This window comes from Musa acuminata, chromosome BXJ1-11 (assembly GCF_036884655.1).
Source record: "Musa acuminata AAA Group cultivar baxijiao chromosome BXJ1-11, Cavendish_Baxijiao_AAA, whole genome shotgun sequence".
In the NCBI taxonomy this organism is placed as follows: domain Eukaryota; kingdom Viridiplantae; phylum Streptophyta; class Magnoliopsida; order Zingiberales; family Musaceae; genus Musa; species Musa acuminata.
Window position 1 is genome coordinate 17,665,297 of NC_088337.1, and position 72,089 is coordinate 17,737,385.

The following is a 72,089-nucleotide window of genomic DNA, read 5'->3' on the forward strand; positions in this document are numbered from 1 at the left end:
CTTTCGTACCAAGCTCTAGGAGCTTGTTTCAAGCCATAGAGGGCCTTGGTCAATTTGAATACATGATTAGGAAGAAGAGAATTTTTAAATCCGGGAGGTTGTTCGACAAATACTTCTTCGGAAAGAAAACCATTCAAGAAGGCACTTTTAACATCCATTTGAAATAGTTTAAAATTATTACTACTAGCATAAGCAAGGAGCATCCTTATGGCTTCTAATCGAGCCACGGAGCGAAGGTTTCTTCGTAATCGATACCTTCTTCTTGGTTGAAACCTTTGGCCACTAATCTAGCCTTGTTTCTAACCACGATACCATTTTCGTCTTGCTTGTTTCTAAAGACCCACTTAGTACCTATGACTAAGTGGTCACTTGGTATAGGAACAAGCTTCCATACCTCATTCCTCTCAAATTTGTTCAATTCTTCTTGCATTGCAATGACCCAAAAATCATCTTTTAAGGCTTCGTCAATGCATTTAGGTTAAATTTGAGAAAGGAAAGCGGCGTTAGCACAGAAATTTTTGAAAGAAGAACGAGTTTGAACCCCTTTTGATGTATCTCCTATAATTTGCTCTTTTGGATGAGCATCTACATACTTCCATTCTTTTGTTAAAGAAATTTCGGAAGAAGATGCATTCAAATGGCTATTTTGAGGAGAGGGTTCATTTAAATTCAAATTATCAAAACCAAGATCATCATCAAAATCATTTTTCTTCAAATCGGAAATTTCATTAAAAACTACATGAATAGACTCTTCTATTACTAAGGTTCTTTTATTAAAAATCCGAAAAGCCTTAGAAACGGAAGAGTAGCCAAGAAAGATGCCTTCATCGGATTTAGCATCAAATTTACCTAAGGCATCCTTTTCATTTAAAATAAAGCATTTACAACCAAAAACTTTAAAATAAGAAATATTTTGTTTTTTGTTATTCCATAATTCATAGGGAGTTTTTGATAGAGATTGTCTTATTAGAACCCTATTCATGATGTAGCAAGCCGTATTTACGGCTTCGACCCAAAAATATTTGGGTAAACTATGTTCATTTAACATAGTTCTTGCCATTTCTTGTAGGTTTCTAAGAGTAACCAAGAAAGATGCCTTCATCAGATTTAGCATCAAATTTACCTAAGGCATCCTTTTTATTTAAAATAAAGCATTTACAACCAAAAACTTTAAAATAGGAGATGTTTGGTTTTTTGTTATTCCATAATTCATAGGGAGTTTTGGATAAGGATGGTCTTATTAGGACTCTATTCATGATGTAGCAAGCCGTATTTACGGCTTCGGTCCAAAAGTACTTAGGTAAACTATGTTCATTCAACATAGTTCTTGCCATTTCTTGTAGGTTTCTATTTTTCCTTTCAACTACTCCATTTTGTTGAGGATTTCTTGGAGTTGAGAAGTTGTGATTGTACCCATTACTTTCGCAAAAATTTTGAAAGTCACGGTTTTGGAATTCACCACCGTGATCACTCTGAATTGATGAAATCATGAAGCCTTTTTCGTTTTGAGTGAGTTTACAAAATTTAGAGAAACACTTGAAGCAATCACTTTTGTGAGCTAAGAAATAGGTCCAAGTGTATCTAGAGTAGTCATCCACAATCACAAAAGCATATTTGCTTCCACCTAGACTTGTTGTATCAATTGGTCCAAATAAGTCCAAATGGATCAATTGTAATGGTCTAGTGGTGCTAATTTGATTTTTTGGTTTGAAGCTTGTTTTTATTTGTTTGCCTAGTTGACATGCATCGCATACTTTGTCCTTAATAAACTTTATATTTGGAATTCCTCGTACTAATTCTTGAGATGAGATCTTAGATATTATTTTCTTGCTTGCATGACCTAATCTCCTATGCCAAAGCCAAGCATCATCATTTACGGCGGAGAAACACATTTCATTACTTAGTTCATCAAGATTGATGGTATAGACATTATTTTGTTTTAAAGCAATCATAGTCATGTTATGATTTGGTTTTTCAATAATGCATATATTTGATTCAAATCTAACGATGTAACCTTTATCGCATAGTTGACTAATACTCAACAGATTATGTTTCAATCCATCAACTAGTAAGACATCATCAATGGAAAAATTAAATTTGTTACCAATAGTTCCCTTGCCAATGATTTTGCCCTTGTTGTTGTCTCCGAAGGTAACGTACCCTTCTTCTTTGCTAGTGAGCATAGAGAAATGAGATGGATCTCCAGTCATATGTCTTGAGCATCCACTATCGAGATACCATCTCTTGCTCCTAGCTTGTGGGTTTGTCTACAAAAGAGGATGATTTTTAGGTACCCATTTGATTTTGGGTGCCTCAAAAATTGACCCACTAACTTTGTTATTTATTATTGAATTCTTTATAGTTCCTTTAGGAACCCATATTAATTTTTGTGAACTAATTTTCCTAAATAGGCATTTGTAGGCAATATGTCCGGATTTGCAACAAAAGTTGCATTTCATATAAGAGGAAACATGTAATGTAGGTCCTTTTATGAAAGTGGTAGGATTTTGATGTAATCCTTTTACAAATCCAATTCCATTTCTATTTGCGATGTGACCCTTGTGTGCAAGGATTATATCTAATCCTTTGCTACCAACCTTAAACTTGTTTAAGGTTTCCTTAAGAAGCAAATTTTTATTTTTTATTGCTTCTAAGTGCTCACACTTAGAGCATGGAGGAGTAAGACTATCAAACTTATCTTGTAGCAAAGCATGCTCTTTCTTTAAGATACTTAACTTCTTGCTAACAGTTCTACATTCATCAAATAATTCATGAAAAGCGATAGATAGTTCTTCAAAAGATAAATCTTCATTAAATAAATCACATACCTCTTCTCCTAACGCCATTAGCGCGTAATGAGCAACTTGCTCGGTGTTGGACTCCTCTTCTTCGGATGCGCTTGAATCATCCCACGTTGCCTTGAACGCCTTCTTCTTTGATGTTCTCTTTTTGGCTTGAGGACAATCGTTCTTATAGTGTCCCGGTTTTTTGCATTCATAGCAAATCACTTGGTCCTTCTTTTGTTCAAATTTATTTTTTGTATTATTTTTAAATTTGTTCTTTCTTAAATATTTTTTAAATTTTTGAGTCAAAAGTGCAATGTCATTGTCACTGTCCTCATCACTTGATGTTCCTTTCAAGTGGTCTTCTTGTGATTTGAGTGTCATATCCTTCCTGTTCTTTGGAAGGGGGTTCTCGAGCTCGTCATAAGCTTGACATGTCATTTCGTAGGTCATTAGAGACCCAATGAGTTCTTCAAGAGGGAATACTTTAAGGTCTTTGGCCTCTTGAATGGCCGTAACTTTTGGATCCCAACTTTTAGGGAGGGATCTTAAGATTTTAGTTGCTAGTTCAAAGTTAGTAAAATCTTTACCAAGAGCTTTGAGTCCATTGATGACATCCGTAAACCGGGTGTACATGTCTCCGATGGACTCACTTGGTTTCATTCGGAAAAGTTCGTAAGAGTGCACAAGGATGTTGATTTTGGACTCTTTCACTCGGCTAGTGCCTTCATGAGTGACCTCAAGAGTTCTCCAAATATCAAAAGCCGAATCACACATTGAAACACGATTAAATTCGTTTTTGTCTAATGCACAAAACAAGGCATTCATAGCCTTTGCATTTAAAGCAAAAACCTTCTTCTCCGATTCATTCCATTCGCTCATCGGAAGAGAAGATTTTTGAAATCCATTCTCAACCAAAGCTCAAAGTCCATAGAAATGAGGAAGATCCTCATGCGAGTCTTCCAATATGTGTAATCCGACCCATTAAACAAAGGTGGTCGTGCAATAGAGTGGCCCTCTTGCATGCCGGAGTAAGCCATCTCTCTTGGGTATTAAACCAAATATGAGAGATAACCTCGCTCTGATACCACTTGTTAGGATCGGAGCGGCACTAAGAGGGGGGGGGTGAATTAGTGCAGCGGATTAAAACTTCGATTTTAACAAAATCTTTCGTACGATAAGAACGGAACTTGAAAAGTTTAACTTGAAAGCGTATTCTTAAAGTTGCGCAGCAAGGGTAATAAGGAACTAAAGCAGTAAGAAGATTTGCAGTAATGTAAATGACAATAATAAAATGCAAACCAGAGATTACGCCGATTTTTAGAGTGGTTCGGTCAAATGACCTACTCCACTTGCAATGCCCCTCTTCGATGAGGCTCCCACCTTCCACTAGCAAATCTCTTGAAATGGAAGGGTAAACACCCCTCTTACAACCTTTTACAAGCAGTTCAACCTCTTACAAATTTTCAATAAGAAAGAAGGAGGAGAACTCTCTAGCAAATTGAAAACAAGACTTGCTAAGACTTTCTAAGACTTTTCTCTCAATCAAAATGCTTCTCAAAAGTTGTAACCTCAGCTGAGATTTGAGGGGTATTTATAGGCCTCAAGAGGATTCAAATTTTGGGCTCCAAAATTTGAATTCTCTTAGGGTTCCCGGTGCTGGAGGTGCCACCGCCCAGCCAGGCGGTGCCACCGCCCAACGCTCGGGTGCTGGACGGTGCAACCGCCCAGCCAAGGAGGTGTCACCGCCCAGCACTCGGGTGCTGGGCGGTGCCACCGCTTGGCTCTCCAATTCATTTGTTTGGCTTAATTTTAGCCCAAACCAAATCTGACTTTGGGCCCAGTTGGCCCCTAACCAGGATATAGGATTATCTCTTAATCCTAATCCTAATTACAGGTGAACTACATAACACAAAAAAAACATCCTAAGCAAGTTTTTTAACCGCGAATGTTGAGTCTTGTTCCGGCGAGCTTTCCGACGAACTTCTTCCGACGGACTCCCTGCAAGCTCCCAATCTTTGTGATGACTTTAACGAGTAGCCGAGCCTTCTCGGTGATCTCCGCGAGCCTCCAATGATTTCTTCGGCGAACTTCCGACACGTTCCCGATTTCTTCTCGGTTGGTTCCGGCAGCATCTCCGATGATTCTTCGGTCTCTTAAACGTCCATCGAGCTCGACTCCGGTATCCTTGCTTTATGTTTTCTGGTTATCGTAGTTAATCCTGCACACTTAACTCAATAATATGGATTAGATCAATTAACCCACCAATTGATTATATCATCAAAATCCGAGATTCAACATCCTTGAGTGGTGAATCTTTTGCTTTCAGTTCTGTATCCTTGTTTATTGTCATTAGGGTGGTGATCTTTCTGTATCCCTTTTGATTTTAAACTTGGTGGTGAGCTATTTTTTGTTTTACCGAAGTTTCTTCAAGAGTTTGTTCATTGCCTTCTATGATATTTTCTATCTGTACAACTATTCTATTGGTGTTCTTTTGAAATCCATTCTGCATTTTTACCCTCCCCGATATCAGTTTGGTATCAGAGCTAAAGGCTAGAGATCATGGCAAGGCGGAATGGAAAAGATGTAATTGGTGAAGGTAGCAACCACGAAGATGACGCTGAGTCGTTGAGGCTGCAGCTACGAAAATTGCTGCGTAGCCTACAAGAAAAAAATGAGATAATCGACGAACTTCAAAATAGACATAACCAACATGAAAATGAAGCTCGAGAGTTTACTTCTAATGATGATACACCTCTTCCAAGGGAGTCGAGTAGATGTCGGAGAAGAAATGAAGCCCGAGATGAGTGGCAGAATAAATATAACCCCAGATTAGATATTCCAGAATTTGAAGGTAAAATAGATGTTGATGACTTTATCGATTGTCTTAACACAGTAGAAAGAATTTTTGATTTTCATGAACCACCAGAACAAAAGAAGGTCAAACTTGTGGCACTCAAACTCAGGCGGAATGTATCTTTTTGGTGGAAAAATCTAAAGAAACAAAGAGAACGTGAGGGGAAGAGTAAGATCGTTACATGGGAGAAAATGAAAAGGGAGCTAAAGAGAAAATATTTACCTCATAATTATAGGCAAGAGATCTTTCTCAAAATACATGATTTCAAGCAAAAAGATCTTAGTGTGGAGGAGTATACTGCAGAATTTGATAATTTGATGTTAAAAGGAGAACTGGTGGAACCGGAAGAGCAAACAATTGCAAGATACTTGGGAGGTCTGAAGTATGAGATTGCTAAAGTTGTTCAGCTACAGCCATATTGGTCTTTAAATGATGTGAGCAAGCTGGCATTAAAAGTTGAAAAGTAACAGAAGTTTGAAAAGAGTTTTCGGTATAGCTCAAAAGAAGGCTACACAAAAGGAGGAAGTTCCAAGCCTACTGTCCAAAGCAAGGTGATATCGAAGGTGCAAGAAAAGGGTGAAGAATCTACTGGCAGCAAAAAAACACCTAATTCTTCTACCCCAACTGGCCAAAAATGCTTCAAATGTCATGGTTTTGGGTATATTGCTTCGGATTGTCTAAATAGGAGGATTGTAACTTTGGTTGAAGATCATACTGATGGAGGAGAAGATGAAGTTGACGACGAACCAAAATACGATGATGATGAAGAAGAGATTACTTATGCTGATCATGATTTGTCTATTGTATTACAACGTAGTTTACAAGTGTCATATGTGGCCGACGATGAAAGTTGGGTGAGAAAAAATTTGTTTCACACTAAATGCACTTCTCTTGGCAAAGTGTGCTTGATGATCATCGACAGCGCTAGCTTTGAGAATGTGGTATCTTTGGAGATGGTGCAGAAGCTAAAGTTGGATACCATCCCTCATCCACATCCATACCAGTTATGTTGGCTGCAAAAAGGAAATGACATCAATGTAACTAAAAGATGTTTAGTTTCATTTCCTATTGGCAAGTATTATAAAGATGAAGTATGGTGTGATGTTGCTCCTATGGATGCTTGTCATTTGCTATTGGGAAGACCTTGACATTATGATAGAAGGGTGTTGTATGATGGCTACAAACATACTAATTCTTTTAAGGTGAATGAAAAGAAGATTATTTTAGCTCCATTACAACCATCCCAAATCAGTGCACCAAAAAAGAAAGTTAGTGCTTTTTATGTCCTATGGTGAATGCAAAGATGAATTAGACAAGGGTGGTCATGTTATGGCTCTACTAGTAGTAGAAGAAAATGAACAACACAAGGAGACACCAGAAATCATGAAAAAAATCTTGGAAGAGTTTAAAGATGTTATACCAAAAGAGATTCCACATGGCCTTCCACCCTTGAGAGATATCCAACATCACATTGATCTTATTCCGAGGGCTGTTCTACCTAATAAGGCAGCATACAGAATGAGTCCCAAGGAGCATGAAGAACTTCAAAGGCAAGTTGATGAATTGGTGAAAAAAGGGTTAATCCGAGAGAGCATGAGTCCTTGTGCGGTTCCAGCCTTGTTAGTGCCTAAGAATGATGGTTCTTGGAGAATGTGCGTGGACAGTCGCACCATCAACAAAATCACAGTGGACTATTGCTTTCCTATTCCAAAGTTAGATGATTTAATTGATCAATTGTGTGGTGCTTATATTTTCTCAAAAATTGATTTGAGGAGTGGCTATCACCAAATAAGAATGAGGCCCGGAGATGAGTGGAAAACAGCATTTAAAACTAGAGAAGGCTTATATGAATGGTTGGTTATGCCATTTGGGCTATCTAATGCTCCTAGCACCTTCATGAGATTTATGAATCACATACTTAAGCCATGCATTGGAATATTTGTTGTAGTTTATTTTGACGATATATTGGTGTACAGCAAGAGCGAAGAGGAGCATATGAATCATCTAAAAGAGATCTTTCTTATTTTAAGGCATCAAAAACTTTATGCTAATCTAAAGAAGTGTAATTTCTTTACTTCTGGTGTGGTGTTTCTGGGGTATGTTGTTTCAAAAGATGGAATCATGATGGATCAAAGTAAAGTAGAGGCTATTCTCAGTTGGCCAACACCTGCTTCGTTGCATGATGTGAGGAGTTTCCATGGCTTAACTTCGTTTTACAAAAGATTTATCAAGGGTTTCAGCTCTATTGTCGCTCCAATCACCGAATGTCTGAAATGTGATAAATTCAAATGGACTAGTGAGGCTAACGATGCTTTTGAGCTTTTGAAAAGAAAGGTTACTGAAGCTCCTATCTTAGTCTACCAAATTTTGATAATGTGTTTAAAGTTGAATGTGATACATCTAATGTGGGAATTTGTGCTGTTTTGAGTCAAGACGGAAGGCCCATTGCATTTTTTAGTGAAAAGCTGAATGATACGAGAAATAAATACTCTACTTATGATAAAGAGTTTTATGCGATTTATCGAGCTTTGTCTCGTTGGAGTCAATATCTTCTTGCCAAGCCATTTGTTCTATATTCTGATCATGAGGCATTAAAGTTCATTAATCACCAGCACAAGCTAAACAAGAGGCATGCAGTTTTTACAATCTTACAACTTTACAATCAAGCACAAATCTGGTGTTCAAAATGTAGTTGCTGACGCATTGAGCAGAAAGCATTCTTTATTATCAGCAATGGAAGTCAAAGTGGTTGGATTTGAAACATTCAAATATCCATATGAGAATGATGTGGATTTGGCTCGATATGGTAGAATTGTAAATCAGGTTCCTTTCAACAATTTTTTATCTTTGATGATTTGGCTCCATCTTGTTCTTTGAGACAAGTAATTCTAGCTGAAGCTCATGGTGGTGTTTTGGGAGGACATTTTGTTGAATCTCGGATTTTGATGATGAAGTCAATTGTCATTTGTTGTCTAATCTATGTGTTGAGATAAGTGTGCAGGATTAACTACGATGAAAGTTAGACAAGCAGCAGGAGTTGCGCCGGAGTCAAGTTCATGATCACGTTGGGAGTTCGAGAGTTCGACGGAAGTTCGGACGGTCGTCGGAGGTTCTGCGAGAACAGATCCGAGAAGTCCAGAAGCTTGCCAAGCGAAGCTCGTCGGAACTCGCCAAGTGGATCGTCGCAAAGTCCAGGAGTTTGCCGGAAGTCCGCAGGAGCATCACCGAGGGTTCATCGGATGATCGACGGAAGTTCGCCGGAAACTCGCCGGAAGAAGCGATTGACGCACCGAAGCAAAGCTGCAGAAATTGTCTTAGATCTAATCGTAGTTAGCACGTTGATTAAGTTGGAAAATGGGAGGTGATCCCATTAGCTTAATCTTGGGGCAATTGGGCCCCTGAAAGACTGAAATTGGGCCGAATAGAGCTAACCATTCGGACCTTGATTGCACCAGGAGGTGCAACCGCCTAGGCCAAGAGGTGGCACCGCCTGGGCTAAGCCTCCCAGCGAGACTGGGCGGTGCAACCTCCCCAGCCAGGAGGTGGCACCGCCTGAGCTCAGTCTTCGAGCTAGACTGGGCGGTGCAACCTCCCTGACAGAGAGGTGGCACCGCTTGAGCTCAGTCTTCGAGCAAGACTGAGCGGTGCAACCTCCCCGACAGAGAGGTGGCACCGCTTGAGCTCGGTCTTCGAGCTCTGGCAGAAAGGTGCAACCACCTCAGTCAAGAGGTGGCACCGCCTGGGCTCAGTCTTCGAGCTCTGCCAAGCGGTGCAACCTCTCCAGTCAGGAGGTGCAACCGCCTGATCCCGAAATTCCGGGATTTGATCGTTTTGAGCTCCAAATTTGAATTGGGTTGGGGCCTATAAATACCCCACCCATTCAGCACTGAAAAGATATAGACCTACACCGAATTCTTGATCTTTTCTGTGATTCTAAGAGCTCAAATTTGTGTAAAGTCCTAAAGTTCTCCTCTTTCTGTTCTTCAAGTCTTGAGTTGTAAAGAGAGGAGAGAAAGGTCCTGTAAGGGTTGTCTCCCGAGCCCATCAAAAGGAGTGAATCCGTAAAAGGGCAGTTGGCCTTCGCCTATTGAAGGAAGGCCTCTAGTTGATGTCGGTGACCTCGTCGGTGGAGGAAGCCAAAAGTGGAGTAGGTCAAGACTGACCGAACCACTCTAAATCTCTGGTTTGCGTTTATTTTGAGCACTTATCATTACTGCAAACCTCCTACATAGCTACTGCTCTCTGTGCCTTTACGAACAAGTTTCTAAGTGCTGATCTTTCCGAATCTGCATTCAAACGTAAATCGGTGTTTTCATACGTTACAGTTTACGTTTACGTTTTGATTCTGCAAAACTGTCTTCTGTGCTTTTACGAACGAAGTTTCTAAGTTCAGATCCCTTTAAAACTACGTTTAGACGTAAAACTGTGTTTTTGACGTAAACTGCGCAAACTGTGTTTAAACGTAAAACTGTGTTTTAGACGTAAACTACTTTTAAACGTAAAACTACGTTTAGACGTAAAACTGCGTTTAGACGCAAACTGCGTTTAGACGTAAAACTACGTTTAGACGTAAAACTACGTTTAGACGCAAACTGCGTTTAGACGTAAAACTACGTTTAGACGTAAAACTATGTTTAGACGTAAAACTGCGTTTAGACGCAAACTGCACTGCGCTTAGATGCAATCTGATCTTAGACGCAAACTGCGCTTAGACGCAATCTGCATTTAGACGCAAACTGCATTCAGACGCAAACTGCGCTTAGACGCAAACTGTGTTTAGACATAAACTGCACTTAATCATAAGTATTCTTAGAATCGGCTTTTGCATCAATATAGTTTTTATCAGACGAACACAGCTTTCGTTTTTAATCGCTGAAAGATTTTCGCTGCACTAATTCACCCCCTCCCTCTTAGTGCTCTCGATCCTAACACATTTCGGTAGGGACAAGACTCTAGCTCTTGTTCAATCAAATTTCTACTGGCCTAAAATGTTCAGAGATGTGGATAGACATGTGAAGCAATGCCGATTGTGTCATTTGGCAAAAACAAGAAGTCAAAATTCTGGTTTGTACACTCCATTGCCAGTGCCAAATGCTCCATGGGAGGATGTGAGTCTTGATTTCGTTTTGGGACTACCAAGAACTCAAAGGAAGAAGGATTCTATCATGGTTGTTGTTGACAGATTTTCAAAAATGTCTCACTTTGTTCCATGCAATAAATCAAATGATGCATCTCATATTGTTGATTTATATTTTGAGATTGTTAAATTGCATGGTATTCCAAGAACTATGGTGTCTGATCGAGATTCAAAATTTGTTAGTCATTTTTGGAGAACTCTTTGGAGGAAGCTGGGTACTTCTTTGAATTTCAGCAGCTCGTATCATCCACAAACCGATGGACAAACTAAGGTAACAAACCGAAGCTTGGGAAATTTGCTTAGAAGCTATGTTGGCAAGAATATTAAGCAATGGGATGTCATTCTTCCACAAATTGAGTTTGCCTACAATCGTTCTATGCATCATAATATTGGTGAGAGTCCTTTTGAGGTAATTTTTTGTGCTAATCCTGCTGGTCCTTTGGACTTAATCCCACATTCTACAACAAAACAATTTAATGGAGATGCTGATGAAAGAGCTAAGCAGATAAAGAAGCTACATGAGGGTGTGAAAGCAACCATTGAGAAACAAAATGAGAGGTACATGCAAGCTGCTAACAAACACAAAAAAACTTATGGAGTTTAATGCAGGTGATTTAGTTTGGATTCATCTAAGGAAGGAGAGGTTTCCGCCGGAAAAATTTGTAAAACTGAAACCTAAGGCTGATGGTCCATTTAAGGTGCTTAAGAGAATTGACAAAAATGCTTATGAGATTGAGCTACCTAAAGATTACGGAATATCCCCAACATTTAATGTGACTGATTTAAGTCCTTTTTATAATCATGATGACGAAACAAACAAGAACTTGAGGACAAGTCTTTTTCAACCAGGGGAGATTGACACGGGAGTATCTAATTTGCTACAATCTGCTCATATGGACCACACTGATAATATGATATTTTTTTCAGCCAACAATATTGCTACATAATCTTCAACTCAGCCTACTCAGATAAGACAGCTCATCAGCATATTCCTTGCACAAAGGAATACATTAATGGAGTTGGTTGACAACTGTAAAGCTGTATCATGGTGCTTTTCTTCATGGCTAAGGAATACATTAATGGAGTTGGTTGACAGCTGTAAAGCACTTAATTTCAAAATTTCCTATGCATGAAGGGTTGTTTCATGCACTAGTATTTATTTTGAGGTTTAGGGCTTAGAAAAGACTTTAGAAAACTGATGATATTGGCAGAAGCTCTCTTAGAGTGCTCTTTTGAACTCTGTATCTCTTGGATATGTCCTTGAGTGGTGAGTCTTTTGCTTTCAGTTCTATATCCTTGTTTATTGTCATTAGGATTGTGATCTTTTTGTATCCCTTTTGATTTTAAACTTGGTGGTGAGCTATTTTTCGTTTTACCAAAGTTTCTTCAAGGGTTCGTTCATTGCCTTCTGTGATATTTTCTATCTGTACAACTATTCTATTGGTGTTCTTTCGAAATTCATTTTGCATTTTTACCCTCCCCGGTATCATTCACAGTCCTGCTGCTTGTTGATTTTGTAGGTTCAAAACCTCATAATAATGCATTCATATGCCATCAAGTCTGAACAAACGAAAGAATGCCTATGCTTTATTAATTTTCTGGCCAAGAAACAAAAGAATGCAATCAATCACATCCCCAATACAAAGTCTTTATGATTGATTGCACAACAATAGCCAGCATATAAAGAGGCGTGATGAAATATGGAAAGAAACAACAGTAACATATATCATCGTCATCCTTCTTGGTAGATAAAACATATAGCACTGCATACCATACAGGAAATCATTGAATAAGTGTGGTACCAAGTTCCAGCATAAGAGTGAAAAATAACAGCACTCCACGAACTCAATTAAAGAGAGATTCTCTTAATCAAGTGCTTCTATCTCTTGGATGACTTGGGCTTTGTCTCCTTCAAACTGTTCGTCTTCTGCAGAAAATTGATCCAAGAAAGAGTGAATCCATAAAATATGTCAAAAAGAGTACTGATCCTATGTTGGCACTCACACAAAGAAGCTAAGTAAACACGAGTCGACAACAAGGAATACAAGTTTTATCGATACAAACTTGATATTCTGAACAAAAAACATGACATAAGATATCACAAGCATGTGCTATGAAGTAATCAGACAACTAGGATATGTTAATCCAGCGTACCTTTGTCTAATTTGAGATCTTGGAGTAGACGAAGAAGTTTTCTTTTGTTTGTAGTCAAAATGCTTGTTATCTCAGGTGGCTTATTTTGATTAGCAACAAATAACTGAAATTTTTATACACCCAAAAAAGGAAAAATAGTCAAATCTAAGAAGATTAGGTGACGAAGAACAGAGAGCGATGGAAATAAGTAATACCTTAAATACATGAAATGCTTCTATCTGAATATTCTTACTTGATTCCTGACATAAGAGGACAATATGGATATTTAGAATACCAATACTTTTGGGTCAAGACCTCAGCAGCTAATGAACTTATAAGTGCTACACAAAACAAACTCACCAACCATAATACCATCTACTTGGTAATATCTTATCAACTATTATGGAATCACCAATTGTTCTACAATAATAACAATTATGAGTGTTTTAATACATATAGAAAAATCAAGGAATTTCTGTTTAGACAAAATAAGAGCTCCACAGTGTAGCTCAAATGAGTTATCACTAATAGAGACCAATGCCAGCAGATATATTCATCAAGTAATGGAGATTTCACCGCGAACAAGTGACATCTGAAAATTTAAGACACTATGATGATGCTTCTTCAAGTTACTGGGTAACAATGATAAATATGAGAATTTGCAGAGGGAATTGTCCAAGTAAAAATCACCGGAAATGATATAAAGGGAGTCATATCAATCTTGTTGAGAAAGGTTCAAGTTAAACATACCCTGAGGAGATTCATTAGAATCATAAGATTGTCTTTTGAGCTAACATAGCGCACCATAACTGCAGAATTTGACCGGTCCAGTAATATGTCACCTAAAAGCTGAGGAAAAGAGGATGTTGGCAACCGTTTCAACAGATAGATAGCTGAAGATACTTCAAGCAATAACTGAATCTAATCAGCAAAAGATCGGGGCATTTCACAGGCTTTCAAGATATCAAATAGAACCACTGAACATGAATGTGTAGAAGATCTCTAAGAAAAAATAAGTTGAAGGCCAAATATCAGAATGTTCCAAAAGAGTTATGTTACTCTAGAAAGAAACATGATCTGGTAACGGACTGTAATTACCTTGATAGCTTGCCTTCTTGTGATGTAATTGGGAGATGATAACAGCCTTGAGTTAAATTCTGCGAAAAACTGGAACGATAAATAGTTAAAAAAATTGCTATCAACACATCCCACATATTGCACTGGAACCTTACAGGACTAGCCATGGGGAAAATAATTTTTTCTTTCACAGTTCTAATATTGAAAGAATCTAATCAAAGAGATAAAAAATGAAGTAAATCAACCAATGGAGTTATGTGTTGGTGAAGCATTCATCTCTCATGCCCTTATACTAAAATGCAAGGATTCAAATATCGTAGTGTACCGAAGTTTCGACATTCGCTTGATACGGTACGATATTGTATACCAAGCGATATACCGTTCGGTATATATATATATATATATATATATATAATTCGGCGACGTCGTAGAAAAACGAGGCGACATCACCTATATATAAGATTTTTTTTACTTTTATATATATATATATATATATATATATATATATATATATAAGTGAAAAAAATCTTACATATATATATATATATATATATTTATTTATTTATTTATATTTATTTATTTATTTATATATATAAATAAAAAAATTTCAGCAACATTGCCGAGGCGACGCGACGTTGCCTTTTTCGGCAACGTTGCCGAGGCGATGCGGCGTCGCCTTTTTCGGCAACGTTGCCGAGGCAACGCAACGTCGCCTTTTCCCACCTAGGGAGAAAGAGACGACGTCGCATATTTATATAATATATATATTATAATATATATTATAATATATATTATATATATAATACCGCTCGGTAGTGGGCGGTCCATGTACTGGTCTGTTGATGGACCGGTACGTACCGCCCGATACGGGCAGTATTATTCGAAATTATAATCCTTACTCAAATGTACAATATTCCTACCAACATGTTTTTTTCCAATTTAACATCTGCCATTAGGATTTAATAAGAGGCTTTTATTTAAAAGCTATTTTCCTCTATTTAGAAAAGTTGAACATGTTTCCACTATCCAATGAGTCTCCACTAGTAAGGTTGCATTTTTTGTAACTCCATGTTTCCTTGCACGTCTTGAATAAACTAGTTATAGGCAAGTGTAGGTGAGGAGCTAAGAAATGAGAAATGACTACTCTGGCTCTAACTACAAGATAGAAGTGAAAGAACCAAAGTGAACTTTTGGAAATATTGATTTTCATAAAGAAAAAAGGAAAAAAGAGATGGTCTTTAAGGCCTTCGGGATGAAATTTCCGAGTAACAAATGCAAATGAAATCAAGTTCTGGGCAATATTGTCAACATGCTTGGTCAAGTACATAATACCACTAAATAAAAATTTTCGAACTTCATTAAAAGAAAATATATCAGCATCCAGATCTAAGCTATTTTAACAATGCAGGAAATCCAGAACAGATGGTATTTGGTGCCAACAACATAGCAAAATTACATCAAAACAACGGTAGTTGATCAATACATCAAGGCCAGAATATCATTTCATGCACATAGATTTATGAGCATTTTGCAAAATTACTAGTGAAGATTCAAAACCAAAATAAATATGAAACCTAATACAGTTCAGAAGATACAATGACACATATTTTCACATTACTGGGATACAAGTTGAGTTAAATTGTATATTGTTGATTTCCACTGCCCATTGTTCAGTGACTTATATAACCCATTCAAAAGATGTTTAAATTACAAGTTGGTTACAAGCATCAAGTAATTCTATCAACAGAAGAAATTCTAACCATAAATTCAGAATAGATCGAGAATAAGTGAATTATTTAAAAACTTCAATAGTTTGACCACTACGAGAATAACATTAAAACTAAAACTCACTAGATTAAAACTCCAATCATTTCAGGATATAATTTGGATCTAGCTACCTGATGCTTTCACACCTTACCCATAATAAGAAAAATGAGGAAAAAAGCCTCCAGACCCAGAAGAAAGAGATCAATTACCCATTCATAATTTTTAGAAAGATATTCCGCAACAGTTGATTTATGCCTTGTCATGAGCTCCTGTATTGCAACAACATAAGCATTACCAGTTTGCAGATTAAATTTAAAGCAAATAGGCAGATAACCAGCATCACAAATAATATCTTGCATTTAACAACTCAAGAAATGAAATGAGATATTTCCTAAGTACAATAGGTAAATCGGTTTTCAGTATATCCATGAAAATATGGAAAAGAAAATTCAGATGAGATCTCCACTATACTGTTGTCGGAATTAAATATGTCCTATATTTCTAATCTAGTTTAGTCGAACACTCCTCAAATTCTATTACTAATGAGATCTCCAATATTTGTTTAGGAGTAGAATGAAAGCACAAAAACGGACAAGTGAAGAGGTCCAAACTCTAGTAATGAAAAATTAAAAAACTCACTAGAAGAAACTAATTAAAGAAAAAAAATTTATTATGGCAAGATATCTAACTAAAGGTTAAGCCATGGCAATGACCTTTGATGAATCCAGTGATTGATGTACCACCCGAAATGGTATGAAATGGGCAACATGTACCTATCCACCCAATGACTGGTATGTGTACCGCTTCGTTTTGAGCAGAACGTATAAAACAGGGGGGTGTACTGAGATGTATGCCCCCTATATCAAACGATATGGTCAAAACCTGACCGTTACCAACTCGAATCAATCGGTAACAGTTGGATTTCGATTGGTACCAATTCATCTTGGGTCAAATCAGCTTCCAACAGTCAAATCAGCCTCCTCTCCCTGCTTTCACTCACTCTCAGACTCACTCTAACTTGATTAGACTCGCTAATTAGTGACACGGGAGTATCTAATTTGTTACAATCTGCTCATATGGACCTTGCTGATGCTATGGTATTTTTTTCAGCCAACAATGTTACCTCATAGTCTTCAACTCAGCACACTCAAATATGACAGCTCATCAACATATTCTCTGCATAAAGTTAAAGCTGTTTCAATGTGCTTTTCTTCATTACCAAGGAATGCATTAAAGGAGTTGGTTAGTAGTTGTAAAACACTTAATTTCGAAATTCCCTATGCATGAAGGGTTGTTTCATGCACTAGTATTTATTTTGGTGTTTAGGACTTAGAAAGAACTTTAGAAAACTGATGATATTTTGACAGAAGTGTTAGGATCGGAGCGGCACTAAGAGGGGGGGGGGTGAATTAGTGCAGCGGATTAAAACTTCGATTTTAATAAAATCTTTCGTACGTTAAGAACGAAGCTTGAGAAATTTAACTTGAAGGCGTATTGCAGCAAGAGTAATAAGGAACTAAAGCAGTAAGAAGATTTGCAGTAATGTAAATGACAATATTAAAAAGCAAACCAGAGATTACGCCGATTTTTAGAGTGGTTCGGTCAAATGACCTACTCCACTTGCGAGGCCCCTCTTCGATGAGGCTCCCACCTTCCACTAGCAAGTCTCTTGAAAATGGAAGGGTAAACACCCCTCTTACAACCTTTTACAAGCAGCTCAACCTCTTACAAATTTTCAATAAGAAAGAAGGAGGAGAACTCTCTAGCAAATTGAAAACAAGGCTTGCTAAGACTTTCTAAGACTTTTCTCTCAATCAAAATGCTTCTCAAAAGTTGTAACCTCAGCTGAGATTTGAGGGGTATTTATAGGCCTCAAGAGGATTCAAATTTTGGGCTCCAAAATTTGAATTCTCTTAGGGTTCCCGGTGCTGGCGGTTCCACCGCCCAGCCAGGCGGTGCCACCGCCCAGCGTTCGGGTGCTGGGCGGTGCCACCGCCCAGCCAAGGAGGTGTCACCGCCCAGCCAGGCGGTTCCACCGCCTGACTTTCCGATTCATTGGTTTGGCTTATTTTTCGCCCAAACCAAATCTGATTTTGGCCCCAGTTGGCCCCTAACCAGGATATAGGATTATCTCTTAATCCTAATCCTAATTACAGGTGAACTACATAAAAAAACATCCTAAGCAAGTTTTTTTAACCGCGAACGTCGAGTCTTGTTCCGGCGAGCTTTTCCGACGAACTCTTCCGACGGACTCCCTGCAAGCTCCCAATCTTTATGATGACTTTAACGAGTAGCCGAGCCTTCTTGGTGATCTCCGCGAGCCTCCGACGATTTCTTCGGCGAACTTCCAACACGTTCCCGATTTCTTCTCGGACGGTTCCGGCAGCATCTCCGATGATTCTCCGGTCTCTTAAACGTCTATCAAACTCGACTCCGGTATCCTTGCTTTATGTTTTCTGATTATCGTAGTTAATCCTGCACACTTAACTCAATAATATGGATTAGATCAATTAACCCACCAATTGATTATATCATCAAAATCCGAGATTCAACAATCTCCCCCTTTTTGATGATGACAATCAATTGATGACGGAGTTAAACATAACTCCCCCTATCTATATGCCATATTATGAGAAGATAAAACACTTGAATTTCATCATTGAATTCAAGTATAAACCTATAAGCTCTAACCGTAGAACTTATCGTTATTCTCATTAAGCATAATGTAAATGCGAAACTTTGATGAAAATCTTTTTCAAGTCGAAAGATAAGAGACAAATTTTACTATGACAAGAGATAAAGATTTTCAACTTGAATTGCATGATTATACATTTTAGGCATGCATTCAATATGATCAATCAATCTTACAATATTTTCAAGGATTTTGCAAGGCATATAAGATAATCATCGATCGATCACTTTTCTCAAGGATTTTGCAATTCATATTTTGTCATGCTATTAAGAATGATATAAGTCATCACTTTTCTCCCCCTTTGTCATCAACAAAAAGGAAAATGAGACTTGAAGCACATATTTTGTCATACAACGATTTTATCATTGAAAATTAAGTATGCAAAAATATTTACGCAGAGTTCATTTTAGAGGAAAATTCAGCATGCATTCATATTATCTAATCTCTTCTTCCTATGAATAACAGAAATTGTAGATGTATAAGAGAGAGATTGGGATAAGAAAAAAATTCAAGTAGTAATTTCACGAAGTCAAGATCATAATTCGAATACAAACTCATTCAAATCGTCAAATTCATGAAAATCTCAACATTTACTTTTTAATCATCACATAAGGCATTTAAAGAATTTTTGAAACATAGGAGAATGATTAATTTAAGCATACAATGTTTCAATCAAATTCAAGTCATGAATGCCAATACTTTCATATTTGTAAGTATCAATTCATGAATGCCAAAAGATATTATTTGTGATTCCAATTTTGCAAGATCAAGATTATGATTTAGATAAAACTTATTTAAATCAAATCGCTAACTTGAAATTCATTATCAAGTCATCAAAGTCGATTTCGAGATTTCACAACATGTCATATGGAATGAGAGATGGAAAGAAGATGAAAAACTTTACGGAAAATCCAATCAAACAAGTTTATTGTTTAGGGACAATTTAACATACCTAATTCCCTTCTAATGAATTCAAATTGGTCTTCATTCAAGGCTTTTGTGAATATATCCGCTAATTGATGCTTTGTGTCAATGAATTCTAGAACAATATTATTGTTAAGGACATGATCGCGTATGAAATGATGCCTAACGTCGATGTGTTTAGTTCTAGAATGCTGAATTGGATTTTTAGTAAGACATATGGCACTAGTATTATCACATTTTATGGGAATATTTTTAAAGTGAATTCCATAGTCTTCTAATGTATTTTTCATCCAAATGACTTGTGCACAACATGCACTTGCAGCTATGTATTCGGCTTCTGCCGTAGATAGTGCAACTGAATTTTGTTTCTTGGAAGTCCAAGAAACAAGTGCATGTCCTAAAAATTGGCATGTTCCGGATGTACTTTTTCTATCTATTCTGCATCCGCCAAAATCGGCATCCGCATAGGCTATTAAATCAAAATTTTCAGATTTTGGATACCACAATCCTAAATTTGAAGTTCCTTTAAGATACCTAAATATTCTTTTAACACTCTTAAGATGAGATAATTTAGGATTAGATTGAAACCTAGCGCAAAGTCCTACACTAAACATAATATCCGGTCTAGTCGCAGTGAGGTAGAGTAGACTACCTATCATTCCCCTATACGTTTTTTGATCGAAACTTTCACCATTTTCATCCATATCTAACTTAGTCGCAGTACTCATAGGGGTGTTTATTGCTTTTGAATTATCCATGTTAAATCGTTTTAACAATTCTAATGTATATTTGGATTGGTTAAGAAATATACCATCACTAAGTTGTTTGATTTGTAATCCCAAAAAGAAAGTTAATTCACCCATTAAACTCATTTCAAATTCAAGACTCATACATTTGGCAAATGATTCACATAGTGATTCATCCGAAGAGCCAAACACAATATCGTCAACATAAATTTGCACAATAAGAAAATTATTTTCAAAATGTTTAATAAACAATGTAGTATCAACCTTGCCTTTGGTAAAATTATTTAAAATAAGAAAGGAACTAAGCCTTTCATACCAAGCTCTAGGAGCTTGTTTTAAGCCATAGAGAGCTTTAGTCAATTTGAATACATGATTAGGAAGAAGAGAATTTTCAAATCCGGGAGGTTGTTCGACAAATACTTCTTCGGAAATAAAACCATTCAAGAAAGCACTTTTAACATCCATTTGAAATAGTTTAAAATTATTACTACTAGCATAGGCAAGGAGCATCCTTATGGCTTCTAATCGAGCCACGGGAGCGAAGGTTTCTTCGTAATCGATACCTTCTTCTTGGTTGAAACCTTTGGCCACTAATCTAGCCTTGTTTTTAACCACAATACCATTTTCGTCTTGCTTGTTTCTAAAGACCCACTTAGTACCTATGACTAAGTGGTCACTTGGTCTAGGAACAAGCTTCCATACCTCATTCCTCTCAAATTGGTTCAATTCTTCTTGCATTGCAATGATCCAAAAATCATCTTTTAAGGCTTCGTCAATGCATTTAGGTTCAATTTGAGAAAGGAAGGCGGCGTTAGCACAAAAATTTTTGAAAGAAGAACGAGTTTGAACCCCTTTTGATGTATCTCCTATAATTTGCTCTTTTGGATGAGCATCTACATACTTCCATTCTTTTGGTAAAGAAATTTCGGAAGAAGATGCATTCAAATGGCTATTTTGAGGAGAGGGTTCATTTAAATTCAAATTATCAAAACCAAGATCATCATCAAAATCATTTTTCTTTAAATCGGAAATTTCATTAAAAACTACATGAATAGACTCTTCAATTACTAAAGTTCTTTTATTAAAAACCCGAAAAGCTTTAGAAACGGAAGAGTAACCAAGAAAGATGCCTTCATCGGATTTAGCATCAAATTTTCCTAAAGCATCCCTTTCATTTAAAATAAAGCATTTACAACCAAAAACTTTAAAATAGGAGATGTTTGGTTTTTTGTTATTCCATAATTCATAGGGAGTTTTGGATAAGGATGGTCTTATTAGGACTCTATTCATGATGTAGCAAGCCGTATTTACAGCTTCGGCCCAAAAGTACTTAGGTAAACTTTGTTCATTCAACATAGTTCTTGCCATTTCTTGTAGGTTTCTATTTTTCCTTTCAACTACTCCATTTTGTTGAGGATTTCTTGGAGTTGAGAAGTTGTGATTGTACCCATTACTTTCGCAAAAATTTTGAAATTCATGGTTTTGGAATTCACCACCGTGATCACTCCGAATTGATGAAATCATGAAGCCTTTTTCGTTTTGAGTGAGTTTACAAAATTTAGAGAAACACTTGAAGCAATCACTTTTGTGAGCTAAGAAATAGGTCCAAGTATATCTAGAGTAGTCATCCACAATCACAAAAGCATATTTGCTTCCACCTAGACTTGTTGTATCAATTGGTCCAAATAAGTCCAAATGGATCAATTGTAATGGTCTAGTAGTGCTAATTTGATTTTTTGGTTTGAAGCTTGTTTTTATTTGTTTGCCTAGTTGACATGCATCGCATACTTTGTCCTTAATAAACTTTAAATTTGGAATTCCTCGTACTAATTCTTGAGATGAGATCTTAGATATTGTTTTCATGCTTGCATGGCCTAATCTCCTATGCCAAAGCCAAGCATCATCATTTACGACGGAGAAGCACATTTCATTACTTAGTTCATCAAGATTGATGGTATAGACATTATTTTGTTTTAAAGCAATCATAGTCATGTTATGATTTGGTTTTTCAATAATGCACATATTTGATTCAAATCTAACGATGTAACCTTTATCGCATAGTTGACTAATACTCAAGAGATTATGTTTCAATCCATCAACTAGTAAGACATCATCAATGGAAAAATTAAATTTGTTACCAATAGTTCCCTTGCCAATGATTTTGCCCTTGTTGTTGTCTCCGAAGGTAACGTACCCTTCTTCTTTGCTAGTGAGCATAGAGAAATGAGATGGATCTCCAGTCATATGTCTTGAGCATCCACTATCGAGATACCATCTCTTGCTCCTAGCTTGTAGGTTTGTCTACAAAAGAGGATGATTTTTAGGTACCCATTTGATTTTGGGTGCCTCAAAAATTGACCCACTAACTTTGTTATTTATGATTGAATTCTTTATAGTTCCTTTAGGAACCCATATTAATTTTTGTGAACTAATTTTCCTAAATGGGCATTTGTAGGCAATATGTCCGGATTTGCAACAAAAGTTGCATTTCATATAAGAGGAAACATGTAATGTAGGTCCTTTTATGAAAGTGGTAGGATTTTGATGTAATCCTTTTACAAATCCAATTCCATTTCTATTTGCGATGTGACCCTTGTGAGCAAGGATCATATCTAATCCTTTGCTACCGACCTTAAACTTGTTTAAGGTTTCCTTAAGAAGCAAGTTTTCATTTTTTATTGCTTCTAAGTGCTCACACTTAGAGCATGGAGGAGTTTGAAGACTATCAAACTTATCTTGTAGCAAAGCATGCTCTTTCTTTAAGATACTTAACTTCTTGCTAACAATTCTACATTCATCAAATAATTCATGAAAAGCGATAGACAGTTCTTCAAAAGATAAATCTTCATTAAATAAATCGCATACCTCTTCTCCTAACGCCATTAGCGCGTAATGAGCAACTTGCTCGGTGTTGGACTCCTCTTCTTCGGATGCGCTTGAATCATCCCACGTTGCCTTGAATGCCTTCTTCTTTGATGTCCTCTTTTTGGCTTGAGGACAATCGTTCTTGAAGTGTCCCGGTTTTTTGCATTCATAGCAAATCACTTGGTCCTTCTTTTGTTCAAATTTATTTTTTGTATTATTTTTAAATCTGTTCTTTCTTAAATATTTTTTAAACTTTTGAGTCAAAAGTGCAATGTCATTGTCACTGTCCTCATCACTTGATGTTCCTTTCAAGTGGTCTTCTTGTGATTTGAGTGCCATATCCTTCCTGTTCTTTGGAAGGGGGTTCTCGAGCTCGTCATGAGCTTGACATGTCATTTCATAGGTCATTAGAGACCCAATGAGTTCTTCAAGAGGGAATGCTTTGAGGTCTTTGGCCTCTTGAATGGCCGTAACTTTTGGATCCCAACTTTTAGGGAGGGATCTTAAGATTTTAGTTACTAGTTCAAAGTTAGTAAAATCTTTACCAAGAGCTTTGAGTCCATTGATGACATCCGTAAACCGGGTGTACATGTCTCCGATGGACTCACTTGGTTTCATTCGGAAAAGTTCGTAAGAGTGCACAAGGATGTTGATTTTGGACTCTTTCACTCGGCTAGTGCCTTCATGAGTGACCTCAAGAGTTCTCCAAATATCAAAAGCCGAATCACACATTGAAACACGATTAAATTCGTTTTTGTCTAGTGCACAAAACAAGGCATTCATAGCCTTTGCATTTAAAGCAAAAACCTTCTTCTCCGATTCATTCCATTCGCTCATCGGAAGAGAAGATTTTTGAAATCCATTCTCGACAATAGACCAAAGCTCAAAGTCCATAGAAATGAGGAAGATTCTCATGCGAGTCTTCCAATATGTGTAATCCGACCCATTAAACAAAGGTGGTCGTGCAATAGAATGGCCCTCTTGCATGCCGGAGTAAGCCATCTCTCTTGGGTATTAAACCAAATATGAGAGATAACCTTGCTCTGATACCACTTGTTAGGATCGGAGCGGCACTAAGAGGGGGGGGGGTGAATTAGTGCAGCGGATTAAAACTTCGATTTTAATAAAATCTTTCGTACGTTAAGAACGAAGCTTGAGAAATTTAACTTGAAGGCGTATTGCAGCAAGAGTAATAAGGAACTAAAGCAGTAAGAAGATTTGCAGTAATGTAAATGACAATATTAAAAAGCAAACCAGAGATTACGCCGATTTTTAGAGTGGTTCGGTCAAATGACCTACTCCACTTGCGAGGCCCCTCTTCGATGAGGCTCCCACCTTCCACTAGCAAGTCTCTTGAAAATGGAAGGGTAAACACCCCTCTTACAACCTTTTACAAGCAGCTCAACCTCTTACAAATTTTCAATAAGAAAGAAGGAGGAGAACTCTCTAGCAAATTGAAAACAAGGCTTGCTAAGACTTTCTAAGACTTTTCTCTCAATCAAAATGCTTCTCAAAAGTTGTAACCTCAGCTGAGATTTGAGGGGTATTTATAGGCCTCAAGAGGATTCAAATTTTGGGCTCCAAAATTTGAATTCTCTTAGGGTTCCCGGTGCTGGCGGTTCCACCGCCCAGCCAGGCGGTGCCACCGCCCAGCGTTCGGGTGCTGGGCGGTGCCACCGCCCAGCCAAGGAGGTGTCACCGCCCAGCACTCGGGTGCTGGGCGGTGCCACCGCCCAGCTAGGCGGTTCCACCGCCTGACTTTCCGATTCATTGGTTTGGCTTATTTTTCGCCCAAACCAAATCTGATTTTGGCCCCAGTTGGCCCCTAACCAGGATATAGGATTATCTCTTAATCCTAATCCTAATTACAGGTGAACTACATAAAAAAACATCCTAAGCAAGTTTTTTTAACCGCGAACGTCGAGTCTTGTTCCGGCGAGCTTTTCCGACGAACTCTTCCGACGGACTCCCTGCAAGCTCCCAATCTTTATGATGACTTTAACGAGTAGCCGAGCCTTCTTGGTGATCTCCGCGAGCCTCCGACGATTTCTTCGGCGAACTTCCAACACGTTCCCGATTTCTTCTCGGACGGTTCCGGCAGCATCTCCGATGATTCTCCGGTCTCTTAAACGTCTATCAAACTCGACTCCGGTATCCTTGCTTTATGTTTTCTGATTATCGTAGTTAATCCTGCACACTTAACTCAATAATATGGATTAGATCAATTAACCCACCAATTGATTATATCATCAAAATCCGAGATTCAACAAGAAGCTCTCTTGGAGTACTCCCTTAAACTCTGTATCTCCTGGATACGTCCTTGAGTGGTGAGTGTTTTGTTTTCAGTTTTGTATCCTCGTTTATAATCCTTAGGGTGGTGAAATTTCTGTATCCCTTGGTGATTTTAACTTGGTGGTGAGCTCTTTTTCGATTAATTTAAGTTTTATCGTGAGTTCGTGTCTTTTCTATACATAACACTCATTCCAGCAAATATAATTGTACTGCGACTTTTCTTCGAGAGTTCGTTTCTTGTTTACTATGACTTTGCTATCCGAAATACTCATTACAGTAAACATAGCTCTATTATCGATTTTTCTTTCGAAATCTATTCTACTTTATTCCCCCCATTCCGCATCACCCTGGTATCAGTTTGGTATCAGAGCTAAAGGCTAAAGATCATGGCAAGGCGGAATGGAAAAGATATAGTTGGTGAAGGTAGCGACCATGAAGATGATGCTGAGTCGTTAAGGCTACAGCTACGAAGATTACGGCGTAGTCTACAAGAAAAAAAATGAAATAATTGAAGAACTTCAAAGTACACACAACCAGAATGAAAATGATGTTTATGAGTTTATTTCTGATGATGATACACCTCATCTTCCAAGGGAGTCGAGAAGATGTCGGATAAGAAATTGAGTCCAAGAAGAGTGACAGAATAAATATAACCCAAGATTGGAGATTCCAGAGTTTAAAGGTAAAATAAATGTTGATGACTTTATCGATTGGCTTAATACAATAGAAAGAATTTTCGATTTTCATAAACCACCAGAACAAAAGAAGGTCAAACTTGTGGCACTCAAACTCAGACGGAATGCTTCGTTTTGGTGGGAAAATCTGAAGAAACAAAGAGAACATGAGGGAAAGAGTAAAATCGTGACATGGGAAAAAATGAAAAGGGAGCTGAAGAGAAAATATTTACCTCACAATTATAGGCAAGAGATCTTTCTCAAAATCCATGATTTCAAGCAAAAAGATCTTAGTGTGGAGGAGTACACTACAGAATTCGATAATCTGATGTTAAAAGGAGAGCTTATGGAACCGGAAGAGCAAACAATTGCAAGATACTTAGGAGGTCTGAAATATGAGATTGCTAAAGTGGTTCAACTACAGCCATATTGGTCTAAATGATATGAGCAAGCTGGCATTCAAAGTTGAAAAACAACAGAAGTTTGAAAAGAGTTATCAATACAGTTCAAAAGAAGGATATACAAAAGGAGGAAGTTCCACCCAAAGCAAGGTGACATCGAAGGTACAAGAAAAGGGTGAAGAATCTGCTGGCAGTAAAAAAATACCTAATTCTTCTACCCCTAGTGGCCGAAAATGCTTCAAATGTCATGGTTTTGGGCATATTGCTTCAGATTGTCCAAACAGGAGGATTGTAACTTTGGTTGAAGATCATAGAGATGGAGAAGTAGATGAAGCCGACGACGAACCAAAATATGATGAAGATGAGAAAGAGGTTACTTATGCAGATCATGGATTGTCTATTGTATTGCAGCATAGCTTACAAGTGTCTTATGTGGCCGAGGATGAAAGTTGGGTGAGAAAAAACATGTTTCACACTAAATGCACGTCTCTTGGCAAGGTATGCTTGGTGATCATCGACAGCGGCAGCTTTGAGAATATGGTATCTTTAGAGATGGTGCAGAAGCTAAAGTTAGACACAATTCCTCATCCACATCCGTACAATTATATTGGTTACAAAAAGGAAATGACATCAAGGTAACTAAAATATATTTAGTTTCGTTTTCTATTGGCAAATATTATAAAGACGAAGTATGGTGTGATGTTGCTCCTATGGACGCTTGTCATTTGCTGTTGGGTAGACCTTGGCATTATGATAAAAGGATATTGTATGACGGCTACAAACATACTTATTCTTTTAAGGTAAATGAAAAGAAGATTATCTTAACTCCATTACAACCTTCCGAAATCAACACACCAAAGAAGGAAGTTAGCGCTTTTATGTCCTATGGTGAATGCAAAGGAGAATTAGAAAAGGGTGGTCATGTTATGGCTCTAGTGGTAGTAGAGGAGAATGAACAACATAAGGAGACACCGGCAATCATGAAACCAATCCTAAAAGAATTTCAAAATGTTATACCGGAAGAGATTTCACATGGACTTTCACCTTTGAGAGACATCCAACATTATATTGATCTTATTCCGGGGGTTATTCTACCTAATAAAGCAGCATACGGAATGAGTCCCAAAGAGCATGAAAAACTTAAAGGCAAGTTGATGAATTGGTGAAAAAGGGGTTAATTCGGGAGAGCATGAGTCCTTGTGCGATTCCAGCCTTGTTGGTGCCTAAGAAGGATGGTTCTTGGAGCATGTGCGTGGACAGCCGCACCATCAACAAAATCACAATGGACTATCGTTTTCCTATTCCGACGATTTACCTGATCAATTGTGTGGTGCTTATATTTTCTCTAAAATTGATTTGAAGAGTGGCTATCACCAAATAAGAATGAGGCCCGGAGATGAATGGAAAATAACATTTAAAACTAGAGAAGGTTTATATAAATGGTTGGTTATGCCATTTGGGCTATCTAATGCTCCTAGCACTTTCATGAGATTTATGAATCACATATTTAAGCCATGCATTAGAATATTTATTGTAGTTTATTTTGATGATATATTAGTGTACAGTAAGAGCGAAGAGGAGCATATGAATCATGTGAAAGAGATCTTTCTTATTTTGAGGCAACAAAAACTTTATGCTAATCTAAAGAAGTGTGATTTCTTTACTTCTAGTGTTGTGTTTTTGGGGTATGTTGTTTCAAAAGATGGAATCATGATGAATCAAAATAAGGTAGAAGCTATTCTCAATTGGCCAACACCTGCTTCATTACATGATGTGAGGAGTTTCCATGGCTTAACTTTCTTTTATAGAAGACTTATCAAGGGTTTCAGCTCTATTGTCACTCCAATCACCGAATGTCGGAAATATGATAAATTCAAATGGACTAGTGAGGCTAATGATGCTTTTGAGCTTTTAAAAAGAAAGGTGACCGAAGCTCCTATCTTAGTTCTACTAAATTTTGACAATGTGTTTGAGGTTGAATGTAATGCATCTAATGGAGGAATTAGTGCTGTTTTGAGTCAAGACGGAAAGCCCATCGTATTTTTTAGTGAAAAGCTAAATGACACTAGAAAGAAATATTCTACCTATGACAAGGAGTTTTATGCCATTTATCGAGCTTTATCTCATTGGAGTCAATATCTTCTTGCCAAGCCATTTGTCCTATATTCTGATCATGAGGTATTAAAGTTCTTAATCACCATCACAAGCTAAACAAGAGGCATGCAGCTTGGGTGGAGTTTTTGCAATCTTATAACTTTACAATAAAGCACAAATCTGGTGTTCAAAATGTAGTTGCTAACACATTGAGCAGAAAACATTCTTTATTATCAGCAATAGAAGTCAAAGTGGTTGGATTTGAAACATTCAAAGATCTTTATGAGAATGATGTGGATTTCGATTTAATATGGCAGAATTGCAAATCAAGTTCCTTTCAACAACTTTCTATCTTTGATGGTTTTTTTTTTTGAGCTAATGCTTTATGTGTTCCAACTTGTTCTTTGAGACAAGTAATTTTAGCTGAAGCTCACGATGGTGTTTTGGGTGGACATTTCGGTAGAGACAAGACTCTAGCTCTTGTTCAATCAAACTTCTATTGGTCAAAGATGTTTAGAGATGTGGAGAGACATGTAAAGCAATGCCGAGTATGTCATTTGGCAAAAACAAGAAGTCAAAATTCTAGATTGTACACTCCATTGCTTGTGCCAAATGCTCCATGGAAGGATGTGAGTCTTGATTTCGTTTTAGGACTGCCAAGAACTCAAAGGAACAAGGATTCTATCAAAGTTGTTGACATATTTTCAAAAACGTCTCACTTTGTTCCCTGCAATAAATCGAATGATGCATCTCATATTGTTGATTTGTATTTTAAGGAGATTGTTAAATTGCATGGTATTCCAAGAACTATGATGTTTGATCGAAATTCAAAATTTTTTAGACATTTTTGGAAAACTCTTTGGAGGAAGCTAGGTACTTCTTTGAATTTCAGCAGCTCGCATCATCCATAAACCGATGGGCAAACTGAGGCAATGAACAAAAGCTTGGGAAATTTGCTTATAAGCTATGTTGGCAAGAATATTAAGCAGTGGGATCTCATTCTTCCACAAATTGAGTTTGCCTACAATCGTTCTATGCATCATAGTATTGGTAAGAGTCATTTTGAGGTTGTTTATGGTGCTAATCCTATTGGTCCTTTGGACTTCGTCCCTCATTCGTCAACTAAGCAATTTAGTGGAGATGTTGATAAGAGAGTAAAGCAGATAAAGAAGCTACATTAGGGTGTTAAAGCAAATATAGAAAAGCAAAATGAGAGGTACATGAAAGCTACCAACAAACACAGAAAACATATGGAGTTTAATGTTGGTGATTTGGTTTGGATTCATCTAAGGAAGGAGAGGTTTCCACTGGGCAAATTTGAAAAATTGAAACCAAAGGCTGATGGTCCATTCAAAGTGCTTAAGAGAATTGACAAAAACGCTTATAAGATCGAGCTACCTGAAGATTACAGAGTGTCCCCAACATTTAATGTTGCTGATTTAAGTCATTTTCACAATCAAGTTAACGAAACAAACAAGGACTTGAGGACAAGTGTTTTTCAACTAAGGGAGATTAAATTGGGAGTGTCTAATTTGCTACAATCTGCTCATATGGCCTTTGCTGATGCTATGGTATTTTTTTCAGCCAACAATGTTGCCTCATAGTCTTCAACTCAGCACACTCAAATATGACAGCTCATCAGCATATTTTCTGCATAAAGTTAAAGTTGTTTCAAGGTGCATTTCTGCATAACCAAGGAATGCATTAAAGGAGTTGGTTAGCAGTTGTAAAACACTTAATTTCGAAATTCCCTATGTATGAAGGGTTGTTTCATGCACTAGTATTTATTTTGGTGTTTAGGGCTTAGAAAGAACTTTAGAAAACTGATGATATTTTGGCAGAAACTCTCTTAGAGTACTCCCTTAAACTCTGTATGTCTTGGATGCGTCCTTGAGTGGTGAGTGTTTTGTTTTCAGTTCTGTATTCTCGTTTATAATCCTTGGGGTGGTAAACTTTCTATATCCCTTTGTGATTTTAACTTGGTGGTGAGCTCTTTTTCGATTTATTTAAGTTTTATCGTGAGTTTGTGCCTTTTCTATACATAACACTCATTCCAATAAATACAACTGTACTGCGACTTTTCCTCGAGAGTTCGTTTCTTGTCTACTGTGACTTTTCTATCCGAAATACTCATTCTAGTAAACACAGCTCTATTGTCGATTTTTCTTTCGAAATCTTTTCTACTTTACTTCCCCCATTCCGCATCACCTCGGTATCAATTAGTAATTAGTGGAAATCAAGCTCTTCCTTTGGAAGGATTAGAACTCGAGGTTCAGTGGAAATTCTCTCTGATTAAAGGTATTTATGTTATTATTATGCTTTATTTATCAATTCATATAATCAGATGCTTATTAGTTATTATTCCATAATTAGGAAGAATCAAGGTGATTAGTGTTTTTCTCTTAAGTTTAGACTCAATTGCGTCTGTTATCTTACTTTTATGCCCAAATTAGGGGGCAGTTAGATCTAATCACAACTTGTTAAGGGTGATTATTATCTTTTTTCTTAAGTTTAGGCTCAATTAGGTCAATTATCTTACTTTTAGGACCAAATTACGGGTAATTAGACCTAATCACAACTTGTTAAGCATTATTAGTGTCTTTCTATTAAGTTTAGGCTTAATTAAGTGCATTCTCTTACATTTAGGCTCAAATTTGGGGTAATTAGGCCTAATTACAACTGTTACTAGTTGTTTGATTTTGAACTTATAGGTTGATTAAGGTTTATTTTATTATTTTTAATATGATTAAAGTATAATTCGAACTAACTAGTGTTAGTTTTTCCATTAGATCCAACTAGGGTCATTAGTCATAACTTATTACAATTTTTTTATAGGAAAATGATCCCGAAGTAATAATCAGGTGATAAGGTTTAGAAACATGTACGTCACTGAGAACCATTTAGAGAACCACCATCATCGGTAGTGCATCCATTGTGGCTACATTGGTCGGAATTAAGGAATAACCAACTTCGAACATAATTGATCAGTTACCTTGATTCACATGAGGGTATACAATCGCAAGGTTCGCCGTACCGTACCGTACCGGCGTTTCGACTCGTGCTCGGTACGGTACGGTACGGGTGTACCGACCGGTACACCGAGGTGTACCGAGCACTGTAGCACTGCTACAGTGCGGACCGGTACAGGGCGGTCCGCGTACCGACAACTTGTCGGACCGGTACGTACCGCCCGTACCGGGCGGTACGGCTCGGTACGGCAAACCCTGTGCAATCGACTATCATATGGATGCCTCGGGAAGCTTCTATATGTGCACTACAATATACCTCTAAGGCTACAATAGGCTGAGCTCGATATGGAACCAAGGAGCTACAGATTAATCCTTTTGACTATTAAGTTCTACAATGAAGATTTTCGACCAACGTTGAAATGGGTCGATGCAACAGGAAACCTAGGGGGTCCTTCGCTTGATGAGATATGAGACACTCGCATATATCTCATTTCATCACTGAAGCTATATAAGAAGAGGAACATCATCCTAGTAGGAGGAAGAGCACGGTCGGTCAGGACGTGTCGATTGTACATCAAGGTGTCAATCTAGTAGGGTTCATGTCATCCAACAATCACATATGTGAGAGGTTGTGGCATCAATTGATCCTTTAGAAAGAATTGGCGAGCAACAATTGTACTCCAACGATGAGACACCTTCTCCTGCACAATCAATGCCTCGTGAGGTTTATAGAGACAATTACGATGTCAACAACAATGCCTCGATTGATATTGGAAACGACGATGGCCATTTTATTGTTCTGGCTACGCAACCATAAGGTGGGGAATGGACAAAGTGTTAGGACCGAAATCGATACTAAGAGGTGGAGATGAATTAATGCTTTTGTAAAATTACGTCGATTCGAAAACTTTGTTCGATAAAGCCTGTATCGGAAAAATATTAACGTGAAAACACGTTCGTAAGCGTAGTGAAAGTAAAAAATCAGTTTACAATGTAAATGAAAAGCATAAAGTAAATGCAAACTAGATTTATAGTGGTTCGGTCGTCGTGACCTACGTCCACTCTCGATTCCTCTTTTGCCGAGGCCACCGGCGTTCACTACAAATCTTCTTTCAACGGGCGAAAATCAACTACCCTCTTACAACTCTTTCTCCTTTTCACAAGCTCAGGAGAGAACTTTAACACCTCTCTTTTAGACCTCACTCCTCCTTTAGAAAACTTCTAACTCTAGGAGGAAGAGACTCTAAATCCTAAGAGAGTTTCTAATTTTTCTCAAGTATTCTTTCCCCTCTTTTTACTCAATTTCATGCTCTCCCAAGCAGAAATAATTGGAGTATTTATAGACCCCAAATGGCTTCAAAAATGGAGTCAAAAAAGGTCTCATCCTGAGTTTCCCGGGTCCTTGCGGTACCACTGCCTGTGTTGGGCTGTACCACTACCTACAGCATTGCCACTAGGCGGTACCACCGCTTGACAGCTTGGAAAAGTATGCTCTTGACTTTTCCAGCTCATAGGTGGTTCTACCTAACCTTGGGTCATTGAATGGGCCTTCTACTTGGCTCAAAACAACCCCAATTCAGGCCCAATGGACCCCTAATTGAGTTAACATTGTTACACCCCAAAACCGACTCAATTAGACTCTAAACTTCGACCAAGACTTAATTATAATCATAAAGCCTACGTGTCCGGCATGTCATTGGTACATCCAGCACTTCGCCCGATCCTTCCGCACATCGTCCTCTCATTTGGTGTATTGTTCGATCGACATATTGACTTCCCGCAACACCTGATCATCTTGGTGTAATGCCCGATTCTTCTGGCCCGATGCTCGAACTTATGGCACGAAATCTATCCTCCAGCACGTCAACCAATCATCCAACATGATGCTCTCCGACCCAACGTTAGATTCTGCTTCCATGATTCAAGTCCACAATCAGAGTTTTTCCTACGTCACTTATCTTAAACGCATATTAGTTCATAATTTCATCAATTGATTTCATCATCAAAATACAAGATTCAACAATCTTCTCCTTTTTTATGATGACAATAAATTAATGACGAAGTTTAAACTAAACTCCCCCTATCAACATGTCATAATTGAAATGAAGCATCATTCAAATAAATGATAACCTTCTAATCCATGTTGAAATGATTTTAATCATGAATCACATCATCATATATAAAATTTCATACATTGAGCATCATCAATTAAGCATAGTTTCTAGTCATCAAGATATAACATACACAATTCCAAACCATTACAAATTATCATGGTATCAAAATATCAAAGTACATTACATCCTACCATGCATTATCATCATAAGTATTTCATGCATAATTTCATATCATCATCATAACTTCTCCCCCTTTGTAATTTTTTTCCCTTTACATCAATTTTCAAATCATGACAAAGATAAATAACAAAGATAAATTTACATCAATATTTCAATCATCAAAATCTCAAGTTATGATTCCGAGAATTCAAGATCATGATATAGATAAAACTCATTCAAATTTAAATCGTCAAATCATCAAAATCATTTTCAAGAGATTCAAAATGACATAAATAGATTTATCAATCTTTTATTGAAAAATCGATAAGATAGAGATAGAGAAATTTTCAAGAAAAATACATTCCCCTTTTATGTGTTTCAATTTATGTAATTTATTTCACACAAGCATGCCTTTATCGTTTATGCCAAATAAAAACATGCATCGTCGTTTAAAACCGAAAAAACAAATTTCATCATAAAAATCATCAAGATCAATAAGCCATAAATCACAAATATCATTATTACTTCATATCATCATGTATAATTAAATCATTAAATCATCAAAAATGATTTTATTAAACATAAAGCATTTTCAATCAAAATCATTTTGTTTCGGCTACTGAACTTTGTGAAGTGTGTTAGATCTCTAGTCATAAGCCTTGAGCATTCAATATCAATTTATCATTTTTGCTCATAGCTTTCGATTATAGAGTTGTATACAAGAAAGGTGGGTTTGCCATAGGTACCCATTTGACTTTGGATCCCTCATGTTTAGATCTACCTATCTTGTTTTTTGATATAAGGTCATTTATGGTTCCTTTAGGAACCCAAACTAATTTATGTGAGTCATACTTTTAAATGAACATCTATAGGCATAATGTACCAATCTACCACAAAAATTACATCTATTTTCATAAGAAACATATAATATGGGTCCTTTAACGAAGATAGTTGGGTTTTGTTGAGTGTTACAAATCCAATTCCTTCCTTTTTATAAACATGACTCTTATCGGTAAGAATAATGTTTAAAGATTTACTACCAATTTTATATTTATCTAATGTTTGTTGTAATAATAATTTTTTCTTTTTGCATGAATCTAATTCTTCACATTTAGTGCAAGAGTTAACATGCAATTATCATGCTCATTTTTTTAATTTTTCAAATTCATTAGAAAGAGAAACATTATCCTTTTTTAGTAATTTATAATTTTTACCAACTAATTTAAATTTATCATACAAATTATTGAATGCATCAAATAATTCATTGTAAGGTAAATACATTTCAGTTAAGTCATTTACCTCGTCATCGAGAGCCATTAAGACGTAGTTCGCCACCTCGCCTTTGTTGGTTTGCTCCTCGTCTTTGGATGTACTCGATTCGTCCCAAGTCACCTTAAGTATTTTCTTCTTCTTTGGCAGCTTCTTATTTTTAAGTTCGTTTTTGTTCTTAAGTTCATGTTTTATGAATTTTTTGAAGTTTCTTGTGAGGAGTTCAAGGTCATCATCACTTGAGCTTTTACTCGAGTGATCTTTTTTTATTCTAAGTGTCAAATCCTTCATATTCTTTGGAAGATTGTTCTCATGTTCGTCATGTGCCAAATATATCATTTCATATGTCATTAGAGAATCGATAAGTTCTTCAAGCAGAAAGTTGTTCAATCCTTTGCTTCTTGTATTACCGTTACTTTTGGATCTCAACTCTTTGGAAGAGATCTTAGATTCTTGTTTACAAGTTCAAGATTAAAAAACCATTTTCCAAGAGCTTTCAAACTATTGACGACATCCGTAAAATAGGTGTAAATGTCAACAATAATTTCACTTGGCTTTATTCGAAACAATTCAAAATTATGCATCAAAAGATTTATTTTAGACTCTTTAACTCTATTCATGTCTTCATGAGTTACTTCTAGTGTGCATCAAATCTCATGTGCAGTTTCGCATAAAGAAATACAATTAAACTTATTTTTGTCTAAAACGTAAAATAGAGCGTTCATATCTCTAGTATTTAAAGAAAAAATTTTCTTCTCCAAATCATTTCATTCATTCATTGGTTTAAAAGACTTTTAAAAATTATTTTCAACGATATTCCATAAATTAAAATTCATAGAAAGCAAGAAAACTCTTATTCGTGTTTGTCAATACGTATAGTCCGTCCCATTGAACATAGGAGGACGAATGATAGAGTGACCCTCTAGATTGCCAGTAAAAGCCATTCTCTTGGGTGTTAAATCAATTAAGAAAAACTTGGCTATGATACCAACCGTTAGGACTGAAATCGACACTAAAAGAGGGGGGTGAATTAGTGCTTTCGTAAAATTACGTCGATTCGAAAACTTTGTTAGATAAAGCCCATATCGGAAAGATGTTAACTTGAAAACACGTTTGTAAGCATAGTGAAAGTAAGAAATCAATTTGCAATGTAAATGAAAAGCATAAAGTAAATGCAAACCAGATTTATAGTGGTTCAGTCGTCGTGACCTACGTTCACTCCCGATTCCTCTTTCGTCGAGGCCACCGGCATTCACTACCGATCTTCTTTCAACGGGCGAAGATCAACTACCCTCTTACAACTCTTTCTCCTTTTCACAGGCTCAGGAGAGAACCTTTCCACCTCTCTTTTAGACCTCACTCCTCCGTTAGAAAATTTCTAACTCTAGGAGAAATAGACTCTAAATCCTAAGAGAATTTTCAATTTTTCTCAAGTATTCTTTCCCCCCTTTCAACTCAATTTCGTGCTCTCCCAAGCAGAAATAACTGGAGTATTTATAGACCCCAAATGGTTTCAAAAATAGAGCCAAAAAAGGTCTCATCTCGAGTTTTCCGAGTCCTAGCAGTACCATCGCCTATGCTGGGCAGTACCACCGTCTGTAGCATTGCCACTAGGCGGTACCATCGCCTGTGCTGGGTAGTACCACCGCCTGACACACTGACACTAGGCAGTACCACCGCTAAGTCTGGCGATACCATCGCCTAACAGCTTGGAAAAGTGTGCCCTCGACTTTTCCAGCTCATAGGTGATTCTACCTAACCTTGTTATTGAATAGGCCTTCTACTTGGCCCAAAACAATCCAAACTCAGGCCCAATGGGCCCCTAATTGAGTTGGCATGGTTACACCCCAAAACCGACTCAATTAGACTCTAAACTTTGACCAAGACTTAATTATAATCATGAAGCCTACGTTGTCCGGTATGTCATTAGTACAACCGGCACTTCGTCTGATCCTTCGGCACTTCATCCTCTCATTCGACATACTGCCCAATCGGTATGTTGACTTCCCGTAACACCCGATCATCTTAGTGCAATACCCGATTCTTCTAGCCCGATACTCAAACTCATGGCACGAAGTTTATCCTCTAGCACGTTGACCAATCATCCGACATGATGCTCTCCGACACAACGTTAGATTCTGCTTCCATGATTCAAGTCCACGATCAAAGTTTTTCCTGCGTCACTTATCTTAAACGCATATTAGTTCATAACTTCATCAATTGATTTTATCATCAAAATTCGAGATTCAACACAAAGGAGAAGCACTCTATGCATGTCAACCAAAATTCAAATCATAGCTCAAGAATCCACATATATCATTTATAGTCAAAAGGATAAAAGAAAAGGAAAGGTAGTCAATGACTTTGGGCGGATTCGATAGAACCTTTACGATGTTGGCATTAATGAGAGTTCATCGTATTTATAGCCTTTATATTATGGAGGATCCTATGGTCATTAGATGTTTGGTGATAGTTGCTCATTCTTTTTTGAGTTTAATCGTTCTTATGATACATATCAACAAGTCAATAATGGCAACAAAAGTTATAGTGCATTCCAACATCCCTAACTATACATGTCACATTCATACTCGTCTCACAAGGCTCCTCGGACAAGTGTTCTTAATGAGGATAAGGCAACAATTGTTACCACAAAGATGCATCAATGACACATAGTGTATAATACAATATTGTGGATGCAGTTCCAAGATTGGCATTGACTTGTATGTACCAGTCCAACCCATGAATCAATACCGTCATTCATCAGCGGTTATAAAAGACCTTTCAACCTTAATACCATAAAAGTAAGTTAGAAAGATTAAGAAATACAATCATATGATTTGATTCATCCTCAATAGCCATGAGATGATTTACTTAGGGTGATATGTTTTCACTAGAAAAACTGGAGCTTAGAGTAAAATAATAAATTATTTATCAAATACGAGTTTTTGTAGGTAAAGAGGAATCAAATAATTAAAGTGGATTTCTATTGATTCCTACAGGTAGGCTGAAAAATAGTTCTTGAATGAGGTATTCAACTACAGAGATGAATAAAAAAAAATCAATTGAATAACTAGGGCAAGTGCATCTCATTCCTAGTATTAACTTCCATATCTGAAAACTCTCAATTTAATTACAATTGTTAAGTGAAAATCTATGCAAGTCAGAGAATTCTTAAAAACATAGAACTAAACAGTCATCAACTTGCCACATTGTACTTCAAAATTATTGCTATGCTTAAATATCTCCCTCTTCCAATAATGTCCCGTAAATCAATCTCGTGTGAAACATGGAAAATTCCCAATAGAGTTCCATCACCTTCTTTCAAGAACCAATTATAAACTCTATAAAACCACTAATATTCTCTCTTATCACATATGAATATAGATTCTCATCCAACTTTGCTATTAGTCTTATAACATAGGCTAATCACTGAATAGTTATCACTCAACTGACTTAATTCTGTAAAAGGTTGTGCAAAGTCAAAATTGAGCATCTAGAGACAAATAGATACCAAAGGGTAAATTCCAGAAATTCAACTTAAATTTATGTAAATGCCCCATCCCCATATCGCCCATATGGTACCGAACAACTTGACACATACTGTAGTAATATGTATATCTTGTGTCATTCAGTTTCATGACCCTCCTGAGGAATATACCATGGTATGCAAGGGGCATGGCATGCATGCAAACCTCATGCCACCTTAACGTTGGTATAGTATGTAGGCATAGCAATCTTTTAACTAGATCTGCAAAAATTTGGGTCTAGGTCATCAATCTACTAACCAATAATTTTGATTAATTCAAACCCTATCTGATCAATGGGCACGATACGTAGTGGTTGGATTTCATGTCATGATCAGACCATTATGATGAGAGCCCCAGTATGTATATTGAGAATGATTAAAGGAGACGAAGAGAAGAACGATTCATGGAAAAAGACGAAGAGAGTCATAGGTCAGCAAGAAACTAATGGATGTAGGACAAAAAAAATGAGAATTTGCAAACAGGATAAAGTTCAAATAACCAGAAAGGGAATAGTTAGATCACACTGAGACTAGAAACTAGAAAAAGCACAGAATATCTTCTCCATTACAGCAAAAGGAAGTTTATCTTTCAACTTATTAAATTTCTCATGTAAAAAAATTTTAATATTTGAAAGGAATGCAAATGGTATTAAAAAGTTCAATTTCTTAAAAACATAGGTTCTTTTTTTTCATCTATTATATCATGTTTAAAAAGATGAGTATTTTATTTTCTCTTTAATTCTTTAATATCTCAGTATATTTCTCAATACAAGCTAATTTATACTTTTTATTTAAACATTGTATCAAAAATTCAAAAGAGCATGCATGGTCTTACTAATTTTATACATTACATCCATTATTTTGTTTTGTGGAATTTTTTATTACTTTAAACTTTTTGATGATCGATCCAGGCCCAACCTGAATCGGGGAGTTTTGTGAGAAATGGGAATTTGTATATTACCTAATCAAATCATTTGTAATCCATAAATCTACCAACATAAAACTTATGCTAAAAGAACCGTCCCAATCTGTATGCTCAAAATGCAAACAGAATAGTTTTGAGCCACTCACAGTAGTACTTACTACAGGAGATGAAGAGTACACTAGGTACCTCCTACTTTTTTGATACTATGTTAATGTGCAACAGCAAAACTAGTTAGAAAATCAAAAGATGTAAACTCTAGCTTAATTAACTGGTGAGCATAAAATTGTGGAGAAGTAAGAAAAAGAATTAAGTAGCTTGTATCAGTAATTTGACCTTAAAAGTTGAATAGGCATCAGATGCTATGTCAAAATTTGGAAGCTGAATATATTCAAAGAACTTCTTCACGTGATCAGACTCTAAAACATACCTGCAACAGAGATTTACTATATGTTATCCATGTGATCAGAAAATTTTCTTATTAAGAGAACTTAAATTAAAAAGATGTGATATATTTTTATATTAATAGATTAACTTGGAAGCAAACATATTAGATAAAGATAAAAATTGTTGAAGCAGATAATAATTGCCATAGTCCAAAGGACCACATTGCTAAGTTTACTGCATGTACTCCTAATATTCTTAAGAATGATCTAACAATTTGCATTATAAACACAAATAACGAATCAACAATCGTCCAGATTTACCATATTGATTTTTTTAAAAGAAAAGCTGCAACAACAAAATTGCAGATATATGGCAGAATGCATACAAGAAATCATACTTCTGAATTCTGATGGCCTGCCCATGCAAACAGAGCCTTAAAAGTTTCTCCATTTAAAAGCTTAATGCACATTCAAAGTAATTCTGTCCATAATTGCTCCTTTTAGCCCCCAAATAGACTTAATATCTCCCTTGCATCAGATAAATTTCCAACTGGTTTTCAGTGCTTTGATTAATATGAAGCTTTTGAGCACATTAATCCAAAATCTAAAGCTCAAATTAACCAATGTGTAACAATGAAAAACGTAAGCTTGAGATCATCCGAAACAAACAGCATCAAGGGTCAATCATTCTCAAAATTTAAATCACTAACAAAAATAGGGAGACTCATATTGTATCACTAAGTTGTTCTAAATTTTGAACTCAATGGATTTCTTTTTTGGCCAAAGAAAGTCTTAAGAGTAGATCCCATATTATTGAAGATACAATTGATTTTCATAACTAAAAAGATGTCTTTAAAAACTATTTTTATTGCCAAACATAGATTGTCTTTTATAAAGAAGAACAACATATAAAGAGGTATGTGTATGATATCACATGGACTATAATTGCATACACTAACCCTCCCCAAACCAAGAAACACCATCTCTTCCCGACCGGCCGTATCGATCGTTGGGCGGATCGGTATGCATCGTTATTTCGAAAAGAGGGACAAAACATGAACCAAAATTTATAATATCCTATTTTAGAGGTTTTTCTCCTAATTTCTTTGTATATTATACGTAGATAAGAATAAAATATATCTAATTTATAAACAAACAAAAATTCCAGGTTATAAGGATGAAACTCTAGGTTATCTAAGCATAAATGAATAAAATGGCCATAATCACACTTAATCTTCCTAAATATGCATTAATATTCCTCTAATTATGTGAAATGATAAATAAAACATAAAAAGAAGCCAAATACCTTCAAATGGAGAGAAAGTTCACCCAATCCCAAGTTTTAATCCTTCTTTTATCCAAATCAAGAGGTTGCAACAATTATTGATTATGAAGATTAAACAAGGGAGAAAATAATAAAGATTGAGAAAGAGAGTGAATATGAGAGTGAGTGAAAGAGGGAGGAGGGAGGAAGATTTAAAGGCCAAAACAGGGCCCAATGGTTAAATTGACCATTGGAAGCTGATTTGACCTGAATGTTGACTGATATAATCAAAATCCAATTGTTATGGCATAATGGTTGAGTTTAGCATTCGGCAACGTTGCTTCAGCGACGTCGCCTCTCTTCTCCCCAGGCTCGGCGATGTCGCCTATATATATATATATATATATAATCTTTTATTTATATATCTATTTATTTATATATTTATATTTATATTTTTTTTTTTTTAAATGTGCGACGTCGCCTCTCTTCTCCCCAAGCAAGGCGACATCGTAGAAAAACAAGATGACATCGTCTTTATATATATATATATATATATATATATATATATATATACCGCCCGATAGCGAGTTGTCCACATACCGGTTTAGTATCGGACCGGTACATACTGCCCGTACCGGGTGGTATCATTCGAAACTGTATACCTTCCATCATACCATGCCCCAAATGCTGGACCGGTGGGAGCCCTGTGCCCTGCCTATTCATCTTAAGATCCATTTTATGATAGCATAATATGTCAACACCATTTCAATATGCATAAGGGAAACTTCTCTACTGATCACTTTAAGATGTTGAATCTTCTACACATCAGAAAAATAGGCCATAGACATCAGGCCACTGACAAATACCTTGCTATACACTGATGTCGAATGCATTCTCTAAGCATGGGTCCATAATGTAAAGCAATGTCCATGTCTTCATACCTACATAAGCAACATGTCAATGTCCAAGAATAACATGAATCCATTCATATAGATTGTCATAGGAAAAAACAAAGCTCAAACTCAAATTTGTCAGCAACACATGAAACCCAATAACAAAAAATATGGAAACTGGAAAACGAAACTGCTGACTTAAGCTGTAAATCTGAAATCTTTTTTCCAATTTCAACTCATGTTTAACATTACAGGTGTATTCTCTTTTCCCTTTATTTCATGCAAGTCATCCACTCCATCTCAACTGAATTTTTTTCTTCCAAATTTCGTACAACTAAAATAATTTTGCACAACTAACATAGGCAAATCTTACAAATGTCTATCCCAATAGATTGTCAATTTATAGAATTGGTGATCATCTATATGTTGTAGATTAAAAACATTGAGTACCCTACTAGATCAGGATAAGATCCTTATTGCAAATGAATAAGTTTAAGAAGATTTATTTATCCTCAGACGAATTTTTTTTTCCAAGTCCAAATCAGAAATCAAAAAATCTTTCATTTGGTTGTACTGTTGATGCCGCTATTGTTCAATTAAATATAAATTGATGAATTTAACAGATAAATATAAAGTTTCCTAGACATAGTTTATACATGATGCAGCAAATTACAAGATACTACACAATGATAACAGGTATAAGAACAGATATAGTTCACTGCATTAAATTAATAATTTGTCCTACATATACATAAATTATCACCATAAGGACCCAAGAGTTTCTCCAAGAAATAAATCAGTAAACAAACCAAAGTAACATCAGCTGCAAAATATAAAAATACGAAAACCCTCAAGGGAAAAAAGGACACATATGGAGCATATATTTAAGAACAAGTTCATAGCTAGTTCTTGTTGAATCTCGGATTTTGATGATGAAACCAATTGAGAGTGTTTATGATTTAATCTGTGTTTTGAGTGACGCACGACGCTTCGATCAGGGAGAGACAATTAAAAGCAGGAAGAATCATATTGGACCAGAGTGGAACATGTCAGAAGATTGGACGTTGAGCCGGAGGATCGATCGACGTATCGGCAGAAGGCTTCGGACCATGAGTTCGGACATCGGGCCAAAAAGAGCGGAAATTACGCCAAGGAAATCGGAGTTGCGGAGGTCAACTGGCTGATTAGACAATAGGCCACAAGAGAGGACGATGCGCCGAAGAATCGAACGAAGCGTCGATGAACCAATGACATACCGGACAACATGATTCAAGCTTTGTAATAATTGTCTAGATCGAAGTAGGTTTTATTTGTGCATTATTAACTACGATGGTGATTAAGGTATAAAACAAAAAGAAGCCCCGGAGTCAAGAACGAGTCTTCGTTGGGAGTTCGAGAGTTCGTCGGAAGTCCGGACGTTCGTCGGAAGTTCTGTCGGAATTGACCAAGAAGACCAGGAGCTTGCCGAAGAAGCTAGTCGGAACTCACCAAGAGTGAAGTCCAGGAGCTTGCCGGGAGTCTGTTGGAACATTGCCGAGAGATCATCGGAAGTTCGCTGGAAGATCGCCGAAAGAAACCTAGACTAATCGGACCGGATTTGCTTAGTGTATGCCTTAGATTTCGTAGTTAGCACATAATTGGGATTGGAATTGGGCCAACCCAATTAGGGGCCAATTGGGCCCATGTATAGACTGTGTTAGGCCAAGTGAAAGGCCCAAACAATGACCCAACAGGTGGCACCGTCATGGCACAGTCTCCGAGACTGTGTCAGGAGGTTGTACCCTCAGACTGGGCGGTGATACCGCCCAGTGTCAGTGTCAGGCGATAGTACCGTCCAGTGTCAGTGCTGCAGGCGGTGGTACCGCCAGGACCCGGGAAACCCGGGATGAGACACTTTTAGGTTTCAAGTTTGAATCCACTTGAAGCCTATAAATGCCCCTCTCATCCCTGGTTAACTACACAAGATTTGAGAGCTATAAAAGTAGAAAAACGCTGTTGTAATCTTGGGAGGACTCCTCTCAAAGCTCTAAGTGTTAGTGTAGTTTGAGAGAGGAGTAAGAGGAGGTTGTAAAGGTTCTCTCCTGAACTTGTCAAAAGGAGAATCGAGTTGTAAGGGTGGTTGATCTTCGCCCATTGAAGGAAGATCGTTAGTAGATGCCGGTGGCCTTGACAGAAGGGGAATCAGTGGAGTGGATGTAGGTCACAACGATCGAACCACTATAATTCAGTTTGCATTTCTGTTTTGCTATTTACCTTAACTGCAAACTGCCTTACTTACTTTACATCCACTACACTCTTATGTATGCTTTCAAGTTAACATCTTCTGAAACGGGTTTAATCGCAACGAGTTTTTGAACCGACATAACTTTATCCGCTGCACTAATTCCCCCCCCCCCCTTAGTGCCGACTAGTTCCTAATAGTTCTGACAGCAAAAGAAGAATGGTAAGTGTTCTCAAGAATATATGCATATAAAGATTATTGTGTTACATACGTAACTTTAGACTTAAATCTCACCCAGAGATCAAAAGGTCCAAAAGATCCTTGTTAGCTTCCAAATAATCAGACGCAATTAATCGTGAATGGACTTGTTGCCTTTGCAAATTTGCCACAATTTGAGCAACATCTTTACGAGCCTGCAAAGTTTTACAAAACTGAATCTCAATGACCAAATTATAAGATAGCGTACTGAAAAAATATCAATGGATGAAAACAGAAGACAAACAAAATTGTTAAGAAGCTTGTGAAATACAAATTGCAGAATAAACCTTGGAAGTTTGTAAAGATTATAATAAAAACTGATAAGTGACACTTACTTCTAAGTTTAACTTTGGGAGACAAACAATTAAAAGACGCAGTGTGTTTTCTCTAAATAACTCTTGAGTCAGTTGTGAACATGCTTCAGCGACTGGTTCTGCTTCATTGTTTCCGTAAAGAATAAACTTCAACTCCCGGATATTCTTGCAAAGATCCACCATCTAAATAAAAAAGAGGGTTAAACATAAAATCAAAGAGAAATGCTTAACAATTTAACATGAAGGAAATGATGATGAGGGCCTTTTAAATGGTCAAACATAATTTTAATTTTTTAAGCAAATATATAAATTTAATGTTCAAATAATGGAACTCTAGCTGCAAAAATCATATTTTAACTAATTATTCTCGAACTTGACTATCCAAAACCAGTTCTTCTTAAGTGATGAATGAATTTTAATTGCATGATGATGATTAATGGGCTTATTGAGTATTTGAGATTGTTGTCAAAAGCTAATGCTTAGGAAAGTAGGAGACTCCATTATATAATTACTTAAAAGTAATCATTTACCATTAATTCTAAATCATGTTTATCCAATCATTTTTAGATGAAATGTTTGAAGTAGACTAGTCGTCAACCTACCACCATCAGATAACTACCCATCATATGATCCATTTGTAAGCTACAAAATTTGCTCTCTTTTTCCATTTATTTACATTGGTTGCTCAGTCATTGATCTTTTGAATAATCATTAAATTAATGTTTTCTCAGAAAGAAATTCCTAGGTCTACCTCTAATTATCTTGTCACTATTGGTGTATATTATCTTACCTTGCCAAATGACACATTTATAGGTTTCATTTGAACAACCTTTATAATTATCTTGTCCCTACTACTGTATGTTATCTTTTCTCAACAAAAACTTTCATCATATTTTATCCTTTATACATTAAAACCCTAACTACTCAAAAATAAATATTGCTTATTTTTCCTCACAACCCTACATAACATCCTAAAGGTGCTAGCTAGCTTATCTTTTAAAGACTTTGACACATTATCACAAAGCCCTAGGTTCGAATCCCGCCTTTGCCACTTACCCTTTACAAATAAAAAAACATCTTACCATCCTCATACTTATGACAATATTTTTAGATATGTTGCTTCTTAACTAAGACTCTAACCCATCAAGCCTTACAGGAGCCTTAGAAAATCTCTTATAATCTATGGGACTAAGCAATCAAACAACAAAACAAGTGCTCCTCTCCACTTCAATCATCCTGCTTAACATAACATATTAATGGTAATTAACAAACTTAAACTTCACGAGGTAGACGAAGATCATCGACAAGGGTATCAGCATGGTTAAGGCAAGAAGTGCACAAGAACAAATAAATGGGTCACCACGATGGCCACTTTTGCCCTCCCTGTTCATGGCACAATTATTATAACAGAGGTTTATTCTTATTCACAAACAAAACGCAAGCTGGCAGCTTTACGATCTTCTGTTTCTCCAAATAGATAACAGAGGGGAAAAGAGATTGAGGAATTCCCACATGAAAATAAGCAATCACTCACATAAAAAGGATTAAAAGACCAAAATACTGAACATCCATCTCCACCAAAAATAGACAAATCGAACTCAACAAAGAATGCCCAAGTTCTACCACTTAAATGGCTAAAGATCCTATATTTTCCATCGCCAACAGAAGGAAACCATCATTTAATCAAGAAACGGAATCCTAATCCAAATCTTCCCAAACAAAAAGGAATATGAAATAACATGCTCATTCATCAAACCCGCAAGAAGAAGAAGAAGGAAGAGCAATGTTTACCTTCTCCTCCCGCTTAGCGTCGCGGGAGTTCCGGTCGAGATCGAAGTAGACAAGGAGGTCCCGCGTCTGCCGCACGACGTCGGCGGGAGTCCGCGGCTTCGACTTGAAGAGGCCCTTCATCTTTCCCCCCGCCGGCCGCGTACGCCTCCGGATGAAGTAGGACCACAAGATCGCGAGGCACCCCCGAGGGAGGGCCCCGCCGCCACGGTTAGGGTAAGGGCTCGTTGGGGTTCGACGGGGGATTCGAGACAGCAGGCGTCGACCGCGTGCTCGATCGGCGGCGGCTTCCCTTCGCTGGCGAACGACAACAACGAAGAGCGACGTCCATAAAAAACAACAAAACCAGAATAATTAGCTAAATTTGGACATATAAATATATATATATATATATATATATATATATGTATATGTATATGTACACATGTATATGTATATGTATATATATATATGTATATGTATATGTATATGTATATGTATATGTATGTGTATATGTATTTGTATATGTATATAAATATGTATATGTATATGTATATGTATATGTATATGTAAGTATATGTATATATATATGTATGTGTATGTATATGTATATGTATATATATATATATATATATATGTATATATATATAAATATAAATACATACAAATATATACATACATACACATATATATATATATATGTATATATATATATATATGTATATATATATATATACATATATATATATATGTATATATATATATACATATATATATATATGTATATATATATATACATATATATATATATGTATGTATATACATATATGTATATATGTATGTATATATATATATATATGTATTTATATATATATATATGTATGTATATATATATATATACATATATATATATATACACATATATATATATACAAATATATATACAAATATATATGTATATATGTGTATATGTACATACACATATAAATGTACATACATATAAATATATATATATATATATACAAATATATATATATATATATACAAAAATATATATATTTGTATATACATATATATATATATATGTTGAATCTCGGATTTTGATGATGAAACTAATTGATTGTGTTTAGATGTTTAACTGCATTTTGAGTGATGCAGGTCTACTCGATCAGGATTAGACAATTAACGCAGGAAGAATTGACGTTGCGCCGGAGGAGGTCATGTTAGGATATTGGATGGCAGAAGGCTTCGGACGTCGGGCATCGGGCCAAGAGCGGAATTGCGCCAAGGATATCGGGGTTGCGGAGGTCAACCGCCAATTGGGTAACAAGCTGCAAGAAAGGACGATGCACTGAAGAATCAGACGAAGCGCCAACCAATGACGTGCCGGGCAACAAAATGTCAATTCGCGTTGTAATAATTGTCTAGATCGGAATAGAGTTTTGGCTTGTGTGTGCAGGATTAACTACGATAACGATGAAGACATAAAGCGAAACAAAGTGTCGAAGTCAAGCGCAAAGGATTTGTTGCAAGTTCGAGAGTTCGACGGAAGTCCGAAGGTTCGTCGGGAATGCTGCCGGAACTAGCCAAGAATGAGTAGGGAGCTTGCCGAAGGATTTTTCGGAAGCTCACCGGAAGGTTCGTTGGAAGTTCGCAGAGCTCGCCGAGAAAGATCGGAGCTTGCCGAAGAAGCTCGTTGGAACTCACCAAGATCAAATCGTGAAGTCTAGGAGCTTGCCAGGAGTCCACAGAACAGTTTTCGAGAGTTTATCGGAAGACCGTCGAAAGTTCACCGGAAGCTCGCCGGAAGAAGTCTTGACTTGCGGACTTTGTAATAGCTTAGGAAATGTCTTTAAATTCGTAGTTAGCACATTAATTAGGATTAGGATTAAGAGATAATCCTATATCCTAGTTAGGGGCCAATTGGGCCCAAAATTAGACTTGGTTTGGGCTAAATTTAAAGCTCAACCAGTGAACCGAAGGGTCTGGCGGTGGCACCGCCAGACTAGGCGATTGCACCGCCCAGCACCCGAGAGTTGGGTGGTGGCACCGCCTGGGCTGGGCGGTGGCACCGCTTGGTTGGGCGGTGGCACCGTCAGTCCACTATCAGTGTCTGACACTGATAGGCGGTGGCACCGCCACTGACAAGCAGTGGCACCGCCAGCATCGGGAACTAAAAAGGATTCAAATTTGAATCCTCTTGAGGCCTATAAATACCCCTCAAATCTCAGTTGAGACAACAACCTTTTGAGAAGCTAGAAGTTGAGAAAAGCTTTAGGAAAAGTCTTGTTTTCAATAGCTTGAGTGTTCACCTCCTTTCTTTTCATTGAAATCTTTGTAAAAGGGGTGAACCACTTATAAGAGGTTGTAAGAGGGGTGTAAGAAGGAGGTTGATCTTCGCCTAGTAAAGGAAGATCGTTAGTGGATGCCGGTGGCCTCGACGGAAGAGGAATCGGAGGAGTGGATGTAGGTCATGATTGACCAAACCACTATATACTACCGTCTTCTCTGGTTTGCATTTACTTCTTGCTATTACCTTATTGCAAACCCCTTCAATAGCTTACTGCCTTCAAGTTAAAACGCAATCGAAACGCGGCGGCTGCTCTGTTTCTATCGCACCACAGAAACAGCGACGCCGACAGATCGCACGGCCGAAGCTGCAACCAAGGGAAGCCAACGATGGCGGTGCGGCTAGGGCCGCGTCGCCGACGGTATAAGCGGCGATGGGTGGTCCGTTGGTTGGGAATCGGCGGCTGCAGCCCTTCTCGCTCGAGCGAGATGCGGGCAGCCAAGAGGCGAGGTGAGAAGGTTGCTGGCCGGGGCACAGCGGTAGCGGTGGGCACTGACCGGGGAGCAGCGGCGGCGGTGGTCGCCGACCAGGAAGCAGCGCCGGCGGTGGAGGAGAAGGGAAGCAGGGGTGGTCGGCGCCGGGAAGCAAATGTTCCTTCTTGGTTGAGAAGGAACAGCGTGCGTGGCTGCTGGCTTCGCACTCACATTTTTTTTTTTTTTTTAAGATGACGAACTAAGAAGACCGAGGATGATCTCTCTGATACCAAATGATAAGACCCTAAAGTCTTATCGTAGGCTCTGATACCAAATGATAAGACCCTAAAGGTCTTATCGTCGCTCTGATACCAAATGATAAGACCCTAAGGTCTTATCGTAGGCTTTGATACCAAATGATAAGACCCTAAAGTCTTATCGTAGGCTCTGATACCAAATGATAAGACCCTAAAGTCTTATCGTGGAATAAAAGGAGAAATGGGGATGATAATGATCACTTCGAGGGGAACGGCCTCCTCGATCACTTCGAAGCGATCAAGGAGGGCCGATCCCCTCAAAGTGATCAAGGAGGCCGATCCCCTCGAAGTGATCATTATCATCCCCATTTCTCCCCTTTCTTCCACGATAAGACTTTAGGGTCTTATCATTTGGTATCAGAGTCTACGATAAGACTTTAGGGTCTTATCATTTGGTATCAGAGCCTACGATAAGACCTTAGGGTCTTATTAGTATATTGATGACTTCATTCATTAAATTAAATATTTTATATATTTGCATGATGGTTTAAATGTTTTTCATAACATGTGATGAATGTTACTTGGATTTGGGATAATCCAAGTGTTCTATCAATGGCATATTGATAGGGAGAGTTTAGTTAAACTCTAAGGAGTTAAGGTTAACTCCGTTAGTCATCAATTAGTTGTCATCATCAAAAAGGGGGAGATTGTTGAATCTCGAATTTTGATGATGAAACTAATTGATTGTGTTTAGATGTTTAACTGCATTTTGAGTGATGCAGGTCTACTCGATCAAGATTAGACAGTTAACGCGGGAAGAATTGACGTTGCGCCGGAGGAGATCACGTTAGGATATTGGATGGCAGAAGGCTTCGGACGTCGGGCATCGGGCCAAGAGAGAAATTGCGCCAAGGATATCGGGGTTGTGGAGGTCAACCGCTAATTGGGTAACAAGCCGCAAGAAAGGACGATGCACCGAAGAATCGGACGAAGCGCCAACCAATGACGTGCCGGGCAACAGAATGTCAATTCGTGTTGTAATAATTGTCTAGATCGGAGTAGAGTTTTAGCTTGTGTGTGCAGGATTAACTACGATAACGATGAAGACATAAAGCGAAACAAAGTGTCGGAGTCAAGCGCAAAGGATTCGTTGCGAGTTCGAGAGTTCGACGGAAGTCCGAAGGTTCGTTGGGAATGCTGCCGGAACTAGCCAAGAATGAGTAGGGAGCTTGCCGAAGGATATTTCGGAAGCTCGCCAGAAGGTTCGTTGGAAGTTCGCGGAGCTCGCCGAGAAAGATCGGAGCTTGCCGAAGAAGCTCGTTGGAACTCACCAAGATCAAATCGTGAAGTCTAGGAGCTTGCCGAGAGTCCGCATAACGGTTTTCGAGAGTTTATCGGAAGACCGTCGAAAGTTCACCGGAAGCTCGCCGGAAGAAGTCTTGGCTTTCGGACTTTGTAATAGCTTAGGAAATGTCTTTAAATTCGTAGTTAGCACATTAATTAGGATTAGGGTTAAAAGATAATCCTATATCCTAGTTAGGGGCCAACTGGGCCCAAAATTAGACTTGGTTTGGGCTAAATTTAAAGTCCAACCAGTGAACCGAAGGGTCTGGCGGTGGCACCGCCCAGCACCCGAGAGCTGGGCGGTGGCACTGCAAGTCCACTGTCAGTGTCTGACACTGACAGGCGGTGGCACCGCCAGCATCGGGAACCAAAGAGGATTCTAATTTTGGAGCCCAAATTTGAATCCTCTTGAGACTTATAAATACCCCTCAAATCTCAACTGAGACAACAACCTTTTGAGAAGCTAGAAGTTGAGAAAAGCTTTAGGAAAAGTCTTGTTTTCAATAGCTTGAGTGTTCACCTCCTTTCTTTTCATTGACATCTTTGTAAAAGGGGTGAACCACTTGTAAAAGGTTGTAAGAGGGGTGTAAGAAGGAGGTTGATCTTCGCCTAGTAAAGGAAGATCGTTAGTGGATGCTGGTGGCCTCGACGGAAGAGGAATCGGAGGAGTGGATGTAGGTCACGATTGACCAAACCACTATAAACTACCGTCTTCTCTGGTTTGCATTTACTTCCTGCTATTACCTTACTGCAAACCCCTTCAATAGCTTACTGCCTTCAAGTTAAAATGCAATCGAAATGGTTTCAAACGAAACGTTGCTTTTATAGTATGAAGTTTCCGAAAGTGTTTAAATCGTCGAAAGTTTATCATACTTTACCGTTGCACTAATTCACCCCCCCCCCCTCTTAGTGCCGCTCCGATCCTAACAATATATATATATATATATATATATGTATATATATATATTTGTATATATATATATATATACAAATATATACAAATATATATACATATATATATATATTTGTATATATATATATATATGTATATATTTATATTTATATATAAATATATATATTTGTATATATATATATATATATTTGTATATATATATATATATTTGTATATATATATATATATTTGTATATATATATATATTTGTATATATATATATATATTTGTATATATATATATATTTGTATATATATATATATATATTTGTATATATATATATATATTTGTATATATATATATTATATGTATATATATTTGTATATATATGTATATATAAATATATATATGTATATATATATATACATATATATATGTATACATATATATATATGTATACATATATATATATGTATACATATATATATATATATATATACATATATATATGTATATACATATATATATGTATATACATATATATATTTATATATATATGTATATACATATATATATTTATATATATATGTATATACATATATATATTTATATATATATGTATACATATATATATATACATATATATTTATTTATTTATTTATATATGTATATATATACATATATATGTATATATGTATATATATGTATATGTATATATGTATATATATATATATATATATATATGTATATATACATATATACATATATACATATACATATATATATATATATACATATATACATATATATACATATATATACATATATATATATATGTATATATATATACATATATATATATATATATTTGTATATGTATATGTTGTTGAATCTCATATTTTGATGATGAAACCAATTGATAATTGTGTTTATGTTTTAATATGCGTTTTGAGTGACATAGGATACTTCGATCAGGATGAGACAATTAAAGCAGGAAAAATCATGTTGTGCCGGAGGAACATGTCAGAAGATTGGACGTCGAGCCGGTGGATTGGTCGACGTATCAATAGAAGGCTTCGGGTCGTGGACTCGGGCATCGGGCCAAGAATAGCGGGTATTGTGCCAAGGATATCGGAGTTGCAGAGTCAACTGGCCGATTGGGCAATAGGCCACAAGAGAGGACGATGCGCCGAATAATCGGACGAAACGTCGAGGGACCAATCACATGCCGGACAACTTGGTTAAGTGCTTAGGATTAATTGTCTCAATCGAATTTTTGTTTTACATGTGCAGGATTAGCTATGATGGAAGTAAGACATGTAGTAGGAGTTGCACCGGAGTCAAGACTATGATCACGTTAGTGTTGAATCTCAGATTTTGATGATGAAGTCAATTGTCATTTGTTATCTAATCCATATGTTGATATAAGTGTGCAGGATTAACTATGATGAAAGTAAGACATGCAGTAGGAGTTGCGCCGGAGTCAAGACTATGATCATGTTGGGAGTTCAAGAGTTCGACGGAAGTCCGGACGGTCGTCGGAGATTCTGCAGGAACAAATCTGAGAAGTCCAAGAGCTTGCCAAAAGAAGCTTGTCAGAACTCACCAAGTGGATCATCGCAAGTCCAGGAGTTTGCCGGAAGTCCGTCGGAGCATCGCCGAAGGTTCGTCGGATGTTCGCCGGAAGCTCGCTAGAAGAAGCGATTGACGCACTGGAACAAGTTGTAGTAAATTTCTTAAGAAAAGTCATAGTTAGCATGTAGATTAAGTTAGGAATGGGAGGTGATCCCATTAACTTAATCTGGGGGCAATTGGGCCCTTGACAGACACATATTGGGCCGAATGGATCAACCCATTCGGATCAGAATTCCTGCTAGGCGGTGGCACCGCCCAGGAGAGGGTCTCCCAGGAAAGCTGGGCGATGCAACCGCCCCAGGCAGGTGGTGGCACCGCTTGGGCTCAGTCTCCGAGCGAGACTAGGTGGTGCAACCGCCCCTGACAGGCGGTGGAACCGCTTGAGCTCGGTCTCCGAGCTCTGCCAGGCGGTGCAACCGCCCTAGTCAGGCGGTGGCACCTCCAGGGCTCAGTCTCTGAGCGAGACTAGGCGGTGCAACCGCCCCTGTCAGGCAGTGGCACCGCCCAAAGGCTCAGTCTCCGAGCTGCTAGGCGGTTGTACCGCCCCAATCAGGAGGTGGTACCGCTAGGACCCCGGAAATCCGGGAAAAGACATCTTTGAGCTCCAAATTCAAACTAGTTTGGGGCCTATATATACCCTACCCTTTCCTGCATGAAAGGGCACCGAAAATCCAATCTTACTCTGTGATTTTTAGAGCTCAAAAGTATTGTAAATGCTAGAAGTTCTCCTCCCTCTTTTTCCAAGTTTTGATCTTTCAAGAGAGGAGAGAAAAGTTTGTAAGGGTTGTCTCCTAAGCCCGTCAAAAAGAGTGAAACTGTAAAAGGGTAGTTGGCCTTCGCCTATTGAAGGAAGGCCTCTAGTGGACGTCGGTGACCTCGTTGGTGGAGGAAGCCAAAAGTGGATGTAGGTCAAGATTGACCGAACCACTCTAAATCTCGGTTTGCATTTACTTTGAGCATCTTATCTTCACTACAAACCTCCTCAATAACTTACTGCCTTCTGCTCATTTACGAACGTGTTTCATAGTTAAGTATTTTCCGAATGGACGTTAAGACGGAAATCAGTTTTATCGTATGAACATCATATTTCAGTTTGTGCTTACATTCTGATTTCTATCTTAACTGCAAACTGCCTTCCTTACTTTACTTCAAATACATTTCAGTAAGCTTTCAAAGTTATTATCTGCACGAAACGACTTTTACGTCGGAATCGAATTTCAACGTACGAATGCAGTTTTAATCATCGAAAGTTTTCCGCTGCACTAATTCACTCCACCCCCCCCTCTTAGTGCTCTTGATCCTAACAGTTGGGAGTTCGAGAGTTCGACGGAAGTCCGGACGGTCGTCGGAGGTTCTGCGGGAACAAATCCGAGAAGTCTAGGAACTTGCCAAAGAAGCTCGTCGGAACTCGCCAAGTGGATCGTCGCAAGTCCTGGAGTTCATTAGAAGTCCGCAGGAGCATCACCGAGGGTTCATCGGATGATTGACGGAAGTTCGCCGGAAGCTTGCCGAAAGAAACGATTGACGCACCGGAGCAAGTTGCAGTAAATGTCTTAAGAAATATCGTAGTTAGCATGATGATTAAGTTAGAAATGGGAGGTGATCTCATTAACTTAATCTTGGGGCAATTGTGCCCTTGACATACCCAAATTGGGCTAAATGGATCAGCCCATTCGGACCCAGATTTCTTGGCCAACGGTGGCACCGCCCAAGGCTTAGTCTCCGAGCTAGGCTGGGCGGTGCAACCGCCCTTGACAGGCGGTGGAACTACCTGAGCTCGGTCTCCGAGCTCTACCAAGCGGTGCAACCGCCCCAATCAGGCGATGGCACCGCTTGGGCTCAGTCTCCGAGCGAGACTGGGCGGTGCAACTGCCCCTAACAAGCGGTGCAACCGCCCCAATCAAGTGGTGGCACCGCTTGGGCTCAGTCTCTGAGCGAGACTAGGCGATGCAACCGCCCCTGTCAGGTGATGGCACTGTCAGAGCTCGGTCTCTGAGCTCTGTCAGGCGGTTGTACCGCCCTAGTCAGGTAGTAGTACCGCCAGGACCCCAGAAATCCGGGAGGTGACATTTTTTAGCTCCAAATTCAAACTAGTTTGGGGCCTATATAAACCCCACCCTTTCCTGCATGAAAGGGAAACGAAAGAAACCGAAAATCCAATCTTACTCTGTGATTTTTAGAGCTTAAAAGTGTTGTAAAGGCTAGAAGTTCTCCTCCCTCTTTTCTTCCAAGTTTTGAGCTTTCAAGAGAGGAGAGAAATTCTGTAAGGGTTGTCTCCTAAGCCCGTCAAAAGGAGTGAAACTATAAAAGGGTGGTTGGCCTTCGCCTATTGAAGGAAGGCCTCTAGTGGACGTCGGTGACCTCGTTAGAAGAGGAAGCCAAAAGTGGATGTAGGTCAAGATTGACCGAACCACTCTAAAATTGAGGTGCTCTCTGGTTTGCATTTATTCTTACTGCTTACCTTACTACAAACCTCTATATGTGCTTTACTTCCTCTTTACTTTTGCTGCACTCCTTTACGAACTCGCTTTCAAGTTAAGTTTCCGAAAATAGTTTTACGTCGGAAACGCTTTCATCGTACGAATGCAGTTTTAAACGTCGAAAGTTTTCTGTTGCCCTAATTCACCACACCCCCCCCCCCCTCTTAGTGCTCTTGATCCTAACAATTAGTATCAGAGCGAGGTTAACTCTTAAACGGATTAAAACCCAAGAGAGATGTCATACGCCGGAAACCAAGAGGGTCACTCTATTACACGTCCACCCATATTCAATGGGACGGACTACACCTATTGGAAGACCCGAATGAGGATCTTCCTTATTTCAATGGATTTTGAACTTTGGAATCTTGTCGAAAATGGATTTTGGAAGTCTTCTCTTCCAATGATTGATTGGAATGAATTGGAGAAGAAGACTTTCGCTCTTACTGCAAAGGCTATGAATGCCTTATTTTGTGGGTTTGATAAAAATGAGTTTAATTGTGTTTCAGTTTGTGAAACTGCATTTGATATTTGGCATACACTCGAAGTGACTCACGAAGGCACAAGTAGAGTGAAAGAGTCAAATCAATCTTTTGATACATTCTTTTGAACTTTTCCGAATGAAACTGAGCGAGACTATTGGTGACATGTACACCCATTTCACGGATGTTGTCAATGGTCTAAAAGGACTCAGCAAAAGTTTTTCGGATTTTGAGCTCGTAAATAAGATTCTAAGATCCCTTCCTAAGAGTTGGGACCCTAAATTCACTGATATTCAAGAGGCTAAAGATTTAAACAACTTCCCTCTTGAAGAACTAATCGGGTCATTAATGACTTATGAAATGACTTGCAAGGCTCATGAAGAGCAAGAAGACATCCTTCCAAAGAACAGGAAGGATATGACACTTAGAACTTTAGATGACCACTTGAGAGAAAACTCAAGTGATGAGGACTATGACGATGACTTGACACTTCTAACAAGGAAATTCAAAAAATTCATTAAGAAAAACAAGTTTAAAAGTGACACAAAAAATAAACTTGAACCCAAAAAGGACCAAGTTATTTGCTACGAGTGCAAAAAGCTAGGACACTACAAAAGTGATTATCCCTAAGCCAAGAAGAGAACATCAAAGAAGAAGGCGCTCAAAGCAACGTGAGATGACTCGAGCACATCCAAAGAAGAGGAGTCCAACACCGAGCAAGTTGCTCATTACACCTTAATGACAATTAGAGAAGAGACAACAAATTTAATTGATGTAGATTTATCATTTGATGAATTATTAAATGTCTTCCATGACTTATTTGATGAATGCAAAATAATTAGTAGAAAATATAAATTGTTGAAAAATAAGCATAATAGTCTTGTTAGTAATTTTGATAAATTAAAAACTGAATATCATGATAGTTTAGCTCAATATGAAAAATGTCATGATCTAGAAACTCTCCAAAAGGAAAACTTGCTACTTAAGGACACCTCGAAGAAATTCGAGGTTGGTAGCAAGTCTTTGAACATGATCCTTGCAAACAAGGGTCATGTTCCCAAAAGAAGTAGAATCGGATTTGTGAGAAGTCCTCACCAAAATCCAACCACCTTCATAAAAGGCCCTATCTTATATGTTCAGCACCAAAGCAAATGCAACTTTTGTTACAAACATAGACATAAAACGTATCATTGTCCATTCAAGAAAATTAGTCTGAACAAACTGATTTGGGCTCCTAAAGGAACCATGATAAACTCTATACAACATAATAAACAATGTAGATCAGTTTTTGAGGCACTCAAAAGTAAATGGGTACCTAAAAATTATCCTTTCTTGTAGAGACATTCACCATCACAAGCTAGGAGCAAGAGATGGTACCTTGATAGTGGATGCTCAAGGCATATGACCGGAGATCCATCTCAATTCTCTAAGCTCACTAGCATAGACGAAGGCTATGTCACCTTCGGAGACAACAACAAGGGTAAAATCATTGGCAAAGGAACTATAGGTAACTAATCCAACTTCTTTATTGAAAATGTTTTGTTAGTTGATGGTTTAAAATATAACCTCTTAAGCATTAGTCAATTATGTGATAAAGGATATATCGTCAAATTCGAATCTAATGCTTGCATCATTGAAAAACCACACAAAAACACATCTATGATTGTATTAAAACAGAATAACGTATACACCATTGACATCAATGATCTTTGCAATGAAACGTGTTTCTCGATTTTGAATGAGGATGTTTGGCTTTGGCATAGGAGATTAGGTCATGCTAGCATGAAACTAATCACTCAAATATCATCCAAAGAACTTGTACGAGAAATTCCTCATATCAAGTTCATCAAAGATAATGTGTGTGATGCTTGTCAATTAGGAAAACAAATTAAGAGTAGTTTCAAATCTAAGAATCAAATAAGCACCTCTAGGCCCTTACAATTGATCCATATGGACTTGTTCGGACCAATCTCTACATCAAGCCTAGGAGGTAGCAAATACGCCTTTGTCATTGTAGATGACTATAGTAGATACATATGGACTTATTTCTTGAAACATAAAAATGAATGTTTTAGATATTTCACCATGTTTTGAAACTTGTTCAAAATGAAAAGGGTTTTCTGATTTCATCAATTCGAAGTGATCACGGTGGTGAATTTCATAACTATGATTTTTAAAAATTTTGTGAATCTAATGGATACAACCATAACTTCTCTACTCCAAGAAATCCTCAACAAAATAGAGTAGTAGAAAGAAGAATAGAAATTTACAAGAAATGACAAGAACCATGTTGAATGAACATAGCTTACCCAAATACTTTTGGGCCGAAGCCGTAAACGCTGCATGCTATATTTTGAATAGAGTTCTAGTAAGACCCTTACTCACCAAAACTCTCTATGAGTTGTGAAAAAATAAAAAAAAACCAAGTTTCATATTTTAAAGTTTTTGGGTGTAAGTGTTTTATCTTGAATGAAAAAGATGCCTTAGGAAAATTTGATGCTAAATCTGATGAAGGAATTTTTCTTGGTTATTCTTCGGTTTCTAAAGCTTTTCATATCTTTAATACAAGAACTTTAATTATAAAAGAATCCATTCATGTTATTTTTAATGAGATTTCCGAATTCAAGAAAAATGATTTTGATGATGATGTTAACTTCGATTCTTTGAAATTAAATAAAACCCCTTCTTCAACTAGCAACTTGGATGCATCCACTTCCGAAACATCCTTACCCAAGGATTGGAAGTATGTAGATGCTCATCCTAAGGAGCTAATCCTAGGAGACACATCTAAAGGGGTTCAAACACATTTTTCTCTTAAAAATATTTGTGCCAACGCCGCTTTTCTCTCCCAAATTGAACCTAAATGTATTTACGAAGCCATGAAAGATGATTTATGGATTATCGCAATGCAAGATGAGTTAAATCAATTTAAGAAAAATGAGGTATGGAAGCTTATTCCTAGGCCAAATGACCATTTAGTTATTAGTACTAAATGGGTCTTTAGAAACAAACAAGATGAATATGGTATCGTGGTTAGAAACAAGGCTAGATTAGTGGCCAAAGGTTTCAACCAAGAAGAAGGTATCGATTACGAAGAAACCTTCGCTCCTGTGGCTAGATTAGAAGCCATAAGGATGCTCCTTGCCTATGCTAGTAATAATAATTTTAAGTTGTTTCAAATGGATGTTAAAAGCGCTTTTCTTAATGGTTTATTTTTGAAGAAGTTTATGTTAAATAACCTCCCAGATTTGAAAATAATAGCCTCTCTAATCATGTATTTAAATTAACCAAAGCTCTCTATGGTTTAAAACAAGCCCCAAGGGCTTGGTATGATAGACTAAGTACTTTTCTTATTGAAAATAATTTCACAAAAGGCAAGGTCGATACTACATTGTTTATTAAGAATTTTAAAAATAATTTTCTCATTGTTCAGATTTATGTTGATGATATTATTTTTGGTTCTAGGAATGAATCCCTTTGTGAATCTTTTGCTAAAACCATGAGTCTCGAATTTGAATGAGTTTGATGGGAGAATTAACCATTTTCTTAGGCTTACAAATTAAGCAACTAAGCAATGACATCTTTATTAGTCAAACTAAATATGCTTTAGATATTCTGAAAAGATTTAATATGGATAGCTCAAAAGCTATTAACACTCCTATGAGCACCTCCACTAAGTTAGAAGTTGATGAAAGTGAAGAAAGCTTCGATAAAAAAACTTATAGGGGTATGATAGGAAGTTTACTTTACCTCAGTGCAATTAGACCAGACATCATGTTCAGTGTAGGACTTTGTGCTAGGTTTCAATCGAACCCTAAGATATCTCATCTCAAAGCGGTTAAAAGGATATTTAGATATCTTAAAGGTATCACAAATCTAGGATTATGGTATCCAAAATCCGAGAATTTTGAGTTAATTGCTTATGTTGATGCGAATTTTTGGGACATTCCCTTGTTTCCTGGTCATCTAAGAAACAAAACTCGATTACACTATCAACAACCGAAGTTGAGTATATTATAGCTAGTGCATGCTGTGCACAAGTTATGTGGATGAAAAATACCTTAGAAGATTATAAAGTCCATCTTAAAAACATTCCCATTAAATGTGATAACACAAGTGCATTATGTTTAACAAAGAATCCCATTTAACACTCAAGAACAAAACATATTGATATTAGACATCACTTTATATGAGATCATGTCACTAATCATAATGTAATCATAGAGTTCATAGATACTAAGCATCAACTAGCTAATATTTTTACAAAACCACTAAGTGAAGAACAATTTGATTTCATTAGAAGAGAATTAGGAATGTTAATATGTCCGAATGCGTGAACTTATTAAGATTATTTTCTAGATTTTTTAATGATCAAATCACTTAATTGCCATGATGATTTTACATAATTACATGCCTTAATTATATGTTGGAAATTATGTGTTTTGGATATAAAAATTTTCATGATAATAAGCATGTTTTATCATCATGATTGAATTTGAAAATCTATAGCAAAACCTCGTTTGAATGCATGAAAGTGTTAAATTTCATTTTCGGATCTTCTTGATCCTAACAATAAGATTTTCTCGATATATTATCCTCTTCCGAACTTAATAAGCATACATCATATCAAGTTTAATTCTCATCATTGATTTTTGACATATGGAATCAACTAGCAAATACATCTCTCATACACTTGTCATGTGAAAAATATTTTTTGAGAAATAGATTTGATGAAATGAGTCCTGCTTGTAAATTCCTTCTTATATGGATGATAGTGTTTTTACTTGCAAGGATTTGTTTCACATACATATCTTGATCCTTGTAAAAATGAAGTATGATTTAATCTCTCATCGATTTTAACTTCATTCAAAGTAAACTCACAAATAGCTAGTATCACAAATAGCCTTACTCCTTCATGCAAAAAGATAATAACAAATAAAAAGGAAGAAGTATTCAAAGCTAACTCCATGTCATGTTTTCCTTGAGATGTTTGCATAATTGGTATCCTATCACTCACTGTTGAAAAATGATATGAACCTAGTTATGGCATAATTACCGCACTTATGCTTAAAATTTGCTTATATCATTCTCCTTTTTGTTGATGACAAAGGGGGAGAAATATATGAATTGATATTATGAGTGCAATATTTGAATGAGAAATATATGAATTGATGCTATGAGTGCCATATTTGAATTTGAATTATGTTAAAATATTAAAAGAAGCTTGCAACGAAATATATGATAAATTGATGATAGAAATGCTATGATTGCCATATGCCATGTTTGCATTATGTTAAGATATCAAGAACTTGCATCGTAATTTTACTTGCTGATATCTTTCCATGTGATGAAATGCTATGATTTGTTGCTAAAATGATGCATGCAATACTTATGCCTTTTATTATGATGTATATGATGTATTGCATATTATGTGAATCATGATTAAAATTGCCTTAATTTGAATTCAAGGTTTATCTCAATTATAGAATTTTGAAATAAGAATGATTACTCACCTTTGTCATAATCTGAAAATTGATATAAGGGTCTTCCCTTCATTTTGACAATGACAAAGGAGGAGCAAGAATTTCTAGCGTGAACATCATTAAAAGAGGCAAACTAGCTAGCTTGCACAATTCAAGAGGAAAGCAAAAATTCCACTTCTCAAAAGAGAAGAAATTGCTATCTTGAACATCACTGATAATTGCTAGCTTGAAATCTCAAAAAAATGCAAAAATATTCTATCTTGCCTATCTCAAGATGCTAAACATGCTAAACTTGCACTTTGCAACGAAAGCAAAATTGCGAGATCAAACATTGCAAAGGAAGCAAGAATCATGAGCTTACACAAGAAAGCTATCTTGCGTTAGCTTTCGAAATCTTTGCTAGCTTGTATTTAGTAAAACTTGCATATCGTAAAAATTGCTAGCTTGTAGTCTAAAGAGAAGCAAACAGTTGCTATCTCATGAAAAGCAAACATGCTAAACTTGCACATCTTTAATTGCTAGATTGCATGATGATAAATTTTGATACTATATTTTTCATGCAATAAGTTGAACCTATATTCCAAACACAAGAATAGTTAGACTTCTCCTTTTTATTGATGACAAAAGGGGAGAAGTATGATGTTATGCATAAGTTTATGCATAAGTTCATGATGATGTGTTGCAAGTATTCATGATGAATATTGCAATGACTTGAATTCAGTTTGAATTCAAGGTTCTATCAATATGGCATATTGATAGGGGGAGTTTGTTTAAACTCCGTGTTGAATCTTGGATTTTGATGATGAAGTCAATTGACAATTGTTTGACTAATCAATGTGTTGAGATAAGTGTGCAGGATTAACTACGATGAATGTAAGACATGCAGAAGGAGTTGCGCGGGAGTCATGACAATGATCACGTTGGGAGTTCGAGAGCTCGACGGAAGTTCGGACAGTCGTCGGAGGTTCTGCGGGAACAAATCCGAGAAGTCCAGAAGCTTGCCAAAGAAGCTCGTCGGAACTTGCCAAGTGGATCGTCGCAGTCCAGGAGTTTGCCGGAAGTCCGCAGGAGCATCACCGAGGGTTCATCGGATGATCGACGGAAGTGCGCCAGAAACTCACCGGAAGAAGCGAGTGACGTACCGAAGCAAGCTGCAGAATATGTCTTAGGAAATAATCGTAGTTAGCACTTTGATTAAGTTAGAAATGGGAGGTGATCCCATTAGCTTAATCCTGGGGCAATTGGGCCCCTGAAGAACTCAAATTGGGTCGAATGGTTCAGCCCATTCGGACCCAGGTTGCTGTGGGAGGTGCAACCGCCCAGGCAGGGAGGTAGCACCGCCCAGGCTATATCTCCCAGCGAGACTGGGTGGTGCAACTGCCCCAGCCAAGAGGTGCAACCGCCCAGGGCTCAGTCTCCGAGCGAGACTGGGCGGTGCAACCTCCTCTGTCTGGAGGTAGCACCGCCAGAGCTCAAGTTTCGAGCTCTACCAAGCGGTGCAACCTCCCCAGTCAGGAGGTGCAACCGCCTGAGCTCGGTCTTCGAGCTCTGGCAAAGAGGTGCAACCGCCCCTGACAGAGGTGGCACCGCCTAGAGGCTCAGTCTTCGAGCTCTGCCAGGAGGTGCAACCACCTGAGCTCGGTCTTCGAGCTCTGGCAGGAGGTGCAACCGCCCCTGACAGGAGGTGGCACCGCCCAGAGGCTCAGTCTTCGAGCTCTGCCAGGCGGTGCAACCGCTCCAGTCAAGAGGTGCAACCGCCTGATCCCGGAATTTCGGGAATTGATAGTTTTGAGCTCCAAATTTGAACTGGGTTGGGGCCTATAAATACCCCACCCATTCAGCACTGAAAGGGCATGAACTTACATCGAAATCTTGATCTTTTTCTGTGATTCTTAGAGCTCAAAATTGTTGTAAAGGCCAAAAGTTCTTCTCCCTCTTTTCTTCCAAGTTCTGAGTTGTAAAGAGAGGAGAGAAAATTCTGTAAGGGTTGTCTCCTAAGCCCATCAAAAGGAGTGAAACTGTAAAAGGGTGGTTTACCTTCGCCTATTGAAGGAAGGCCTCTAGTTGACGTCGGTGACCTCGTCGGTGGAAGGTCAAGATTGACCGAACCACTCTAAATCTCGGTTTGCATTTACTTTGAGCATCTTATCTTTACTGCAAACCTCCTCAATAGCTTATTGCCTTCTGTGTTTTTACGAATGTGTTTCAAAGTTCAGTGCTTTCCGAATCGGGGTTTAAGACACAAATCAGTTTTATCGTACGAACGTCGTATTTCAGTTTGCGCTTACGTTCTGATTTCCATTATAACTGCAAACTGCCTTTATATCTTTGCTTTAACTGCATCTCGCCTTATCTCAAGTTAAAGTGATTTACGAATCAGCTTTTATACCGAAATCGCTTTTATCGTACGAACGTCGTATTTCAGTTTGCGCTTATATTCTGATTTCCATTATAACTGCAAACTGCGTTCATATCTTTGCTGCATCTCTCCTAGTCAAAAGTTGAAGTGATTTATGAATCAGCTTTCTTACCAAAATTACTTCTATCGAACGAACGTAGTTTTCGATTTTAATCGCAGAAGGTTTTCCGCTGCACTAATTCACCCCCCCCCCTCTTAGTGCTCTTGATCCTAACAATTGGTATCGGAGCAGGGTTAACTCTCTAACGGATTAAAACCCAAGAGAGATGTCATACGCCGGAAACCAAGAGGGCCATTCTATTACACGTCCACCCATGTTCAATGGGACGGGCTACACCTATTGGAAGACCCGAATGAGGATCTTTCTTATTTCTATGGATTTTAAACTTTGGAATCTTGTCGAAAATGGATTTTCAAAGTCTTCTCTTCCAATGATCGATTGGAATGAATTGGAGAAGAAGGCTTTCACTCTTAATGCAAAGGCTATGAATGCCTTATTTTGTGCACTTGATAAAAACGAATTTAACCGTGTTTCGACTTGTGAAACCGCATTTGATATTTGGCACACACTCAAAGTGACTCACGAAGGCACAAGTAGAGTGAAAGAGTCAAAAATCAATCTTCTATTACATTCTTTCGAACTTTTCCGGATGAAACCGAGTGAGACCATTAGTGACATGTTTACCAGTTTCACGGATGTCGTCAACGGTCTAAAAGGACTCGAAAAAAGTTTTTTGGATTTTGAGCTCGTAAATAAGATTCTAAGATCCCTTCCTAAGAGTTGGGATCCTAAAGTCACTGCTATTCAAGAGGCGAAAGATTTAAGCAACTTCTCTCTTGAAGAACTAATCGGGTCATTAATGACCTACGAGATGACTTGCAAAGCTCATGAAGAGCAAGAAGACATCCTTCCAAAGAATAGGAAGGATATGACACTTAGAACTTCAGAAGACCACTTGAGAGAAAACTCAAGTGATGAGGACTGTAACGATGACTTGGCACTTCTAACAAGAAAATTTAAAAAATTCATTAAAAGAAACAAGTTTAAGAATGACGCAAAAAATAAACTTGAACCTAAGGACCAAGTTATCTGCTATGAGTGCAAAAAGCCGGGACACTACAAAAGTGATTGTCCCCAAGCCAAAAAGAGAACATCAAAGAAGAAGGCGCTCAAAGCAACGTGGGATGACTCGAGCGCGTCCGAAGAAGAGGAGTCCAACACCGAGCAAGTTGCTCACTACGCCTTAATGGCCATCGAAGAGGAGGTAACGAATTTAATAGATGCAGATTTATCATCTGATGAATTATTAAATGCCTTCCATGACTTATTTGATGAATGCAAGATTATTAGTAGAAAATACAAATTGCTAAAAAAGGAGCATAACAGTCTTACTTGTAATTTTGATAAGTTAAAAGCTGAATATCATGATAGTTTAGGCTCATGCATAAAATGCCATGATTTAGAAACTCTCCAAAAGGAAAACTTGCTACTTAAGGACACCTTGAAGAAATTCGAGGTTGGTAGCAAGTCATTGAACATGATCCTTGCAAACAAGGGTCACGTTCCCAAAAGAAGTGGAATTGGATTTGTGAGAAGTCCTCACCAAAATTCAACCACCTTCATAAAAGGCCCCATGTTACATGTTCGACACCAAAGCAAATGCAACTTTTGTTGCAAACTTGGACTAAGGTATTCTCTAAGAAGCCCTTAAATTCTGTTTTTGATTCATTTACTCTTGCTCATCACTATTCTTCTAAATAGCAGTAGTTATAGGATCTAGAAGATCCTCAAGTGACAAAGGGAAGAGGAGATTAGTGGAAGATTTTGATCTCACCCTTTTCGATTCAAAATACCATGCTGAAAAGTTTTCCTCCTTCGAACTTAGGAGTGTCAATAAAGGAAAACATGTAGATTTAAATGAACTAAGAGACTTAGAGACAATCCAATGGTTTGCAAACTTAGATCTACTCCCTATTTTACAAATTAATGAACCCATCTATCCAAGACTTGTTAGATTGTTTTACAACAACATACAAATAGATGAAGAAGAAAGAATGTCTACCTATCTTTTAGGACAACACATCTCCATTATAGATAAATTCATTTGCGACATGATAGACATTCCCATAAAAAGTAGAGGACTTTACTTTAGAGGATCATGGGATGATGAAACTGTTGGAACAACATATGTTGAAGCCTTAGGAACAATTTTCGCCAATCCCAACTTAGCATTTGTTCCTAAAAGTTGTGAACATCTACTGCCTCTAAACACTAAGGTACTTCATCATATCCTAACTAGCATCATTCTCCCTAAACAATACCAACATGATGAAGTAAGCCAATTAGAATTAGGAACTATGTATTTGATCATGAAAGGACATGACATCTGTCTTAATTATCTTATCCAACAAAACATGTTAGAACTATTTAAGAAAGACATGATGCTCCCATATGGTGGTATAATCACTAGAATAATGAAAGCCTACGATATTCTAATACCACCGGAAGAAGAAGTAATAAAAGTAGATAGGTTTAGCATAATAAATAAAAATCTACTTCACCGATTAAGATGTTTTTATAGAAACAGTAACTGGGTTAGAATGTCTAGAAGAACCGATCCCCCTCAACCTGAACCAGAACCGAAAACACCAGTCTTTAGGGGTACCCAATCTCCTCCGATCTGTCCCTTTGATGAAACACATCCATTTGAGCAAACTCATACATCATCTGTCGAAGATATTGGGATTCAGATGGACCGATTCGAACAAAGACAAGAACAGCTTGAATATCGACAAGATCAAATCCTATCTGAGCTGCAGCTAATTCATCGCCAATTTGACTCTTTATTTAGGCACTTTAATTTTCCACCTCATGAATGAGCTTGTATGAACACAATCACCTGTTGTTATTGTAAACTCCTTATGTTACTCACCATGATGGGCTTTGCCTTGATCCTTGATATGGTTACCTGATATATATATATATATATATATATATATATATATATATATATATATATATATATATATATATATATATATATATATATATATATATATATATATATATATATATATATATATATATATATATATTAGCATATCTCTCATTGTTTATCTCGAATTTTACATTGAAACTAAATGTTTTGAAAACCTTGTGCCTTGATTTCCATGATAAATATAATTTGAGAAAATAGAAAATGATATACCAATGCAGTTGATAAGTCATGACATTGCCATGATATTAACACCAAACATCAACTAGCTGATATTTTTACAAAACCTCTAAGTGAAGAGCAATTTGATTTCATAAGAAGAGAATTAGGAATGTTGATGTGTCTGAATACATAAACTAGTTAAAATTATTTTTCGGACTTTATTGAATGATCAAATCACTTGATTGCCATTACATGCCTAAATAACATGTTGTAAATTATGTGTTAAATACAAAAATGTTTTGTCTTCATTTGAAAATCTGTAGCATAGTCTTGTCCGAATGCATGAAAGTGTTCATTTCATTTTCGGATTCACTTAACAATTGGAATGCTAAAAATCGGATTTTCTCATACACTCTTATGAAAAATATTTTTCTGAAATGATTTAATGAAATGATTCCTGCTTATGAATTCCATCTTGAAATATGGATGATAGTATTTTTACTTGCAAAAAGCTATTTCACACACATATCTTGACTCAAAGTAAACTCACAAATAGCTGGTATCACAAATGGCTTTCCTCCTTCATGCAAAAAGATTATAACAAATAAAAAGGAAGAAGTATTCAAAGCAATCTGCGTATCATGCCTTCCTTTATATGCTTGATTTCCTATCACTTACTATTGGAAAATAACATGAACCCAGTAAAGGCATGAACAATTATCGCACTTATGCTCAAAATTTACTTATATTGTTCTCCTGGTATCACAACTATCATGCTTTTTGTTGATGACAAAGGAGGAGAAATATATGAATTGATGCTATAAACACTGATGCTATGATTATGCCATGCTGCTTGCATCACCAAGAGATATATGAACGGATGCTATGATTAATTTGTATTATGCCTTGTTTGTATCGTGTCAAGATATCAAACAAAAAAAAACTTGCATCGTAATTCTACGAGTTGATATCTTACCATGTGATGAAATGCAATACTTGCTAAAATATTTGGAATATATACATCATGTAAGGATATCAAAATCTTCACAGCTTTACATGTTGACATCTTACAATATGATGAATTGCTACTATTACCATAATTCAAACTTGTTATGTAAAATTTGAAAATGAATGTCAAGCCTTGACATCATCTTCAGAGAGATACATCATGATGGGAATCATGATGGGAGTATTGATAAGTTCAAATGATTCTAACTTATCAATATGTCTCTTGAATTCTTAGGTTTTGAATTCAAGAATGACTTATCTCAAGTATGGCATATAGATAGGGGGAGTTAAGGTTAACTCCATTATCAATTGATTGTCATCATCAAAAAGGGGGAGATTGTTGAATCTCGGATTTTGATGATGAAGTCAATTGTCATTTGTTATCTAATCTATATGCTGAGATAAGTGTGCAGGATTAACTACGATGAAAGTAAGACATGCAGTAGGAGTTGCGCCGGAGTCAAGACAATGATCACGTTGGGAGTTCGGACAGTCGTCGGAGGTTCTGCGGGAACAAATCCGAGAAGTCCATAAGCTTGCCAAAGAAGCTCGTCGGAACTCGCCAAATGAATCGTCGTAAGTCCAGGAGTTTGCCGGAAGTCCGCAGGAGCATCACCGAGGGTTCATCGGATGATCGACGGAAGTTCACCGGAAGCTCGCCGGAAGAAGCGATTGATGCATCGGAGCAAGTTGCAGTAAATGTCTTAGGGAATATCGTAGTTAGCACAATGATTAAGTTAGAAATGGGAGGTGATCCCATTAACTTAATCTTGGGGCAATTGGGCCCTTGAAAAACCCAAATTGGGCCGAATGGATCAACCCATTCGGACCCTGATTTCTGCTAGGCGGTTGAACCGCCCAAGGCAGGAGGTTGCACTGCCTGGGCTTAGTCTCCGAGCGAGACTGGAAGGTGCAACCGCTCCAGCCAGGCGGTGGCATCGCCTGGGCTCAGTCTCCGAGCGAGACTGGGCGGTGCAACCTCCCCTGACAGGAGGTGGCACCGCTTGAGCTCGGTCTTCGAGCTCTGCCAGGAGGTGCAACCGCCTGAGCTCGGTCTTCGAGCTCTGGCATGAGGTGCAACCGCCCCTGACAGGAGGTGGCACCGCCCAGAGGCTCAGTCTTCGAGCTCTGCCAGGCGGTGCAATCGCTCCAGTTAGGAGGTGCAACCGCCTGATCTCGAAATTCCGAGAATTGACAGTTTTGAGCTCCAAATTTCAACTGGGTTGGGGCCTATAAATACCCCACCCATTTAGCACTGAAAGGGCATGAACTTACACTGAAATCTTGATCTTTTTCTGTGATTCTTAGAGCTCAAAATTGTTGTAAAGGCCAAAAGTTCTTCTCCCTCTTTTCTTTCAAGTTCTGAGTTGTAAAGAGAGGAGAGAAAATTCTGTAAGGGTTGTCTCCTAAGCCCGTCAAAAGGAGTGAAACTGTAAAAGGGTGGTTGGCCTTCGCCTATTGAAGGAAGGCCTCTAGTTGACGTCGGTGACCTCGTCGGTGGAGGAAGCCAAAAGTGGAGTAGGTCAAGATTGACCAAACCACTCTAAATCTCGGTTTGCATTTACTTTGAGCATCTTATCTTTACTGCAAACCTCTTCAATAGCTTACTGCCTTCTATGTTTTTATGAACGTGTTTCAAAGTTCAGTGCTTTCCGAATCGGGGTTTAAGACGCAAATCAGTTTTATCGTACGAACGTCGTATTTCAGTTTGCGCTTACGTTCTGATTTCCATTATAACTACAAACTGCCTTTATATCTTTGTTTTAACTACATCTCGCCTTATCTCAAGTTAAAGTGGTTTACGAATCAGCTTTTATACCGAAATCGCTTTTATCGTACGAACGTCGTATTTCAGTTTGCGCTTATATTCTGATTTCCATCATAACTGCAAACTGCGTTCATATCTTTGCTGCATCTCTCCTAGTCAAAAGTTGAAGTGATTTATGAATCGGCTTTCTTACCAAAATCACTTCTATCGAACGAACGCAGTTTTCGATTTTAATCGCAGAAGGTTTTCCGCTGCACTAATTCACCCCCCCCCCCCCTCTTAGTGCTCTTGATCCTAACACTAAGGACTTGTTTAGCTTAAGTATGCCTTAGATTTCATAGTTAGCACGTAATTGGGATTGAATTTGCATCAAGCCAATTATGGGCTAGTTCGGCCCATGTAAGGATTGTGTTGGGCCCAATGAGAGGCCCAAACAATGACCTAAGAAGTGGCACCATCGTGGCACAGTCTTCGAGACTATGTTAGGCGGTGGTATTGCCAGTTTAGGTGGTGGTACCGCCCCTGGCAAGATGCCAGGAAGTGGTATTGCCAGTCTGGGTAGTGGTACCGCCCAGTGGCCTAGTGCCAGGCAATGGTACCGCCTAGTGCAATGTCAGTGTCAGACTGACACTGGCGGTGATACCGCCCAACACAGGTTGTGGTACTGCCCGGACCTAGGACACCCGGGATGAGATGTTTTTAAGCTCCAAGTTTGAATCAACTTGAGGCCTATAAATACCCCTCTCATCCTTGGTTAACATACACAAGCACAGAGAGTTCTAAAGTGAGAAAACGCTGTAGAAATCACTTAAGAAATCCCTCCTCTAGCTTAAACTTACAATTCTGTTTAGAGAGGAGTGTGTGTGCTTGTAAGGGTTGTCTCCTAAACCCGGTAAAAGGAGAAGAGGGGTGTAAGAAGAAGGTTGATCTTTGTTTATTAAAGGAAGATCGATAGTGGATGCCGGTGGCCCCGACGAAAGAGGAATCGATGGATTGGATGTAGGTCGCGACGACCGAACCACTATAAAATTGGCATGTTCTTTAGTTTGCATTTCTATTTGTGCAATTTATCTTTTCTGCAAACCTCCTTACTTGTTTTACTACACCTACTCTCTTTCATATGCTTTCAAAGTTATTACCTTTACGAAATGGTTTTTCGTCGGAGATAGATTTAATCGAAATGAAGTTTTTAAATCGACGTAATCTTTCTGCTGCACTAATTCACCCCCCCGCCCCCCTCTTAGTGCCGACTCATTCCTAATAGTTGGTTTCAGAGCCTCGTTATTTCTCATTTGGTTTAACACCCAAGAGAAATGGCTCTTTTCGGCTTTCAAAAGGGACTTTTTCTTATTCATCCTCCCTTTTTCAATGGGACGGACTACACTTATTGGAAAACTCGAATAAGAGTTTTCTTGCATTCTATTGATTTAAATTTATGAAATATGGTCGAAAACAAATTTCATAGGTCTTCTCTTCCAATGAACGTTTGGAATGATTTAGAGAAGAAGACGTTTTCTCTAAATGCTAGAGCTATGAATGCTCTATTTTGTATCTTAAACAAAAACAAATTCAATCGGGTTTCTTTGTGCGAAATGACTTTAAATATTTGGCACATTCTTGAAACCACACATGAAGGCACTAGTAGATTAAAAGTTTCTAAAATAAATCTTTTAATGCATGATTTTGAACTTTTTCGAATGAAGCCGAACGAAACCGTTGTTGACATGTACACCCATTTTACGGATGTCGTCAATGGTTTAAAAGCTCTTTGCAAATGTTTTTCGAATCTTGAACTTGTGAATAAAGTTTTACGCTCACTTTCTAAAACTTGGGAATCAAAAGTAACAGCTATTCAAGAATAAAAAAACTTAAACCATCTACCAATTGAAGAACTTATAG

At 37.6% G+C, this 72,089-nt stretch overlaps 1 protein-coding gene across 4 annotated transcripts; it reads right to left on the reverse strand.

The window, feature by feature from the left end:
- Nucleotides 1–12,338: 12,338 nt before the first annotated feature.
- Nucleotides 12,339–46,868, reverse strand: LOC135597226 (putative MO25-like protein At5g47540). 4 transcript variants are annotated; one of them, XM_065089895.1, is made up of 11 exons: nt 46,529–46,868; nt 44,759–44,920; nt 44,460–44,578; nt 41,918–41,992; nt 39,738–39,831; nt 15,964–16,023; nt 14,009–14,077; nt 13,661–13,759; nt 13,126–13,170; nt 12,932–13,034; nt 12,339–12,704 (listed from the first exon to the last, which is right to left on the reverse strand). In XM_065089895.1, the coding sequence occupies exons 1-11, from the start codon at nt 46,646–46,648 to the stop codon at nt 12,643–12,645; spliced, it is 1,008 nt and encodes a 335-aa protein (XP_064945967.1). In that variant the 5' UTR covers nt 46,649–46,868; the 3' UTR covers nt 12,339–12,642. The 4 variants fall into 4 exon arrangements, with proteins under 4 accessions (XP_064945967.1, XP_064945966.1, XP_064945968.1 ...); XM_065089894.1 differs by having other exon boundaries at nt 14,009–14,067; nt 15,906–16,023; XM_065089896.1 differs by lacking the exons at nt 12,932–13,034; nt 13,126–13,170 and having other exon boundaries at nt 14,009–14,067; nt 15,906–16,023.
- Nucleotides 46,869–72,089: the final 25,221 nt, after the last annotated feature.

Excerpts from the sequence above, each read along its gene's own strand:
- LOC135597226 (XM_065089894.1), bottom strand. The coding sequence starts at position 46,648 with ATGAAGGGCCTCTTCAAGTCGAAGCCGCGGACTCCCGCCGACGTCGTG. Across the intron at positions 44,579-44,758 it reads TCCCAAAGTTAAACTTAGAA|GCTCGTAAAGATGTTGCTCA; the intron begins GTAAGTGTCACT and ends AAAACTTTGCAG. Across the intron at positions 41,993-44,459 it reads TTGGACCTTTTGATCTCTGG|GTATGAAGACATGGACATTG; the intron begins GTGAGATTTAAG and ends TTGCTTATGTAG.